This window comes from Glycine soja, chromosome 9 (assembly GCF_004193775.1).
Source record: "Glycine soja cultivar W05 chromosome 9, ASM419377v2, whole genome shotgun sequence".
Classification (NCBI taxonomy): domain Eukaryota; kingdom Viridiplantae; phylum Streptophyta; class Magnoliopsida; order Fabales; family Fabaceae; genus Glycine; species Glycine soja.
In genome coordinates, this window is record NC_041010.1 from 34,149,884 (window position 1) to 34,221,972 (window position 72,089).

At 32.0% G+C, this 72,089-nt stretch overlaps 4 protein-coding genes across 4 annotated transcripts; 1 reads left to right on the forward strand and 3 right to left on the reverse strand.

Annotated features, from left to right (window-relative positions):
- The first annotated feature begins 11,444 nt into the window (after positions 1 to 11,444).
- Positions 11,445 to 14,945, forward strand: LOC114368090 (RHOMBOID-like protein 2). Its single transcript, XM_028325452.1, has 5 exons — positions 11,445 to 12,140; positions 13,112 to 13,275; positions 13,488 to 13,651; positions 14,031 to 14,281; positions 14,625 to 14,945. The coding sequence occupies exons 1-5, from the start codon at positions 11,842 to 11,844 to the stop codon at positions 14,737 to 14,739; spliced, it is 993 nt and encodes a 330-aa protein (XP_028181253.1). The 5' UTR covers positions 11,445 to 11,841; the 3' UTR covers positions 14,740 to 14,945.
- A 9,026-nt stretch (positions 14,946 to 23,971) lies between these two features.
- Positions 23,972 to 29,554, reverse strand: LOC114368091 (protein IQ-DOMAIN 14-like). Its single transcript, XM_028325453.1, has 4 exons — positions 29,035 to 29,554; positions 25,559 to 25,756; positions 25,123 to 25,188; positions 23,972 to 24,993 (listed from the first exon to the last, which is right to left on the reverse strand). Exons 1-4 carry the CDS (start codon positions 29,464 to 29,466, stop codon positions 24,241 to 24,243), a joined length of 1,449 nt encoding a protein of 482 aa, XP_028181254.1. The 5' UTR covers positions 29,467 to 29,554; the 3' UTR covers positions 23,972 to 24,240.
- Positions 29,555 to 36,916: 7,362 nt separating this feature from the next.
- Positions 36,917 to 37,652, reverse strand: LOC114367150 (protein 108-like). Its single transcript, XM_028324259.1, has 2 exons — positions 37,312 to 37,652; positions 36,917 to 36,984 (listed from the first exon to the last, which is right to left on the reverse strand). Exons 1-2 carry the CDS (start codon positions 37,586 to 37,588, stop codon positions 36,974 to 36,976), a joined length of 288 nt encoding a protein of 95 aa, XP_028180060.1. The 5' UTR covers positions 37,589 to 37,652; the 3' UTR covers positions 36,917 to 36,973.
- Positions 37,653 to 51,209: 13,557 nt separating this feature from the next.
- On the reverse strand, positions 51,210 to 57,968 carry LOC114425699 (probable methyltransferase PMT16). The gene is made up of 6 exons (XM_028392647.1): positions 57,173 to 57,968; positions 54,258 to 54,468; positions 53,228 to 53,528; positions 52,421 to 52,813; positions 52,238 to 52,315; positions 51,210 to 51,704 (listed from the first exon to the last, which is right to left on the reverse strand). Exons 1-6 carry the CDS (start codon positions 57,857 to 57,859, stop codon positions 51,473 to 51,475), a joined length of 1,902 nt encoding a protein of 633 aa, XP_028248448.1. The 5' UTR covers positions 57,860 to 57,968; the 3' UTR covers positions 51,210 to 51,472.
- Between the last annotated feature and the right edge of the window lie 14,121 nt (positions 57,969 to 72,089).

The window sequence follows — 72,089 nt, forward strand, 5'->3', positions numbered from 1 at the left end:
GTTCACTCTAGTCAACATGATCACATTGACAATCATTTCACTTACAAATTCATTTTTCTATGTCACGTAAACTATTTTATTAACGGTGACAGACGGGAGTTAACCGCCAAATATATCTGTCGTATTTTTTTATACTTTCAAGAATTAAATTTTACATTTTTATCTTTCAGAACGTATTTATTAACAAATTACACATTTAGGGAAAAATATTTATTTATCCTAAGAGTTAAAAAGATTAGTCTCCTTGATGAAAAGTTATACAAAATGTAAATAGTTGAACCAAAAATTAAAAGAAACTAAAAAACATGTTAAAGTCGAAACAAAGTTATCCAATGATAATTTGGATAAAGCCGTAACGTATATACTGTAGTATTTTTTTTTTCCACCTTTCAAAAAAACTATTTTTTTTTCCGTTGAATGTATGTGTACGGAAAACCATATAAATTTATTTCGTGATGGACCACCATTCAAAAAATTGGATAGAGTTGAAATAAATACACCTATGAAATCACTAATCTAAGTCTGGTCTAATTTGGCTCGCGGGTTAGGAGTCTGACTGTTTAACTAGTAAAATATTTTTTAAGAGAACTAATAAAACACATTAAATATTAAAAATTGAAGAAAAAAATCTGTAAAAGTATATAAAAAATTATGACTACTGTTCAAAAATTCTGATCAGCTCTCTGTAAAAGTATATAAAAAATTCTGACCAGCTAGTTAGTGTGTTAAACCTGCGTCGAGTCTAACCTATTTAACCCATAATTGAACGACAAAAAAACCTCTCAAATTTAACGGGTTTAAAATTTTCTAGTCCTAACCTACACTAATTACATATATACGCGTCAGGCTACGAATTTGGGCCATATTTTTATAAACCAGCTCTCACGATAATCAACCACACTTCACTTTGTTCACACTCGCTGTGTCTTTTTTACTTCGTTATATATATATATATATATATATATATATATATATATATATATAACTATTAAAGAGTGTGTATTCCTTTTAAAAACAAGGAGTGTGTATTAAAAATGAATTTAATTAAAATATATAGATATATTTATATTATCATTTGATTTTTTTATTCAGGAGAGAATATCGGCAAATTTACGTCAGAGAGTCACTTTTACAAAATATTTACGTAATAGGGTCTGTTTCAAAAGTATTTACGTAGGGGATCTGTTTTGCATGGAAGTCGTCATTGTCATTGGCGATAAAGCGTGACCCGCCATTGTCATTGGCGATACAGGCGCTGACGTGGACGGTCTCGCCATTAGCAATGACGATACAAGCTGACGTGGATGGTCTCGCCATTGGCACTACCGATACACGCTGGCGTGGAGTGTCTCGCCAGAAGCATTGGCGATATAGGTTGCAGGCTAGGGCAAGGGGTTGCGCAGAGGTTAGAGGTCACATGCATGCATGTTTCTCGCCATTTCCACTGGTGAGACTGGTGCAGTCTAGATTCGCCATTTCTAGTGGCAAGACTGGTGCAGATTCCTTTAAATAGCCAGCTTGTGCCTTGAAAATTTCTACTGGTTCCTGAAGAGAAGAAAGCAGAAAGCGTGTTTCAAGTTTTTGATTTCATCCTTCACAGTTTTATTTATTTGAAGTAACAATTTTTATTGTTGTTCAATCAATTATTTACAAGCCTTCCTTCATTCTCTTTCAAGTTAAGTTTCTGAATAATTTTTATCATTTACAAATTATTTATTTTGAAGTAATAATTTTTTTAGTTAAAATCTAATTTTAAGTTGAAGTTTAAGTGTAATAATTTTTGGAATTAGATTTTTTATTTTGAAGTTATTACGAGTAATTATTTATAAGCCTTTGTTGATGGTTTTTTTGCCTTAGAAATTTTTATGTATGACCCTTTTAGTTTTTGAAGTTAAGGAATTATTCACAAATTATTTAATTGGAGTAATAATTTTTCGGTTAGAATGAAGTTTTAATCTCTAGTTTAAGTTTAATAGAGCAGGAAAATAGATTTTTTTTTATTTTTGTCATTCACAAATTATTTATTTGAAGTAATAATTTTTTTGTTAGAATAAAATTTTAAACTGAAGTTTAAGTGTAGTAATTTTTGTAATTAGATTTTTTATTTTGAAGTTATTTTTATTACGATTAATTATTTATAGACCTTTGTTGATGTTTTTTCTGCCTTAAAAATATTTACGTGATTCCCTTCCAGTTTTTTATGTTAAGGAATTATCCATAAATTATTTAATTGGAATAATAATTTTTCTGTTAGAATCAAGTTTTAATCTCTAGTTTAAGTTTAATATAGCAAGCAAATACATTTATTTATTTTGAAATTATTGTTGTTATGATTAATTATTTTTAATTATCTTGTTGTAGGTATATGATGAATTCGATTATCATAGTGTTGTATTTCAACGGAAGACTATATGAAGAGAATGATGATATAATATTTGAAGGCAATGAAAAAGCGTTTCAGATTAAACGTGGAATTAGTTTCAATGCTTTGAAAAAAAATTGGAGATAAAGTAAAGTTAGAAAATAATGAAATTATATCTGTAAGTTGTAGATTTTTAGTTTCAAAAAAATATGTTGCATTGTAAATTTGTGACGACGAAGATATTGAAACTATGATCGAAAACTTTCAATAACAACAACAAATGTCAGTTCTAGAATTGTACATAGAAAAAGATGTTGTTGGTGGTTCTATGTTTCATTCTGCAAACTCTGTTACATCATGTGGACATAATTTATCTCATAATGAGTTAGAACTGCCAAGAAATATAAGCAATTTACATGATGATGATGATTATTTTGTGTCTAACTCATACGTTGAAGAGTCTTTAGATGAAGATGATAGTGTTAATGGTATATCTGATACAGACGATGAAGTCACCAACATGATTCAACCAGTTACAATTGTTCACCCAATAGAAGGTATATCTTATTAAATAAAAAAATAGTTGAATACATTTATCATTTTATGACAATTGTATTTAATGGTAAATAAATACGAGTGTGATTTTAACTATTAGGTGTACAAGGAATTCAAAATCCATTTTGGAATGATGTTTTGCATTATAACAATATCAATTGGAGTCATCCGGATGAGGAGGACATTTGCGGTTTGGAGGTGCTATCGACTTTTAATGTTGGGCAATAATTATATGTTGGCATGGATTTTGATAGTAAAGACGCGGTAAAAAAATGCACTGAAACAATATGTTATGAAGGTGCATCAAAGTTTTAAGGTTGTTGAAGCCATATCGCACAAATATATCGTTTGTTGCCCCCAATAACAGTGCAGAGTGTCCTTGCCTTTTTTATATGAGGGCAATTTTATCTAAAAAAATTGATTCATGGAAAGTGACACAATGGGGTGGACCGCACACATGTCTGAATATGAGTATGACACAAGATCATGAGAAGCTTGATTCAAATTTAATTGCCACTAGCGTAGTAGCTATGTTTTTTATGTTCATATTATCCTACTTTTGCGTTATTTGTTATTTTAATTTATTATTTGATTAACAGGCATGATCAGAGAAGATCCATCAATAAAAATTTCATTGATTCAAGAAAGGATAAACAGTGAATTTTCCTATAAGGTTTCGTACAAAAAAACATGGATGACGAAACAAAAAGCGATTGCAATAGAATATGGCGATTGAGAAGAGTCATATGCAAAACTTTCGTCGTGGCTAAAACACATGCAAAATCATTCTCCTGGATCCTATTTTCAAATACTATATGACGATTTTATTGTTGGGAATAGGGTGATTCGCGAACACCGTCAGTTTCATAGAGTATTTTGGACTTTTGGTCAATGTAAAGAGGTTTTTAAGTATTGTAAGCCAATCATACAAGTTGACGACACACATTTATACGGGAAATACCATGGGACCCTGTTAATAGCCACATCACAAAATGGAAATGATGGTGTTCTTCCTCTAGTATTTGCCGTGGTCGAAGGTGAAACGTTAACAGCATAATCATGGTTTTTGGCACACTTGCGTGAACACGTGACATATAAGAATGGTATTTGTCTAATATTTGATCCTCACGCGAGTATAAAGTCTATTGTTGCTAACGAAGCACTTGGTTGGCAACCTCCCCACGGTTATCATGTTTACTGCGTCCGACACAAAGCAAGCAATTTCAATCGCAAATTCAACAACGCGAAACAAAAAGAAATGTTCAAGAAATTGGATAAGATTTAATTTCTAACATGAAGTTAATTTAAGTTTGATATGTACTAACAATTGTTGTTGGTAACTAATTTTATGTAGTCTACACTCCTTGCAAGCATGTCTTTGATCAAAACTTAGAAAAATTTCATCAATTGAGTCCAACCGTAGCAACATGGATTGATCGCATTTCAAAGGAAAAATAGAGCATGGCTTACGATAAAGAAGGATGAAGATATGGTCACATGACAACCAACCTCTCAGAATGTGTGAATAAGGTGTTGAAGGATTGTTGCAACATATCGATAACAGCGTTGGTGAAATCAACATATAGTAGGTGTCGAAAGTACTTTGTTGATCGTGGTCGCCAAGACCAAAGACAATTAAATGAAGGACAAATATATTGTTCTAAGGTTGTTAAAGAACTTCAAAAAAATCAAGAACAAGCTTATTCCCACATTGTCCGCGTGTATGATATCCACTCGACAAGATTTGAAGAAGAGGAAACCTTCAATCCTATAACGCAACGTGGCGGACAAAAGTGGGCAGTTAACTTGAATGACCGTTATCGTCAATGCGGAAAGTATTTTGCACTTCACTATCCATGTTCACACATTATTGTTGCTTGTGGTTACGTGAGCATGAACTTCTTACAATATGTAGATGTTGTTTACAGAAATGAACACATCTTAAAAGCTTACTCTGCACAATGGTGGCCTCTTGGGAATGAAGCGGCAATTCCTCCTTCTGATGACGCATGGACACTTATCCCTGATCCAAATACAATTCATGCGAAAGGTCAGCCAAAATCAACAAGGATAAGGAATGAGATGGATTGGCTCGAACCATCTGAGCACCGACAAAAATGTAGTAGATGTGGAGCAGAAGGGCACAACAGGCGTCAATGTCCAATGCAATCTGAACGTGGAAGTTGTTCATTTAATTGATTTATGTATGTTAGACAAGTGACCTCAGATATCTTAGACAACTAACTTGTATTGCTTGAAGTTCTCTTGAATGTATTTAGTTTGTGTTATTCAATGAAATCGTTAGTAACATTAGTTATTTTGGTTTGTGTTCTTCTGTTTGTGTTTAACATTATTTATTATTATATTTTGGTATGTGAAATAAACTGTATCCATTAGTAAGCCTTCATAAAATACTTAAACCAAATAATATTAGCATACAACAACAACATATTTAAACGATGGGTTAAGTCTCAAATTGAAATTACAAACATACAACAACAACATATTTAAACAGAGACATGAAAATCAGTCGTTATGATGTCCATGATGATGTGAGGATGTGCCACATGGTCGATCTCATCTTCGTGCTTGGCCTCAGCAGAAAATTGGTGACGTAAATCAACACCTAATAAGCCATCCATATCAGGTATTGCTCCAAATTGATGCTCTGTTGGTGGATCATGTGACATAGACTCAGTGATTCTCTCTTTCTCTTCGGATAAAATGGTTATTTTATTCACATACGACACAAGATCATCAACTATCCACGTATTCCTCCCTTATGGAGACACCATGTACTGTAATGTCTCTACAACTTCAGCCTGCAATTATTAGGGTCAGCAAATTAATGGCGATGATTTCAAAAATAATTTGAAGTTAAATACTCAAAAACAACAAAAATACCAATGTAGTTGTATTTGCATTTCTTAGGTCAACAAACATCTTTGTCTTTCGCTTATACCAGACCATATAGTCAGAGTTAAAGCTCAATAGGCCCTCTTGTCAGAGATAACCGTCGATCCTAAAATCAGCTCGATTGTTCCACTGATGGATCATTGGGGTGAACAGTTGCCCCCAATTTTCATCATGTTTGCCTTTCAATATTATGCCATGAATATTCAAGGGTTGCGAAGGACACCTACCCTGGAATTGGTTGTTGCATTCCAAATTGTCTCAATACTCTATCCGGTTAGTGCCACTCAATAACTTCGAAACAAATTAGTGGCACCACTGCGGACCACGCTACACTTTCAACTAAACAAATTGGAGGCAACACTAACATAACATTTGTTGTGTAAGGCTTCCACAAAAACTGCATATAACAACATAGTTGTCATGATTTCAGTGAAATATGACATATTATTTATTATGTAACGAATACATTAACATGTTCTTACCTTATGTCGTTTCATAATATCTAACTTGCGACGAAAAACTATCAAATCATCATTGTCGATACGTTGATTTTCACGTCACAACCACCTAAAAAAAATTAAAAGTTAATATACGTTACATTATTATTTATTTTGAAATGATATATAATTTCCAAAACGACTAACTTGTGCCCGAGTGGTTTATTTTCTATTAGGGGAAGAGTCCTCTTTGGAGCCAAAGTTGTATATCGTTCTCATGCCCACATTTGTATTAAGATGAACATACCTTCGATTGATTTAGTTTTATAATCGGTGGCGCTGCACATCTCTCTGTATAAATAAGCAAGTACGGCAGGTCCCCATACATACGTGCTGCACTTTCTCAAGTCACGTCAAAATTGCATGTATCTTAGGGAAACTTTGTTACTACTTTTGTCAACAAATAAGACACCTCCAATGAATCTTAGTATCCATGCACGGGTAAACCTTTCTACTTGTTCTAGGTTACCGTCATGGTTATTTATTTGTGCAAAATGGTGAGCCAACCAACTTAATTTAACCACCTTACCTTGAAGTTCACCTTCTTGTGGTCTGACTCCTAACAATTCTTCACATAAATCAACCCAATCAAGGTTTATTGGACCAATTAATGGTAACCCATCCACACGGAGACGTAATAAAACTTGAAGAGTAATAATGCACTCTCCGTATCTCATGTGAAAAGTATGTGTTTCCGGCCTCCATCTTTCTATCAAGGCAGTAATTAATGAGACATTTATTTTTAAGTATCCCAATCTAGTAAAAACCCAGATTGTCGAAGTAGATGAATAATTTCAATTTCCTCTGGTATTTCTTCTTAACCTTGATACGTGGGGACAACTCGTCTAATGTGTAATTTTCTGTCTTCTTCCCCATTCCAAATATGTTCTGAAACATGTTTACCTTGCATCCATAAAACGTCACCATCAATTGGACCAGACTTAATCTTTATATTTGATGAACATGTTGACGAAGATGTCATTAATACTGCAAAATAAAATATAATACAATAAGTTAACAACAAAATTTATACATTATTTGTACATAATATAAAAAAAAACTAAATACATTTATAAAAACTTAATTAAATATATATATACAAAATAAATAAATTTTTAATAAATAACACAATATATATATATATATATATATATATATATATATTTGAATTTATATATTTCAATAACAAAATATATTATACAAATAATAAAATTTAAATATATTCTGTAAATAAATTAAAATACATGCAAACTCAAATTTAAATAAATAAAAGAATATATTTATTTGAATAACAAAATATATTATACAAATAATAAAATTTAAATATATTCTATAAATAATTTAAAATAAATAACAGAATATATTCTGCAATTAAGAAAAAATAAATTAAATATATTATAACAAACAAATTAAAATACAAAAGAAAAATTAATATGCAAATAAAAATTTAAACAAAATATATACAAAATTAATAACTTAAAATACCTAAAACAAATAATATTAACTTACAAACTAAAATTAACACTAACGTACCATATATATAACACAAATAATAACATACAAACTAAAAACAACTAAACCAAATAATATTAACATACCAATTAATGTACCATATATATAACACAAATAATAGATACAAACTTACAAAACCTAAAGCAAATAATAGCATACAAACTTACAAAACTTAAACCAAATAATATTAACATGCCCACTAACGTACCATATATATATATATATATATATATATATATATATATATATAACACAAATAATATCTCACAAACTTATAAAACCTAAACCAAATAATATTATCATACTAACTCACGTACACAAATAATAGCTTAGAATACCTATTAACACAAATAATCTTTTTATAATATTAACTTCAAATATTAACAACAGAACACATAAAAACTTTATAAAATATCAATTAAAAAAGCATGTACCAGTTGAGTTGAGTGAAAATGATAATATATGAGTATATCGCCACTAGTAGCAGCGAAACGCACCAGGCACACGAGGGAAGAAGATGATATATTATAGAGGCAACTGGGGGAGAGGATACGCGTTCTAATGGAAGAGTTTTTTTTTTTTTTTTTATGGAGGGAAGCTTCAACGGTGAAAAGGTATCTCGCCATTACGAATGGCGATATGCTCAGAAAAGCTAAACCCTAGCCTGCTGCTGTTCTGCGTTCTACTGTGTAGCCTGTGCTTGTCTTGCCAATGACAATGGCGGTAACTCCCTGTCATGTGTGTATCGCCAGTGACAATGGTGGGACCGTCCACGTTAGCCTGTCTCGCCAATGGCAATGGCGGGACCGTCCACGTCAGCGCCTGTCTTGCCAATGGCTATGGCGGGTCATCCTGTATCGCCAATGACAGCTGCGACTTGCATGCAAAAACAGACCATATTCGTAAATACTTTAAAAACAGACCCTCTTTCGTAAATAATTACTAAATAGAACCCTCTTGCAGAAGCAAAGCTTCAAGAATTATTTTGATGATGCCAAGAAATTTCAAAGATCATTCAAGATGAATTTCAAGGATGAAGAAAACAATATGTCAAGCAAAGCAAAGATCTCAAGATAAGAATTAAGATAGACTCTTAGAAAAGTTTTTGAAAAGCACAAATGATTGGCCAAGTGAGTTTCTATCTTAACAAAAACTTTTCCAAGCATTTTACTCTCTGGTAATCAATTACCAAAGGTTGTAATCGATTACCAGTGGCCACAAAGCTTTTTGGAAATATTTTCAAAGTTATTTTCAAAGTTTTCAAAGTTGTAATCAATTACCAAAACTATGTAATCGATTACCAATGCTTTAAAACGGTTAAAAATGATTTTGTAACTGTGTAATCGATTACACATCATATGTAATTGATTACCAGAGTTTTTGAACGTTGGACATTTGAATTTTGAATAAAATTAACTGTGTAATCGATTATGCCAATGCTGTAATCGATTACTAGAGAGGATTTTTGAGAAAATCAGCCAACAGTTACAACTTTTCATTGGATTTTTGAATGGCCATCAAAGGCATTTAAATATGTGACTTGGGCACGAATTTTCTTAAGAGTTTTCACTGTTCACAAAAGACAAAATCCTCTCAAACAAAAATCTCTTATCTTCAAAAATTCCTTGGCCAAACACTTGTGTTATTCAATAAGAAATTGAGGGCTTCATTGAAACATCTGTCTCTTTCAAGAGAGATAATTTCTTCTTCTTCTTCTTACTTATGAAAAAAGGGCTAAGAGATTGTGAGTCTCTTATTGTAAAACATCTGAGTACAAAGGAAGGGTTGTGTGTGTTTCAGAAGGTGTAAAAGATTTGTGAGATAGTGAAACTCCCAAGCGGATTTCTTGGAGACTGGACGTAGGCAACGGACTTTGCCGAACTAATATAAAAACTGTATTTACACTTTCTCTTCCCTTAAACTTTTTTATTTATTGTTGCTTATTGTTTCTATTCAGTAAATTTAATTTGAATTATTATTTAGGAATTCATTTTAAAAGGAATCTTGGGACTTGAATTAAAATCAAAGTAGAATTTTTAATTGAGGAATAGTTTGTGATATTTTAATTCAACCGTCATTCTTAAGATATGTGAGACCACTTGTCTAACACCTCTGATGTAAATTTGCCAAGAATATCATCATTTGATTCTAAATTATTATGTGCTAGTTACTGTTGAGGCTTTTAATGCGTTTTTGGTTTGTAATTCAACAATATTTTTTTTATTCATGATAAAAATGTTAGATTTTGTAATAATTATTTTAAAAATGATATTTAAGATGATTTTTAATTGATATCAATACCACAAGACTATTTTCAATGGTACACTCTTGATTCTTAATTTTTTTTAGGGTTGATTCTCGATTTATTTTAAGCAATTTTTATTATGTTATTAAATTATAGAATTTGAACAATTTTTTTTATGGCTTACAACCCAGTCTCCTCTAACTGTGAATCTAGATAAAATCTCATTCTTGTGCTCACGAATATCTTGTAAGAACAACTGCTGGAAACGTCGTAAACATCTTCACTATATCAAAAATTAAACTTTGAAAAAATAGCTAAAAATTATATTAGTATTGTTCTTCTATCTACCATGACGTGGGGACATCGCGTAAACTGATATGGAATATATATGAAACTCAATCTATATAGCATTAGGCAAGGTTAAAACAACAGATAAACTCAAGAAACACATGAAAGAACTCTAAGAAAAAAAAAAGAAGAAATACATGAAATGAAAAGTATCCCAACCACAACGTGGCTTTCTCCGAAAGTGAAACACCGCGTGCCGCGGCCACAATCCACAGTTCCCGTTTATCATAGACCCAATCAGAACTCGCCACGTCATGATACAAATACTGTCAAGTTTGGTCAACGGGTTCAAAACCACGTGTTCGTCACGTGATACACTGTCACCCAACAAAGACAAGGACTCGTTGGCTGTTTCACGTCACTCCAAGCATTGAAGCGGTGGGACACAATCACACGCAAAATATCAATTAATAGTTAAAGTTTTTTTTTTTACCTAAAATTTATTTATTTTATCACTCAAAATCAAAATGAACTTTAGTTTAGTTTTTTTCTTCAATATATTATATAATCTAGTCTTTTTTAAAACTAATACTACTATAAATTTTTCAATATAAGTTTTTTTTCCAATATATCTATATATTTATTGATTTATTTTATTTTATCTTAAAAATGTTTTAGAAAGCATTTAATATTATTCCAACTATATATGAAATTAATTTGACCAATTACTCTAAGCAATGTATTTTAAAATAAACTATAGTATTTTCAAAAAAGTTTAAAAGAATTAGATCCATGTTTTTAATATTATCATTTAATTAGGTATTGACATTAACAATAAATTCGCTGAGTGTTATAAAATATATTAAAAATAATTTCTAATTAATAGTGTATTTTTTAAAATTATCAATATATAAAAAATAACTTAAGAATTTAATTTTCAAATTAGTGACATTTCATCATCTAAAAAGTCAAATTAATGTAAACAAATTTAACATTAATAAATACATGTTTGAACATTAGTTGAGAAAAATCATTATAACAACATTTTGTGGCTTAAAATTTTAAAAAATCTACGTTAAGATTCCAAAATCCACATTTCTAACTTTCATCCAAATATTAATGTTTTCTTTTACGTAACACCACAAATACACTCCACAAAAAGAAGTCTCCACGAGCCACCAGCAACTAATTAACTTTAGCAATTAATCTTAAGTTCGGTAATAAATAATAATGCAGCATCAGAAGTTACAATTAGAAAAGCCTGAAACGTTTCCTTCCACTACTCGGTGACACGCACCTTCCCAGTAACTTTCCTTTCCCATTTCCCATTTCAGATTTAAGCTCCAAACACTTCTCCACCTTCTTATTCTTCTTCCCAACTCACCCTTTTGCGTAGTAGAAACTTTGAGTCTTTCTTTGAAACTTTTTAAGTCAGAGAGTCTTTGTTGAGACGAAAAACAAAAACCATGTCATCATCAACAATACGGAGAGATCTAGAAAGTGGAGGGGCGAACAAGAACATCAACAACATAAGCTACAGTGCCGCTCCCACTTCCTATGTTTACGATCCGGAAGTTCATTGGACATCGTGGCTCGTGCCGCTGTTTGTGGCGGTTAACGTTGTGGTGTTCTTTGTGGTCATGTATGTCAACGATTGCCCCAGGAAAAATCTCGGCTTTGAAGGGGATTGTGTCGCCAGGTTTCTGGGTCGCTTCTCCTTTCAGCCCCTTAGGGAAAATCCGTTATTTGGGCCCTCTTCATCCACGTAAGAGCTCAATTCACTGACTTTTTTTTTTGTGTTTTTGAATTAGTTGTTTTGTTGATTTTGAGTTGTTGGGTGTTGAAATTCGGTTAATTTGATGAGTCGGGTGTCGGTTTTTTGTAATCTGCTTATATGACTGACCTTGTTTTTCTTCCGTGGCATCAATTTTGAACTATTCTCTTCTTTGGTCGAGTGAATTTTGGTTTTTCACGTGTCTCCGTGAACATTGAGTTATTGAGTGTACTAAGTGAAGTCAATTTTTAATTTTTGATTAATGAACATACATAGTTAGAGTGTGTTTAGGTCTCTCAATTCCCGGCTAAAATTGATCTTGGTTCTTATAATAGGTAAAAAATCATTGTATTTTTTTTTTTACTATTGGTGATTTTGTCTTTCTTTAAGAAACTTAGGATTCTAGTATGAGCTATGAGGGGCGAAATTCACCCATTATCGGAGATAGGAGGATAAAAATTAAGGCCAATTTGACACACAAAATTAATAAAATGGAAACCTAACACACACTTGACCCTAAATTAAATGAATAGCTGGATTTGTTGTCTTCTATTATGCAATCGACAATGTTTTTATTTAGTTTTTTCCATTTTTGGATGCTTGCTTTGCTGGTGATAGTTTAAAATCACCCTTTTCCTTCTACCCTATAGCACACAATAAATGTGGTAATTGATTTTGTCTTTGGTGTTTATGAGAAGAATAAATGATTGACCCACTAAGGAAAATAATTTTTTTTTTTGAAAGGCAAATGAAAGATAACACTATTGATAAGAAAACGTGGCTTTAGCACAGATGTGCACTCAAAACCACCACTAAGGAAAATAAGAACACCTATTTTCTAGCCTTGATGGCTGGTTTTTTCCTTTGTTTAACTTGAAGTTCTTTGGCCGAACTGCTTGCTAGTATCGCAGTATGGAGATTTCGTACAGATTTATTGATTTAATTTTGGTTCATTTTTTAAGCTTAACAAAGATGGGAGCACTTCGGTGGGATGATGTTGTGAATCATCATCAAGCATGGAGACTCGTCACTTGCATTTGGTTGCATGCTGGAGTTGTTCATTTAGCTGCCAACATGTTGAGTCTGGTCTTCATTGGCATTCGCCTTGAACAACAATTTGGGTTTGGTATGTTTCTTTTATCTGCTTATTTCAGGTTATTTGAAGCAATTCCATTTAGTGTGAATTTATACACCCGAAGTTAGGAAATAAAAAACATTCAAGTTTTAGTTTTATACCTATGGACATGGTCACCCATTTGGAAGTGTTCATGTTCTTTTGTGTTCTTCAAATTTTGCTTTTGAATGGTTATGACCTCACATTTTTGAAAACATTGGCAGTGAGGATAGGAATCATTTACTTGTTGTCTGGATTCGGCGGGAGTGTACTGTCTTCCTTATTCATTAGAAACAATATCTCTGTTGGTGCTTCTGGTGCTCTATTTGGACTTCTTGGTGCAATGCTTTCAGAACTTATCACAAACTGGAGTATTTATACCAATAAGGTGAGTATAAAGTCATTGGTTCCCATCCTATTTTTGTTTTCTGTGTGTTTGTTAGTTCTTTTGAAAAGGAAAATGATTAATGTTATGAAAAGATTGACAAATTCTTGAATGCATCATCATAAACTGTTGATTTTTTTCTTGTCCAATTACTAAAACTGAATTTACAAAACATCCTGGTTAGTTAATTATAATATTCTTATCAATTTGCATGAACTAATTGTGCTGATTTGAAAAAACACTTTTGGTCTTTTGAGTCTTTTCTTTTCTTTTTTTATTCTTTCCATCAACTAGGTTAAATGACTTGCATATGGATGATACTTATATAGTATATTTGACATTCATTTCTAAGTTTCTAACACTCTTCATCTGCATTTTGCAGGCAGCTGCTTTGTTCACACTTCTGTTTATTATTGTCATCAATCTTGCCATTGGAATGTTGCCACATGTTGATAACTTTGCGCATATTGGGGGATTCCTCTCAGGATTTCTCCTTGGGTTTATTTTGCTGCTCCGTCCTCAATTTGGGTGGTTAGAACAACAACGTCTCCATGCTGGTGTTCACCTCAAGTCCAAATACAAGGCTTACCAATATGTTCTATGGATTGTCTCTGCCATTTTACTGATTGTTGGGTGAGTTACTTTCTTAAATCCTTGAAACTCATAAAGCTATATTATTGTCATGGTTCAGCTGTTTTTGGTCTAGGAAATGAAATTATATTAATTTGCTATATGATAATTGTATAAACTAAATCTTAAATTTGATCTCTAGAGATGTTTAGTTCTCACCTGGCCTGTTAGGAAATGTAAAGCTAGTTATTTTTTGCTTCATTCTACTCCATATCAACCAATGCTAATTCTGTGATAATTCTGTGATTTCTGTCGCTTTGCTTTCCTTTGCTTTGAGTTATAGTTTGTCTTCAACTTGTGCATTTCTTTAGTTTTCTAATCATTGCTTTTATTTGTTGAATGTCAGGTTATCTATTGCTCTAGTGATGCTATTCCGGGGTGAGAGTGGATATGATCACTGCCATTGGTGTCACTATCTAACATGTGTTCCAACTTCTAAATGGAAATGCAATGACAATTAAACAAAAGGGCATGAGCTATCGTCCTCATATGTATAGCTATAGCTCTCACTTTGGGTTGTTTTGTTATTTTATTTTATTTTTTTGCTAATTCCTGTCAAATTCAGTTATTGGTTTGACTGTGGATTTATATGTATTATACATATATAAAGAAATTTATTTGTACATGAAATTCATTTGTCATTTTGCATTCATACTCTGCCTGATGACTTTCCTGTTGCCTAGCTCTTTCCGACTTTAAATTTACCCCTTCCATGTAACGAAAAAATTTATAGTCTGGAATAAATTGATTAAATTCTACCTATTCCTTTGATTCTCATTCACCTAGATAATTTAAGCATATTGAATTCGGAAACATGATTCAAAATCCAAGTTACTGTAAATCTCTCAAGCACAAACTGGAGAGTGGAGACTCCGACACTGCATTTGGTATGCTGTTACTTCTAACTCCAATATATTACAAAGTGATATAATTAGGTAAGTTGTAGATAATGTCATCCTTTTGCTTATTATTATTATTATTATTATTATCATTTTTTTTTTATAATTTAATCTTTTCAATTTTAATGAAGTTTAAAAGATTATATTTTTTTTTGTTAAATTTAGTTAAGGTGGATATATGTTCATGAATAATTCGGTGTAATGGCTCACACGAGCTTGGTAATGTTAAAGTATTGATGTGTTTAGTTGTTGATTTACGTGGGTTGATTTGTAAAACTTGTGGCTTAAATGGGTTTAGAATGTGAGATTGCAAACAATTTATTCACTTTCACATAAACGAATTTTTTTAAAAAAATTCAAGAATAAAAGAGAGAAATGTATTGGGTAGGCTTCTGGAGCATTTAGATTAGCCCACATATCAACTTCAATTTCCTTTTAAAATAAGTAAGATTAAACTAATTTTTTTATCCATAACATATTTTGCAGGTTTAATTTGATAACATTATTTTTTTAAAATTAATTAGATCTCTTATTTTTAAATAAGTTAAACTTAGTCTCTCAGATTTTTTTTTAAATATTTGGAACTGACAAAAAGAAAAATGAGATCAAATTAAATTTATTTTAAAAAATAAGAGACCTAATTAAAAATTTTAAAATAAAGGGGCAAAAACCTACTAAATAAATTAAAGAAAAAAAACAATTTAACCAATAAGTAAATAAGGACGTGTTTAGAGATGAGAATGGGTAGTAGCCATTCCTCATTGACTACATAAAAATCCATACCCGTACCATTATTTACACTTTAATTAATTATGAAAAATAAATACACGTGTCATTCCTCATTGGGTACATAGAAATTCATACCCGTACTGTTATCTACACTTTAATTAATTATGAAAAATGAATACATAAATATTGATTAAAATTATAATAGTAATTAAATTAAGATCCCATTTAAAATCTTTTATAAAACATAATAATAGATTATCACAAAGACACAATCATTAAAATCTTATTCAAATATCTTTTACAAAATATAACGATAATAATGATAAAACATCAACAAGAAAATTGAAAAAAAAAAGCAAATAAGGATATTTTTTTAAAAAAAATTATGGAATGTGATCTATCTCTAAGCAAATAAAGATCATGATATATCTTTTAGCAAATAAATAACATATCTCTTTTATGTTTGTTGGATTGATCAACGTGGTTATTATTATTATTATTATTATTATTATTATTTGTTGTGAGTTGGTATATGATTGGATATTAAGCTACTCATATCCACACCTGTACTGTTAAAATTTGTGGATAATTATCCGTACATCTCATACCCATAAAATGAATAATCCACCTACTCATCATGATCTTCTAAAAAAAATCCCTACTCATCATGAATAATTTTTGCGGGTATCCATTTAGTACATTTCAGATTTTCCCATCCCTTAAGCGTGTTTATGGTCAGAAATGCATAGCAAAACATGCTATAAAAAGGACTTCAAATAAATAATGATTGTAAAGTTAAAATTTTGATTATATTTGAAAGACTTTGTAGGATGAAGACTTCGAAGATGATAATATTTAAGATTTTGTAATTTTGGAATGGTGTTTTGATTGGTGTCTTATTTTAAGCAAAAATGGTTTAAAATAGTTTTTTTTAAGCATGGTTTAAAATAGTTTAATGATTTAATTCATAGAGATTTTGATTTATTAAAAAAGTGAGAATTTGATAATTATGTAAGTAATACAAATCTGATGACGCGACTTGATTATAGTAATTAAAAACGATGAATTAAATTTGAATGAAGAATTATTGAAAAGTTAATAAAATTACACATTAATTATTATGACAGTTAGAAAATATAATTAAACCTAATTATTATTCATTTTTAACATTACCAATTAGTGGCTTAGCTTTTTAACTTGGTATTCTCATCACTGAATAAGTTTGAACTAACCCCGCATTTGGCATGATTCATTGTCATTCCATATCAAAGCAAATGAATAAATGAGAATTAGACAAAAGAGTTGAAAGATTTGGTTCAATGTATTGATTAAGCAAAAGTCCATCAAGCAAGAGACATTAGCTAAAAATTAAGCTCAAAAAATAAGATAACTCAATCTTGGCATTGAAGAATGCGTGACATTCAAGTTATCATTTGAAGACAAAAGAATCAAATGCATGGATGCATCTAAGTAACCAGAACTCTGCAAATAGAATAATTCTATTTTCTTGTTTGAATCCCAATGATCCTGGCTTGGATATTACTTTCAGCCAAAATGGTAAACCAATAATATCGTACATATAATGGTCACAACTTGTGAGATACCATCGTAACAATCAATTCCAAACTAACTTGCGTTGAAGCAAGTCAGAGATCATGTCATCAACACAGAGATCTAGAAAGTGGAGGGACTAGCAAGGACAAAATCAACTACATGGATGCTCTCACTTAATTGGAAGTCGTGACTGGTGCCGCTGTTTGTGGCGGTTAACGTTGTGGTGTTCATTGTGATCATGTATGTCAATGATTGTCCCAAGAATAATGTCGGCTTTGAAGGGGACTGTTTTGCCAAGTTTCTCGTCCGCTTCTCCTTCCAACCCCTTAGGGAGAATTTTTTCTTTGGATCTTCTTCATATACGTAAGAGTTAGAATCACCCTTATTTTCCTTCTACCCTTAGCACAAAATAAAGGTTAAATAATAACACCCGTTTTTTTGGAATGGTGATTGGTTTTTTCATTTGTTTGAGTTCAAGTTCTTTGGCCTAACTCTTGGTAAGTATGGTGGTATAGAGATTTGGTAAAGATTTATTGGTTTAAATTTTGGTTCATTTTTTAAGCTTAGAAAAGATGGTAGGACTTTGGTGGGATTTTGTTGTGAATCATCATCAAGGATGGGGAGTCGTGACTTGCATTTGGTTATACGGTGGAATTGTTCATTTGGCTTCAAACATGTAGAGTCTGGTCTTCATTGACATTGGCCTTGAAGAACAATTTGGGATTGGTATGTTTCTCTTTACAGTTTATTCTATCATGCCATTTAGTGTGAATTATACACAAAATTAGGATGTTCAGTTTTATACCTGTGAACATGGTAACCCATTTGAGAATGTTTATGTTCTTCGAGTTCTTGTATATGTGTTCTTCAGTTTTTTTCTTCTGAATGGTTATGGCCTGACATTTTTGTGAAAATGTTGGCAGTGAAGATAGGAATAATTTACTGTCTTCTCTGTTCATTAGAAACATCATCTCTATGGGTACTTCTGGTGCTATTTTTGGACTTGGAGCAATGCTTTCAGAACTTATTACAAACTGGAGTATTCATACAAATAAGGTGAGAATAGAGTTATCAGTTCTTATGCTATTTTTGTATTCTGTATGATTGTTAGTTCTTTAATTTGAAAAGGAAAATGATTAATTTTACGAAGAGATTTTGGCGAAGTCCTGTATGCATGCATCCCGTTGATTGGCAAAATGACTTGCATAGTATATTTAAGATTCATTTATAAGTTTCTAACCGTCTTTTTTCATATTTTGGCAGGCAGTTGGTTTGTTCACACTTCTATTTACTATTGTCATTAACCTTGCCCTTGGATGTTGCCACATGTTGATAACTTCGTCATATTGGAGGATATTCCTCACAGGATTTCTCCCGGGGTTTATTTTGCTGCTGCGCCCCTCAGTTTGTGCGGTTAGAACAATTAAGTCTCCCTGCTATTCGCCTCAAGTCAAAATACAAGGATTATCAATATGTTCTATGGATGGTCTATGCCATTTTACTTATTGTTGGGTGACATGATACTCAGATTTAAAATAAATCATTTTTTTAATAGGGTAATACCAAAATAAAGATAAAATTATATTTTTTTATATTTGATTTCTTGATGGTTTAATCTTTCAAGATTTTGGATTATAGTTATTTGCAATTTCTATCTTAATTTTATTAATGATTAATAAATATATTATTGGTTTTAAGTTTTTAATATGTATCCGTGCGTCATTGGCTATTTGATAATTATATAAACTAATCTTAAAGTTGATTTCTGGATATGTTTTTAGTTCTCATAGCCTGTTAGAAAATGAAAAACAGGTTATTTCTTGCTTAATCTACTCCATGTTAAAATCAAATGCTAATTCTGTTGTTGTGTGCTTTGAGTTATAGTTTGTTCAACTTGCATTGCTTTAGTTCTCTAATTAGCTTTTTAAATGGAGCAAATGATATTTGTTATTCAAACTTCCACACTCTACAACGGTTTTCAATTGAAAACAGGAATCAAATATTTTAATATACTAGAGTCCCTATGTGTAAGAGTTATTTAAATTCAAATTAAAAAAAAAGTTATTCAAGTTTAAACAAATGATAATAAAATAAAAAATAACAAAAAAATATTAAAATATCTGACCACACCAACTTGACATCAATGGGAGCCCGATTGTTCCTCTTTTATTAGTTACTCACTAATTACAATAAATAGATTTCAAGAGAGAAAATTAAGGATGAGATGAAGAATAACTCTTTATTCTTTTATTCTTATTCTTGGTGTAAGTTGATTTTGACAAAACTATACCATAGTAGGATTGATTAATTAAACTATGTTTGTGTTTGATTCTTTTTTCCTTGTTACTAACATGACTATATTGGTAAATATTTGATCACATTGGTATGGATTTCTATATAGATTTCTAATTGGTTTTGTGAATGAAAACCTATTGTCAGTCAGTGTCAGCTCATGTACTCCAACTTCGCTCATGTAATTCAACTTAAACACATGCTTTGTATAATATTGATAATAATGATAATAATTGATGATTCATGTATAATAATCTCACAATTAAAAAAACAAACACATCAAATATAATAATAATTAAAAGTCATCAAATTTCATAACAATTATATATAATATATACAATTATGTTATATAATATTAATAATAATTAATGTTAATAATTAGATATATAATAAATGAATGAGACTTATAAAAATTGATGAAAAGTTATATAGAAATAAGATCTATCAAAATATATATATATATATATATATAATTATAATTAATGACAATATATTATTAAAATATTAATATATAATCAATGAAGATTTATTAATCAGTATTTTTTTTACTAGAAGTAATATATGTTATTAATATATTATATACTAATTAATATGACTTATTTAATTTTTTCTTACTATGTAATATAATAATAATTATAATATATGTTATTATTATTATTAAGTAGTCTAAAGAGATTTGAGGGAGGAACAAGCCCACTTTTCAGTATGTTATCAAAATTGTTACATTTAATTTATATATCATAAATTTAATTTTTGCCACTCCAAAGTTTTCTACCAAGCTCCGCTATATATTAATATTATTCATACATTGTGATTACTCATGCATCATGAATTATATATGCCACAAGGTGATAAATATTACATGACAAATGTTTATCATGTAAATGAATGACTATCATGAAATTCACGTGTAACGGGTAAAATTGTATTTTTCCATACAGATATCTCGGAATTGATGTGCATGTACACAACACTAAGGTCCTTGGTCTATGTTGTAATAGTGTCAATCGACCCTGATGGAGAAAGTATTCAAAGTTGAGTTACATGCTCGCTCGTGAGAATTAGAAAGAGTGGGGACTCCATGGGGATGTAGCCCCACTGCACAGTTCATTGAGACTTAATGTTGCATTTCTCCTAAATTCCTTCTAATTATGTAATTCACACTCAATTTGTCTAATTTTAGTAAGAAAATTCGTCATTTTTATTTTATTTTTATTTTTTGGTCTAGACCACGGGTAATTATGTGTAAATCGGATAAAATTATTGTAAGTCACACATCAGTCTCTTTTAGCATTTAGTATTTAATATAATTATATATCTAGTATTATTTAAATTTGAAAGCATGAATTAAATTATAATAATCGTACTCTGGTTGATCCACGCGATCGATGATAAAAAAACCTTTATTACTATCATGAATCCTAATTCTTCATACAAGAATAATTATAAACAAGTAATATGTTCAAGAAATCACAAAAGAATGCATACGCTTCAAACCATGTTCCGAGGCTAAGAACATGCTCAATGCATCACACTAATTCAAACATCAATTTCTCAATTGCAAATTGAAATTATAAATCAATCCCAAAAAGGGTCAATCAAGGGAAACATTAATAAGCATAGATCTAATGACCATAATCTATTAGTAACAAATAATCTAACATTCAAAATTTTATATCTTTGAAATTTTAGAACTTTGAATTAGTATTTAATTATACTAGGAAATTATGATTTTAAAATTTTGAGAAAAAAAATCTATATATTGAGCTTCAAAGGTTATACATTCTTTATAGCACAAAATCTCCAGCTCAAGTTCCATATCTAACTCATTTTTTTTTCATTGCTTGAGGGTTGATGGAAGCTATTCATCCCATAAATTCCCTTGTTTAATCATCTGACAAGTAGCCACACATTAAAATTCCAGGCACCAAACTTAAACAGCAACCATATTGAGTCCTATTTATCCTACCAATTATTCCAAACCCTCTTAATTTATCAGGGCACTATTAATTATGGTCTTACACTCTGACCCATCCTTGAATGCCTCTGTCCTATTTTTTGATGAGGTGTTTCCATTAATTAATCAAATTCTTAATGATGGCGACATGAAACTTTCCAAATGCTTGTACCTTTATTTATTTAGGTACATGTATATGTCACACCATTAATAAACTATATTATATGATTCATGTGTCCTCTTAATTCCTTTTATACTGCTCTTTCTCATGGTACTACGTGTTCACGACAGGTGAATAAACAAATCAACTAATTCATGATTATATGACCCCATAATAAACTCTTTTCGTTTCTACTGTTACTTTTATGTGTTGATCTATATTTTTCAATTCAGGTGAATAATGCTCTTAGAAAATCTAGTATGTGACTTTTTTTCCTGGTTGTTAAACTAAACTATTAGTTTAACAGTTAATTTCAAAGTGATTCAAAAGAGGAGTTATTGATCTTTGATATGATTGATAAAAGCAAATGATTTTGGCATAATGAAAGACACAGTACTCTACAAAAGAGCAGTGATAGAAAGGGGCATGTTTAAGTTGTCATTTGATACAAAGGTGATATGTCTGAAAGTGTGACATGGGTTATTGGATTGGTGTGGTCCAAAACTAGATCAGAAAGAGAGAATCAGATCTAATGAGAGAGCAACTATCATCATTCTCATTATCAATTGTCTTCAACTGCATGGCCTACGGTGAGCATCCAAGGCCACAGTTCCATTTCATAGTCACAAGAGAAACAAAAAAACACAACAAAACAAAGGGAGGGGAGTCATGCTGTCTAATATGTCACTTCATGTGTCCAATCTTTTGTCCTTTTGTTTGGTGTCCATTTATGTGAAATGGGCCACCGAAAGGCAAAACTATAAAGAAAGCTAAGATATAGTTTCCCTGAATTCACGTGGGAGAAATATAACTGGGATGAATTCACAACAATGGATAAATAAAAGTAGGAAAACATTTCCAAAAGATAAATAAAAATAAGAATACTTAGCAAAAGCATATCTTATCTTCTCTATTTATTAATTAGTTACAGCATCTTCATATACATTATTATTTGTTCATTCACACAATAAATACTTTCTTAGACCGCATATATCCTTTTTTTAGAAACAATACTCCTCAAGGTAGATGAAATTACTATCAACAACAAAGTTCTTCTGATCAATATCTAATGTAGTTAAATATTTAATACTCAAACTCAAAATCGTTGATTAAGTTAGAATAGCTCTACATTAGTTGATCCACTTGCTTTGTGCTACATCATAAATACTTTTATGCATCAATGTCGTTGCTTATTTTGATACAAATATTTTTACAAACATGTTCATTTAATGGTAGTGGGAAATCAAATTGGAGAAACTGCCTTCAGCTATTTGAGGAAAATTCTCTGAACTCCTTTATGCAGTTCATTTGGAAGGAACTGGTTGCAGTAGACTTATAAAGAAACCATCAAAGCGAAAAAAACAAAAAGACTATTTTACAATAATGGAGTCCTCTAATGAATAAGACTAGTCCTGTTGAAGATGAAAGTTTCATTAATGTGGTTTTGTCTCTTTCCATATTCAATAAGATTGTTCTCACAAGAAAATTAACAGGATATCCGCACAAGATATAAAATTCAGGATTTGGTAGTTCAGATCTGTCCTAATGTAAAGGCTGTTTAAGCACCATTGTATATCATGAATTCGACAAGTTCCTATAGCATATTCCAGCATAAACAAACACCTTGTCATTTGGCAAGTAATAGCCATTAGTAGATTAGCATATTATAAAAAATTGCCGAGATCTGCAACAAACTACAGGTAAAAGTGGATGGTGTTTATTAACACGCATGCTCACTGGAAGTTTTGAAATGAAGTTGAATAGACCGTTTGCTAAGTTTTGCAGTTCTTCACCATATTGAAAACGTTTGCTAAAATGCAGCGTTTTATGAAGTTTTGATGTAGAAGAAACCCACACAATATTTAGTTTCTATTTATTAAAAAAAATTGGAATTTTGGTATATAAACAGCACTTGCACGTATAAAACTCTTCATTATACACATCATTGTTACTCAATACATGTTCAGCCTGTCTCATTTTTATATTGTCTTCATACCACATTATCCTTATTTTATAATCATTGATATTTTCTTAGGAAGGTACTAGTTTTAATGTTATGTAACTTCTGATGAATAAAAATCAAAACCAGCATTGGATTAATGAACACATTCAAAACATGCTATATTTCAACATAACAAAATTCAGTAAAAAGCCTCCAAAACATGTAATATTTCAACATAACAAAATTCAGTAAAAATCCAATCATGAGTCAACAAGGTGGCCTTTGATCGTGAGGGGACAAAGACACTATAGGAGTACATGTCAAATACTTACATCCTAAAACTGCTGTCATACACAGAAAACACCAAGCAAAAGAAACTAATGTCTCTTTCTCTTCTATTTTTTTGTTTTCTTTGTCTTTTTTGTGATGTCATCTTAAATTGGCACTCCCAATTCTGTTCAAACTGCTGCTTGTGGTCGTTGCATAGGCCTGGCTCCTAAAATCAGAATCCCTATCTGAACTAGGCTCTGCTTCCCAAAGACCCTGAAGAGACCTTCTTGTGGAATGACCATATCTCTCAAACTCCATTCTTTGCCTTGGAGCACTATGTGACCTAACCTTGGCTCTAGAAGACTCTGTATTCGCCATGTAATTGGGATGACCCGGGTAGCCACTGAAGAAACTCCATGCACACTCACTCTTAGTTGGTGTGAATGGACCTCTCCTTGCACCACCACTTCCAAGCCTAGAGGAGGCAGAAAATGCTTGAGGACTATCCTCAACATTTGGCAAAGCCGCCACTTCTTCTTTTCCTTTGTGAAATGTCAAAGACCCAAAGGGAAGAACCTCCCTAGAAGAGAGACTTGGATTTAGACCTTTGGAAGAACCCTTTGATGGAGATTCATATGCCACAAAATTCTCATTGTTGTAATCAGAATACAAGTAATGATGTGATGATGTCTGATATGAGCTGCCACTACTATGGTGTGAGTTCAAGTGTGGCTTCCAAGTATCCACTTCAAGAATCTTGTCACTCTTCTCATCATCAAGGCGTCCAATTTTTAATGAAGCATCTCTAGTTTGTCTCCATGAATTTTCTTCCATCCAACTATCTAACCAATGGGAACCAAACCGGGCTTTCTCCACGTCTATGTCCCTAAAATTTGCATTGGAACTACATCTCTGCAAGTTGAAAATGGGGAATGCAATTAAAGTGGGAATTAAATTCATAGGTTGATCATCCAAGTGATGATCCCTTGAAAATGGACAATGCTTGGAGTAATATTATGAGCAAGCTAGAACCATGTGTACCTTGAGAATAGATCCATCAAACTTTGTACTATAGGCACGAAGTGAGTGCTTATAATCTTCAGGGACCTAAATTATTCAAAACAAAAATAATAAAAAAAAGGTTCAAAGAAAAGATTAATGGTTAAGAATTTATGAGCTATTTGATGAGCCACATATTAATGATTACCATTACCACAAGGTTACGATCCAACCTAAAGATTATCTAAAGAACCATGCTCTAGCACCAGTTTAATTTGCAACATGCTGTTCTATACTGGGTGGAAAGTTATTCTGTAATAGATTCCTAATTGCAACATTTGGTGGGGTGATAGAAAAAAGAAAAATAGTTAAAGAAAAGTCCATTAACAAAGATAACACGTTTGAAGAAAGTGAGATGCCATGACAATGCCATCACATAGATAAGGATCATGTGTGTGTGTGTGTTCACTTTGCTTACAGGGTAATGAGAAAGTGGAGACTTGAAAGAATGCATATTATCTGACAAGTTCCCTCGAGTTGCACGTGCCCGAGACTGCAGTCTCACCAAGGTTTGCATGCGCCTTAGCATATCTGAAGTTTGCTTTCTCACAATGTGACCCCTCACCAATGCTTGCAACTTCACCAGTGCTTTAAGTGCTCTCAATGCTCTCCTTGCCTTCCAAATTCATATAAAAAAATATCAGTAAAACATAAAATTCCATTCCATATCATACTGTTCGTAAAACCTATCCATGAAATTCACCTATCACATTTTTTGAGGAGAAAAAAAAAGAACACTTAAAGCATACGAACAAAGATAATGCAAAGGGTATCTGCATTGTTACATAATTATAAAGGCTTTTAGTTAGAACAAATTAACATGTAAAGTTTTTACAATGTTATTTAATCATACATTGTTATCTATGGTAAGATTCTTGATCAATGATAACTTTAGGAAATATTACTTTAAAATGTTATATCGAGAATAAAATAAACATACTCTAAACATAATATTAAAATAAAAGATGGGAAATAGAGGGATGTCAGAAAGTTGGAGGATATTGAAATGAAAAAGACACGAGAAAGAAGGGGGAGGGGGGTTGAGGTTGATGGGCGTAATCATTAGTAAACATAAATACACAGTGGAAAGCCATCCATTATTGATGCTCCTTCATATTCATTGAAGCTTCCTATGTCGCATGCCCCACCATGGTTGGACGGCAAAAGGTGAAAATTTAAGTTCAACGAATATTGTAGTCTTAATGTTACTTTCAGTTTCTATTAGAAAGAAAAAACAAAAAACATTACAGCCTAACTGCTGGTCCGTGTTGTCCTCAACAAGAGTAGCTTCCTCTCACGTGAAGGTTAAAGTGAGGTGTAAAAAATCTCTTTTCACTTTAACCCCCCCAAAAAAGCATGGCTCTTTCACTTTCGGCTTTTCATTTGTCAAACCCAAGAAATCACAAGTTTAACATAAATCCATCAATGTACCATTTTTCTTTTTTATTTTTTTAATCAACAAAAGTGATAGAGTGCTTACACACTTTCAATAATAGTACTGAACAGGGCTTAATGACATACTAAACTATCAGCAGAGACCCACAAGGTCCAAACAACAAATAATTCTACCTAATTAAGGGATTACATGGACAATGCTCTAAACATGAAAGTATGATGCCCCCTTATTCCATGCTCAAAATACTACTTGGCATAGTACTAAAGACATGTTGGAACGGTCAAAAGAGACTCACATAGCCACATAAACATTATAGTTCAAACCTTAACCGCAAGCAATTCTACCGATTAAGAGATCTTCCAAGAGAAGATTGTCCACCGGACAAAAAAAATTATATTAAGAAAATTCGAACTCACTTATAAAAGTGTGTGCAAGAGTTTCATAGTAAATCCTTAAACCACTTATGTAAATGGAGAATGAGTCAATCTATGTACCCTATATCATACCGATTACAGAGCCAATAACAAAAACATTATTTTTGCCAACTTGCGCGTGACTCTGTTATTACTTACATTGAGTAAAATATGGGTAGCCTAACAACTAGCACTAGCACTTAGGTCAATGATCACGTGTTGGTGCACGGCCACTTCACCTTTGGTGTTATTTTTTGGGTACAAAGGGGACATTCCACTTTGGTCACCGGAAAGGTAAGTATCATAACTCACCAATATGTGGGGCTCACACTTTCTTACTCCCACAAATTACCCATTTTCCACTTCTCGAAACTTTCTTTGTTGGCCCTTGACTCTTGTGTTGTCACACACCCAAGTCCCCAAAACATGGCCACTTTGAGCTGAATCGTTTAACTGGCAGAATCCTCACAACACCATACTGCATTACTACTACTCTAGTCTCACTGCTACATTTTCTCAAGGATCCAAATCAAATCACACATAAGCAATACGACACAAGCCAAGTACACGACAGAAAGCAGAACAGAACACCCCCCACAACACAAAAGTGACTCAACACACGAAAATTGCAGCCACCGCGTGATGGGAATACATGTTGCATTCAACACCCATAACATTGAAAAATAAAATATCGTTTCAGGCCTAAAAGATTCGGAAATCATACATCAGCATCCAAAAATAAAAATCATATTCTCGTCTTAAAATACGAAAAGGTCAATTAATTTAATTTCTTACGGAAATTAATTTGTTTTTCAAAGATTTAAATTATCGATATTTTTGTCTTTCAAACTAAAAAAATAGTTTTTAAGATTAAAACGATCGATATAGACAAGTTACGGTTTTTTATATTCCCATCCTATCTCGCTAACGTTTACAAGTTGGATTCTATAGAGATTTGTCGGCGGAACCCAAATTGCCAGGTCCACACACAACATCTACCAAAGACCAAAGTTTTACCACAAGCTACAAAGAAAGAGGAATAGAATTAAAAAATGTGTTAAAAATATATTAAAAAAATCAGAATAATAAATTACTAATGCAGTAATATTTTTAATAGAAAACTACGTTCAATTTTAATTCTTTAACATGATCCTAACAATTCAAATTATTTATTGGAAGAAGAAAAGGCATGGCTGTTGTGTTGTGACTTGTGGCAGGGAACAGCTTTCTTTGGATAGGTGAAAATTTTAGGAAAAAATAAACAGCGTTGAAAATGAAGCAATAATATTTGACTAGGATTTGTTTCCCGAGAAAAACAGCAGGGGAAATTCCATTTCAACGAGAAAAATTAATGGGTGAAAAGCACACACAGACAATCAGAAACAGCGAGTCAACAAATTTGAAATTAGCTGACGCGCTGAGAACGAGGGAGAAAATTTAAAAAGGAAGAATAATTCGTTTTTACCAAGGTCAAACTCAAACAAAACCAGAGGTAAAAAAGAAAGATCACTATGAAAAAAAACATGTGTTCAACTTCAACAACACCAAGCAAAGAAAATTTTGGATCAATTACTTCATATTTCATCACTCTCAAGTCTTAATCAAAGCACAGACTACTTAATTTAATAATACAACTTTTTCAAATTATTTTTCCAAAATTAACTGGTATCAAAATTGTCCTAAATACTCAAATTTAGTCATTCAAAAACTCACAAGCAAATATTTTCAGCATTAATTCAACTTTTTATCAATAAACATCAATTTAATTCAATCTTTCATCATTTAAAACCTTAAACAACTTAACATGACACTTTGAAGTGTCAATTTCACTTCCCAAACATATTTAAAAGAACACACCGTTAATAAAAATTAAAATTCTCATTATCATCATAAAAAAGATTGGTAACTTTTGTTGCAACTACTTAAAAAATCGTACTTAAAATAATTTATAATTAAATGATGATAAAAAAGTCTTTAAATTAACAAAGAATAATTTAAACTACGTAGTTACACCGAAAAACACAACATTTGACTGCGAATATTAATTACTACGAAGAACAAAAACAAAACCAGATTTTCACGTACCAAGTAACCTCTGAAAGCCGACTGGATTTTTACAGCGGCGGCGGTGGTTTCCTCCGCCACGCGTCGGGGCTGCGGCGCCGGGGCGGGCCGGCTGGAGACGCCACCGGTGCCGCTGGTCAGCCTGACAACCTCGGCCGCAGCATGTGCGGCGGCGAGAGCAGCTTCAGCGACCGCGGCGGTGGCGGCGGCGACAGCAATGGCATGCTTGTTAGCGTCCAAAGATTCAGTGAAAGGAGCAGAGGAAGTGGAAGAGTCAAAGTTGCTGTTGTTGTTAAGTGTTGTTGGTAATGTGTTGGGTTTGTACCTCGTACTGTGTTTGATGAAGCTCCATGTTTTTTTGTTGTCTTTGTTGGGTTTGGAGGCGTCGGAGGAGGAGGGTGGGGGGTTGTTGTGGTGCTTCTTGCCGCCGAAGAGTCGCCGGAGAAAGCCCATGAGAGGGAATTCAATTCAAGGCATTGGTGGAGAGAGAGAAGAAGAAAAAGATAAGAGGAGTGAAGAAGAGTATGAAGGGAAGGGAACACTTAAATGGACTAAGTTTGGAGGGTTGCACATTTGGAAATATTGAAAATGGTTATTACTAATCAATATTTTTGGAATACAAAATCTAGATGCAGTTATTTGTGTTTTTTTTTAATTACTGTTTACTCTCTCTCTTTAATTACAATTAGAGTTTTATTGTGCGAACTATCAAGATGAATTTTTAATTTTGATTAAAGAAAATGACTTACTGATAGAAAAATTGATTTTGATTGAAGAACATACTAAAAGAATCTAAAGAAACTACAAAATGTTTTTTTTTTTATTAAGAGTAGTAGAAAGCTGTTTGGTTAATTTTTAGGCGGTTTGATTTTTGAGGTTCTTTGGGTTTTTAAAATGAAGTAATTTTTGACGGCAAAGGAATCATTTAATCCAAAAAAGAAATTTATTGGAATTAATTTTCTAGTAATTTTTAACCATCAAAAAATAAATCGTCACAAAACATAATAAAATTAACATTACTCACCATTTAATAATAATATTTACAGTAAGGATTAAAATCATTAATTTAGGAATTAAGACTTATCAAAATTTAGTTCAAAAACTAAAAGTAAAACTAAAAAAAAATCAGAAACAAAAAATATGATTAACTCTTTTATTCATGTTTATACATGAGAATAGTATAATCTTTTTACTTACACATTATATTTTTTATTTTTTATTTTTCTTAAATCAAACATTCTAAAAATATTTTTATTTTCATTCACCTTATTTCTCTTTTTCCTATTTTTATGCTCACATTTTTTCTCTCTCTTAACAAACATCGTAAAGTTTAACATGTGTTTGGAACAAGGAAAAAAAAATAGGAAAGGAGAGAAATTTTTGAAATTTTAATTAAAGGGAAGGTAAAAGAAATGATTTTTTTTTAAGTTTTTGCTTCTATCCTTTTCTTTCCAAAAAAAAAAAAAAAACTCATCATTATTCGTATTTTCTTCCGTTTCTATTTTTTTTTAGACTTTTAATCTTTATCCTATTTACTTTCTTAAACAAACTTAGGTCATTTGCAACATGATATCCCTTTTTTTTTCTTATTAAGAACCTTTCCAAAGAATATTTTTACATTGGAACAAATCTTTGTTGAGTTCTTATTAAGCACCAATGCTTTACTTCTTCTTTATTTTTTGTTACATAAAATGTATATTTTCTTAATTAATTATAGTAATAATTGTATTAATATTATTAATAATTAAAGTTTCTTATAATTAATGTTGATAAAATATAAAGATGTGGAGTTATTGGTAAGACTCATTTAGTAAATTTTTTAGATGTGTTGGGTTAGGGAGATCGGGTGTTTATAAGGTGCTTAAGGTGGAAATGATAAAAATGAGTGATATGTATAAGTTAAATCACTCAAGAATCCTAATGATGAGAGCTTTAAAAAAAAATCCTAGTGGGTTGAAAATGCTATTAGAGGGTTTGTGGATTTAGGGTAAAATAGTACGCTGTGGAAAAGGAGAATAATAGTACTAACGTGTATCTCATTTCAGTCGTTCGGAGTTTATTTCAAACCTCAAATTGAACATAGGTGTATAGGGCCTCAATTAGATTGTTTAAATAGCCCTTAAAATACTCTTCAGGAGGTAAAAAAAACAATAAAACATTCTTTTTAAGGTATTTTTTTTTCCAGATAAGCGCTGAAATATACGAATTGGGTATGGATATTAAGTTTTTACACCAACTCTCGTTTTTAGTCAATTATTATTGAAAATAAGTGATTACTTCTTAATGAAAAAGTAGATATTTTAGGTGAGTATGACCCGAAACATGTACACGAATTGGTACAAAGTCTCAATTATAATTCAACTAAACTATGCGCCCATTTCAGACTACGAAATGTAAAGTTACAGAACAACAATTTTGCCTAAAAGAAAAAAGACAATACTATACGAAAATCAAATAAATCATCTTAATGTATTACACCTGCGAAAGGAATGAGATCTTAATTAATATGTTCGGTACATAAAAAATATATATATATGTTCGGTACAACATTTCTTCTTATTTTGGGACAAAGTACAATATTTTGTCTTACCTCACTCTCTGCTCTAATTAATTTTCATCTACCTTGAGGATGATAGCCGAAAAGCTGTAGATACTACACAATTTAAGTTTCCAACATACACTTCTTTTAAATATGAAGAATGTTGAACCTCATACTGAAATAAAAATAAGGAAACCGTGTAAATTATCTGTCAAAAGGAATTTGAATTAATATTCCATGCTAAGTAGTACGATATATGAATTACTTATTTTACAAATTAGTAAAACCTAAAGTATCACCATTAGTTGTAATCAAAGAGGCCTTGATAATTAATATTCAAGAGCATAAAATGCATCAAAAAGTAGATAAAAATTAGTAATGTGCCTCCATTTTTGTGGTTTCTTTTATTTTAGAATTATTAAATATCTAAATTTTTATGAGTTTTACACAATAGAGGTCTCATCATGATGATTGATAGTATTTTTATGGAAATTTTTAGATTTTAAGCAAGGAAAATTAGGAAGTGCATCCTGAAGGCTCATGCTCAGCATGCAACGCTCGCTAAGCGAGGGAATCCGCTCAATGCCAAGACAGCTCGCCCAGTGCGGCTACAAACCCTAGAGAGCACGAAGCCAGAGACCAACCGCTCAGCCCGTAGTCAACTGGCCCAACGCAGCTTTTGTCAGTTCTCTTAGGCAAAAAGGAATAAAAAGCAAGCTGATTTCATCTCATTGGAGCTTCAACACTTCACCTTTCCTTGTCTTTTCCATTTGTAGTTGAGCTCTCCATGTTAATGGAGGGCTAAACATTCCATTTGTTGGGGAGTTTTTCATTGAGCACTCTTGATGTAAAAGCTCTAATTATTTATTTAATATTATTGCTAGTGTCTTTGCTTCTATGGGTGGTTATTTTCATGTATGTGGTTTGATCATCCATTTATATGCTTTGTTAGGATTTAAGTGTTGGAAAATGCGGTTAATCCTTAGAACATGGTAGAACAACTAAAATTCTTCATTTTTAGGAATAGTGTGAAATAATTTAGTATGGTTTGCATCCCATTCGTCATGCTGTTCGCTTAGTTGATTTCTTTGAGGAATCAAGAATGAAACTAGAAGGGTTATACTCTTTCATGTGAGGAATTGTGGTTAGAGTAAATTTGTGGATGCAAGTGACATTAGGATAATATTGAATAGAGAAAAACTTTTCCAATTACATCAAGAGAGGTTTCAGTAGGGCGCTCCCCAACATAATTACCTTGGTATTTGTTTTCATCCGCTAAGCTCGGTGTTTAATTCTATTATTCAGTTTTAACTAGGAAAAATGTTATAGTTTATTGTGCAACATGAATTATTTGTTGACTTTCATTTACATCCAACTATAAATTGTTTATAAACTAAATATGTGTCATTTGAGTACAAAAAATTTCCTTAGAACACGATACTCTGTCTTACTGTTTTAATTTACTATTTGGACAAGTTGGTGCACTTGCCAACTAGTGAAGAGACCTAAATCAAATTTAAAGAATTTTTTTTATTTTAAAAGAGAGATCTACATGTTGGACCTTTTGTTAATGTATGTGATATTTTTAACAAATGTGATTTTTTATTTTATATATTATTTTTTATTAATATGCCCGAAACATAAGTTTTAATTACTTTAGACTTAGAGTCAATTCTGATTGTAATTCTCTTCAACCTTGTTATGAGCTTTTTCTTCTTCTTCTTCTTTTTTGACGAAAGCCTTGTTATGAGCTTGTTCACTTCAATATTATTTATTCCCTGAAACATAGAAACTATACTACAATTAGACATGAGTTTCGCGAAGGAAATTAACCAATGATGGCATTAGTTAATAATTTCTAGTGGCAATTAGTACAGTTTTAGTTTCGTCTTTAAGTTTGGCCCTTCTTTGTAAGAAAAAAAATGTAAACATATAGAAATTCCATGATCTTGTATAAATAAATTTCAAACTGATAATTATTAATGAATTAAAAAAGTCACATTGTCATACTATTTTTTAAAAAAAAAAACTTACGTAAAGATTTCTATTATTTTTTAATATAATATTGATACCAAGTAATCTTCAGAATAATTAATTAAAGGTGGTATTATTCTCCCAATAATATTTATTTTATATCTAACGAATTCAAATTGCTATTAATTGTATTAATGGATATTTATAGAAGTAAATAATTTTTATTGAAACCTATACTAGCGCGTCTATATTATAGAAATGAATGCGAAAATTCTAAATTGAGGTGCAAACATTGCTATTCAATGGGGGAAGAAGGTGAAAACATTTATTTGTAAGGTGTGGACTTTTAATGACAAAGTAAAGACAGAGGATTAAACCTTTATGCTTATACAACTGAGAATTTAACGTTGTGAATCAATCTACTTGTCATGGCATGAGTTGGGGCTGTTGGGCTGGTTGAACTGTTGAAGAATTGGGCCCACATATCTTAAATAACGAAAACAACTAGTAATAAAGGATTTGAAAAAATATGAAACATTATAGAGTGCAGGTCTATCGTACATTGGTCTATCAAATATGTAGCGCCCCCACCCCAACCTCGCAAGCAAATGTTCAATTAATGACTGCAATAGGATAAACACGTGGAAACATGTTTGGGTTGACAAAATATTTTCCACTTTTATTTGTTACTAGTATTTTAATTTGAGTATTCAATAAAGATAAAATATTTATTTTCATATGATTAAAATTTATAATGAATAATTTAAATTGTAAAATAAAGTTATTATCAACTATGGATTTTTATTATGAAGAAAATTCTGAACTATTGATAATGAATTGGTTTAAATTTACTTTTGGTGTCCATACTTTTCCTATTCTACAATTTTGGTCTCTCAAATTTTTTTTCTATACTATTGGTTTTCATTCTTTTATATTTTGACAATTTTGATTTATCCATAATTTGTCACCGTTATTTTTTACTGAAATTACTAATTTGATATTTAAGTAATGATGTGACATTAACATATTAACATGATGGATGACTTGGCAATAGAACACATGCGAGTACAATGTATTATTATGGTAGTATGAACCAAAATTTAGATTATTAGGATGCATTTGATTCGCTAAAAAATAAGAAATCAAACAACACAAATATTTGTCTAATGTTTGATTTAAAAAATGATTGAGGGACATTACAAAATAAACAATGATGGACTAGACAAATACCAAAAAACTTATAACTCATTAAACCTCGTATAGTTTTTTGTCTCGTCTCTAACAAAAGTAAAAATACAATATTATCCCTTTTACTTTTCATTATCCCACACCTTTCTTCTTTTTCCATATTTGTCTCCTTCTCTAAACCTCCATTTCCAAACGTCGTACCTTTGTTATCGACGAGGATCATATATTTTTTTTTCTTTTGGCCAATTCTGACGAGGCTGTGTTGCGGTGCCATGGCATCGTTGCCACCATCGTGACCCTATAGTGGCCTCCCGACGCTAGGCCTTGTGCTCGGTGGCGTTAGGGACTGCACCTCCTCCGTGGAGGTGTCTCTCCTTTATTGCGCTGTCAAGGTCCTGCTAATGCACCTAGGGTTTTATAGTAAAATTTATATTATTTTATTCAATATATAAACACATTAAACAAGATACAATATCAAATTAGTTGTATTGCATCAAGTGTCAACCAACATATAGTACAAAAAGTTATTCTATGACTCAGCTTTTGATTAATGGAGTTCTTTTTGTCTTATCTTTCTAGCAAATCAAACTTACCTTTAATATCATATCAACATACATAATAAATTGCTAAATCATTTATCACATTGACATGTTAGTGTCACATTATTACTTATTACTTATAAGCAATGTCATAAATTTGGGTTATAAAATTGAAGGCATACATACAGTGAATTAAAATTACTAAATTTTAAAAAGTTGATAACCAGATTTGCAATAAATTTTTTCTAGAGACCAAAATTGCTTAAGGATAAAAAATATATATTTAATTCTAATTTATTTTAAAAAATTAAAATTAAAGATAAAGTATGGTAAACTAAAATAGAAAAACAAATAAGATCAATACTTTATAAATATGGAGAAACAAGCCATAATTGTTTTTTTTTTTGTTTTCGTAAAAATATTAATACAATAATATTTTGTCTGTTCGTTATGCATGACGAAAAAGGTTTTCGTTGAGTAGATGAAAAATTGTTTCCATCAAAAGCATTTTTGTCAAAAAGAGAAAGTTAGGATATGAACTTAAGTTTTCACCTGGGCAGGAAATATACTCCTTTACTAAGTGTAACATTTAGCTCATGGTTATTACTTTTTGTATTTTCCATATTACTTCCTGCACTTCCTCTCTCCTTTCGGACTGTCCATCCTGAAATATGTAAACCTACATCTTAAAATACAGTCTCTTTTTAGCTTCCAGAATAACCATTCTAAAAGGTCAAAAACATTCCAGACAAAATTGCAGGAAGCATGGGAGTGCAGGAAGTAATAGTCCCCGCTGACACAGTAAAATGGTGCATTCTGCTTGATATTAGGCGCAATACCTGTTGCACCCGACCACCCGTTCTTAAATTAAACCCGATTTACTTACAAGACAGATCATTGATTTTCTTACCACTTCTGTCAAATTTCATTACCAAAGGAAAAGTTCACTTTAAAATATTTACATGGTCATTCAGAGGGGACAATTATAGAAACTGATATATATATATATATATATATATATATATATATATATATATATATATATATATATATATATATATATATATATATATACATGACTACATGATCATTCATGGGTGATTAATGAGTTGTTACAAAAAATGCATTATGCTCTTTAACAAAGTTTTTTGTTTTTTCTGAATGAATGCTTTTTAACAAATTGACCCGCCATGAATTCGTAAAATTAGTTTGGTACTAAAATATTTCTCTCATATATCCCATTGATGTCAACTTGATATATATTAATTCATTGAATTAGTAAATAATAAGTTCACATAACATGGGCGCCTTCATTCTCCTCCCTTGTGCATTCTCTTGATGTGAGACTGGCAATTCTTTCCTATTCAATTTGATTTCTTTCTTTTTATTTTATTTCATTGGCTTTAACACTAATAATTAATCCCTAACAAAACACTAATAATTAATCATAACTCAAGTGTAATTGGGCCATTCAACAATTAACTATATTGTCACCATGAAATAAAACTAAATTATAGTATACTCAGTATGTTTCTAAAAGCAAAGAAAAATTTCAACATATCTTTATTTCATTGTATTCATTTCCTTTTGCCATGCATAATAGCTGGGTACCAGAGACAGACACCATGTGACAAAGCTAAAATTAAAAAAGAAATAAAAGATAAACCACAGAGTATGTATGGGTTTCAGCATTATTCTCGTATCATCCGCTTAATCTGCTCTAATTTGCACCTGTAAATTAAGATTCAAGAGTAATAATATAAATATTCAATATCCAAGAAGAAAGAACTTGGTAAATATATGATCATGTTTTGATAAATTTTCACGCAAACACTGATGGAAAAAGAAAATAAACAAAAAGATAAATTGAATTGAGTTTCTTTTACTAGTTAAAATTAACTTATACATTTTAATTTTGTTTAAAATATTAGATAAGAAAACTTCTATAAAAATATAGTACATAAGTTGGTTTCATCACACCTAAGAAATTTATAAAGAAATTTATCCGAGCAGAGGTGGAGTCACTATAAAAGGAATAACTAAGTGTGAGAAGCATACTGCAACCGAGGGATGGAATTTGGCACTGAGAAGGGAGTTGAGAAGCGATCCTAATGGTGCTGCAGAGGCAGTCACGGTCTACAGCTTGAAGTGCATTGCAGCATCTAGAACTAGGGTTTGTGTTGACACCAGGCACTACAAATGGTGCACAAACATTGAGCTCACTCAGCTGGGTTGTGCAGGTGCTGCTCTGTGCCATTGCTATTTGTGTCCCATGTGCCACAACCACCAAGAGAAGAAGAATTAGAGACAAGAGAGACTTTGGTGATGCAGCCATGACTAAATTCAATTGAAATTATAACTTTTGGTTATTAATTAATTTGTTTACTTACTAATCCCACTGTATGTGGTCGTGTATGGTTTGGATGGAGTAGTGTCCCTATTTATGGTGAAATTTGGGAAGCAAAAAATTGGCTTGTTCATTTGGTGAGTCACCTACCTTGAGAGGTTTTCTGATCATAACTTTGGTGTTGAATGCATGGCATCTGCATGTGACATGATGATGATCATGGGTTCAATCCTTTTTCTCTTCATGTGAGCACACATTTGTATCAAGTCCGATATATAGTCCAATCAGGTTATATGCGTGCACACATTTGCTCACTCTTAGGGTATATGTGGCAGAATAAAGACATAGGCAAGGGTAAAATTATGTAATGGAGAGAAATAAAGTGTTACGAAAAATATTGCAAAAAAGTATTCAAGTGTGAAACGATACCTACCACCGGAAAGGAGTTTATTTGGAAAAAAAAAACCTGGACATTAGTGAAACCATGATACCTTTTTAGAGAAAAGTAATAAAAAAAATACTCAACAGTGTTACCTTTTTTTTTTAAGAGTTATGTTATTTATATTATTTTTTAGTATTATTTTTTCTCTCTTTTTATTACATCAGTCGTCTTATCTTTTACTTTTCTCTTTTTCTTTTTTATTGTATAATTTTTTGGTACAAAATTATATGCAAATAGATTTTTGCTTTTCCTAATTAAAGGGGTGAGATAAAGTGGCATTCTTGTAATGTTCAACATATATAGTGTTGTAACATGAGAGTTGGTCTAGTAAAATGTGTTAATTTCTTGTAATATAATGAATTAAAATTTGAATTTTCGTTAAAAAAGATGTCAATATATTTACATAAATTTAAAAACAAAAAATTAAGAAATACAAATATTTTCTTGTATTAATAATCACGATCTAAATAGATATGAATCTATCTTTATATATATAGTTAGTGTTCTGAAGTGGTTCATTCTTTTTTACTAGTCTATGATCTATCAGTGACAATGCTTCTGGACTGGCCCATATATATAATTAAATCCTATGGCTAGTACGCAAAAGAACAAATTTATTTTTGTGGGAATATTGCTGTATTGTTTTTCTTCTTCTTATTAGCTGTTTTGTTTTTGGTTTTCTGTCTCGAACTTAAAAAAAAAGACCTAGAATCCTAGATCATAATCAAACAAGTTTCCCGCTTTTGAAAGTTGTATTGTATTTTTAATAGCTAAAATTAAATTATTTTCATAATCTCATCACTTATCAGAACCCCCATATGCCACATCGAGACCAAACTATGCACTGTCGAACCTTTGACAAGGTCCAGACAACAGTGCAACACTGTTGGCCGGTATATACTATTTCCATTGTTAGAAAAATAGAAAAAAACACAATACAGAACAAAAGAGAAGATAACTAATTGGAAGTTTATTGTGCCGTCGAAATCACTGTCTTGAAAGTAAAATTTGGCAAGACCTCGATGCAATCCAAATTGTCGACTGCTCCCCAAGGTTAACACAACTAGCCTATGAACACGTGCACTCGTGGCCTTAGGCTATGGAAACCACAGAACAATTGCCCAGATTGTTGAGTTGTGAAAAACAGAAAAAATGAATAGAACAGAAAAACAAAAGAGAAAACTTTTTTGCACACCCCTAAAAGCCGTGTGAATCCTTTTTAAATAGAATGAGTGTGAAAACGATTCCCCTGAATTTTCTCTAGCAGCTCCGTGCCTTCCTCAATATTAGCCTCACCACTAATAGCCCTTTGATCCATTAAAAAAATGCTAATAAAGTGAGTGTTACAAAAGTTGGTTTGATAACTAATAAAGGGCATTCAAAGAAAATAAATTTTAAAAATCTCTATTGATGTGGGATGACAAAAGGAAACAACAATATATGTTTCTATTTTCCATTGTCCAACAATCCCCCACCAATGGTCAAACAGGAAGAAGAATGAAAAAAAAAATCCAGGCAAAGAAGGATTAACACTTAAGTACCAATATCGTAATGATTGAATTGATACGTAATGGAACAAGACAACAATTGTGTCTAGGCAGTGAATTATTCTTGAACTACTATGACTTCAATTGAGACCCCCACAACACATGTATTGCCTTAATATATGTGATATCCGCATTATTCATAACAAGCGCTTTTAATGGTCATGTGCACACCTTGGGCACTCCTGAGTGCTCTAGAAGGATTGTCCAAGTCTTCCATAGAAGGCAGCCCACCTTCACACTCACGTAGGTGAATCCATCAAGTGCGTCTCAAAAGCACCACCATAATCGACTATGGATTCATTAAGAGCACAAAAATGCTCAACCTCAAATATAACAAATGGTGAGTCTATCCATAATGCACTATCACATGTCATAGAGATGAGAAGTGTTATGCTATAGAGTATTCATATGGCTTCGTTTCACCATGGAAGGTATCCACCATACTTTCCTCAATAGAAAGGCTTAAGCCCCATCTCCCTAGACGATTCAAGAACCAATTTTCTTGTTAAACCTTTATTAAGAGGATCCGTCAAGTTCCTCTCAGATCTTACAAACTCTAAAGAGATCACACCATTTTTCAACAATTCTTTGATTGAACTGTGTCTAATGCATATGTGTCTCCTCTTTCCATTATACACATTGTTCATGGCAAGTCCTATAGCTGCCTGAGAATCACAATGAAGAGAAACCGGTATAGACCGTTTTCCCCACAATGACACATTTATGAACAAGTTCCTCAACCATCTTGCCTCTTGACTTGCTAAATCAAGAGCAATGAATTTTGATTCCATAGTGGAACATGCTATACAAGTTTGCTTAGTAGACTTCCAAGATATAGTATCTCCGCCCAAAGTAAAAACATACCCACTTGTAGAACTGACTTCTTCATTATTTGTAACCTAGTTTGTGTCACAAAATCCTTCTAACACAACAAAAAATTTACAAAAATGAAAACACCAATCCACAATACCTTTAAGATACTTAAGTAAAAGACAAAGTGCAGTCCAATGTTCACTACGTTGTGAGTATATCTACTTAACCTACTCACAACATAGCTATGTCAGGTCTAGTACAATTCATGAGGAACATTACACCACCTATGATTTTAGCATATTCAGCTTATGAAACACTAGATCCTTTGTTTTTCTTAAGATGTATGCTAGGATATTAGGGAGTTTTCACAGGAATTCATCATAACAATTAAATTTTTTCAGTATCTTTTCGATATAATGTGACTGACACAAGGAGAAGCCATTATCATTTTTTTCTCACTTTAACTCTAAGAATCACACCAGCTTATCCTAGATCTTTCATATCAAAATGAGAGGATAGAAACAATTTGGTCTCATTCACCACAATTACATTTGTCCTAAGAATCAACATGTCATCAACATATAGACATATTATCACACATTCTAGTCCAATCAATTTAAAGTAAAAACAAGTATAAGAAGAATTCACAACATAACCATCACCCACTAAAGTTTGGTCAAAATTTTCATACCATTGTTTAGGAGTTTGTTTAAGGCCATATAATGATTTTCTCAATTTACACACTTTGTTCTCTTAAACCTGAACCACAAACCCGTCGGGTTGTTCCACATAAATTTCTTTTCTCAAGTCACCATTGAGAAAAGTCATTTTTACATCCATTTGATGTACTACAAGTCGATGAATAACATCTAAGGCAATTAGAGAACAAATTGTGGCAATCTTAGTAACAGGAGAAAATGTATCAAAAAAGTTAATGTTTTTCTTTTGTGTATAGCCCACAACTACCAATCTAGCCTTAAATTTATCAATGGTTCCATCAGTCCTTAATTTCTTTCTAAAAATCCATTTACATCTAATTTGTTTACTTCCTTTAGGCAAATCAACTAGATCCCAAGTATGATTAGACACGATAGAATCTAATTCACTATTAATTGCCTCTTTCCAAAAGTTAGCATCAATAAAAGTTACTGCCTCAATATAGGTTTTATGATCTTCCTCAATCAGGAAAGCTGATACAAAAACATCATTTATTTTATCAATATCATTGTTTTCAACCAAGAATGCAGTAACAAAATCTGGTCCAAAACTACTTTCTATTGTTTGCCTTTTACTTCTTCTAGGTTCATTAACTTGTTCATTTAAAGCGGAGGAAGAATCAGGCAAAGATAAAGTCACTGAAGTAGTATTAGAAGAACCAACCACATCATTAACATATTTCTTTAATGGAAAATCTTGCTAAAAAATTCTCCCTTTCTAGATTCGCAAATAGAATTATCATTCAAACACAAGAATCTATAGGCATCACTATTTTGAGCATATCCAATAAATACACAATCAAATGTTTTGGTTCCTACATTTGTCCTCTTGTAATCTGGTAGACCCACCTTAGCTAGACACCTCCACACTTCCAAAAATTTTAAGTTAGGTCCAAAGCCTTTCTATAATTCATAGGGAGTTTTATCTAGCCGTTTATGAGGGACTTTATTTAGTATATAACAAGCAGAAATACAGCTTCCCCCTATATTTGGTTAGACATACTGGAACTTAATAGCATAGCATTCATCATTTCTTTTAATGTTATATTTTTTCTTTCAGCTACGCCATTTTGTTGAGGAGTATAAGGGGCACTAGTTTCATGGAAAGTTTCATTCTTTCAATAAAATTCCTTAAGAAAAATTGTCCCATATTCATCCCCTATCAGACCTAAGCCTCTTAATTTTACGGTCCAATTGGTTTTCAACTTCTGCCTTATATTTTAAAAACATTTCTTTGGCCTTGTCTTTTGACCTTAGAAGGTAAACTTTGGTATATCTAGAAAAATCATCTATAAATGTTACATAATATCTTTTACCTCCTCTACTAACGATGTTTTTAAAATCCGCCAAGTCAAAGTGAATTGATCCAATTAATTTGTTTGTGACAGGTTTAAAAGGCTTCTTTGCATATTTTGCTTCCACACATATAGGACACTTAGAAAGGTTATTCACATATGGTACATTAATCAAATTCATATTTTTAAGTTTCTTAATAGAAGCCATATTCACATGTCCTAGCCTACCATGCCACAAATCAACAGATTCAACAATATAAGCACAACCAGTTGAAGAATCAGCATTAGAAGCAACATAAATGGTGTTCAGTACAAAAATCCATCAGCCAAATATCCTTTCCTCACAAAGTTCCCATTCTTAGTTATAACTACCTTATCAGCTTCAAAAACCAATTTCAGTCCATCTCTATTAAGTAAAGTACTAGAAATTAGGTTCCTATGTAGGGAGGGAACATACAAGACATCATTCAAGGATAAATTTTTTCTAGAAGTTTGAGAAGAATCTTTCCTTTACCAAGCACTCCAGCTGTAGTAGAATTTCCCATGAAGACACACTCTCCATCAACAACATCCTCAAAGTGGTGAAAAAGCTCTTTGTTGGCACATAGGTGTTTAGAAACACCAATATCCAGAATCTAGTCCACCTTGTTATCAACCAAGCTTGCCTCCACCACCACAACAACTATTACTTCTTCATTTTCTGCTAGATGTGCTTGAGCTGCAAATGGTACAATAGGCTTCTGGTTATGATTTTGTTGTCCCTATCTCATGTAGCACTGATATTCTTTATGACCTATTTTGCTACAAACATAACAAATAAGTTTCTTTTTTTGAATCTTGTTATCACCTTTGTTGATACCGGTATGATTTTTCTGATTTTTTTTTCTCTTTTCCTTTCCCTTTGAACCTGTTTTGATCAACAATCTCAACAACATTAGCATTAACAAAATTTACAAAAAATAAAACATGTTTATCTTTAAGTCTTTTGGCCTCTTCAATCATCATATGATTGACCAACTCTTGAAGTGACAAATCTCTCTTATTGGGTTTCAATTGGTTGCGGTAGTCACTCCATGATGGTGGGAATTTCTCCAGAAGCACATTAGCTTGTAATATCTCACATCTTCGTTCCTTCATTTAGTATGTCACTAACCATATTTTCATATTCATGAACCTGCTCCATGATTGACTTATCATCCAACATCTGAAAACGTAGCCAATTCCCTACCACATACCTTCTTTTTCCAGCATCATCATCACCATAACGTTTTAGAAGAGTGTCCCATATCACCTTTGCAGATTTTGATTGATGAACAAATCAAACAAATTATTTGTCATGTGAGTCAGTAAATGACCCGTAAGAGTTTTGTTGTCCTTTTCATATTTCTTCTTAGCATCTTCATTAGCTTTCTTGGTTCCTCCAGAGAGCGGTGTGATAATGACTATCAAATTGTTCTAAAAATAAATAAAACTAGGAAATTTTGTAATACATGATTAACCTAGGTCAACTCAGAAATATGATTCAATTTGGTTCCTACATTCATTCACTTATGAACATTCATTATGTTTTGTTCTGTTTCTTTATCTTTGTTTTTGTAGGCGACTGTGAAGGAATGCAAAAACACAAAAATAGAGATGAAGAAACATGATGCAATCCTATCCCGCAAGGGCATTGGATAGAAGACTCCAAGTAGATTGGGTCAGAGATCCAAGGAAAGGCCCTAGGGTTCTCATGAGTCTTAGGGTAGATTTCGAGCTTATGAGCTAAGTATGAGCCCGCTTATCTTTGTAAATATTAGAATAGGTTTTTCCTTCGTTTGGGCCTTGTATTTTGGCCATTCTAGTAGTATAGGGTTTTAGCCTTGTATTTCGAGGCATTTTGAGTAGTCTTTGTAGTAGGGACTTTTTTTTTGTATTTTCATGTATTTTTTCATGGGGGTGAGCTTAGCTATTATAGGGGGTGTGCAGCTAAGCTCTAACTTCTCATCTCAAGGAGGTGACCTTAGCTATTAGAGAGGTATGCGTAGCTAAGCTCTAGCTTCTTTAGGAATCTTCTTAAGGAAGCTTCTCAAGGAGGTGGGCTTAGTTATAAGAGGGGTGTGTGTAGTTAAGCTCTAGCTTCTCAAGGAAGTTTTCTCAAAGAAGCTTTTCAAGGAAGTTTTCTCAAGAAAGCTTCTCAAGGAAGCTACCTAGTCTATAAATAGAAGTATGTGTAACACTTGTTGTAACTTTAATGAATGAAAGTCTTATGAGATACATTTCAAAGTTCCACTTCTCTCCATTTTTTATTCCTTCGTTCTCCCCCCTTCTCTCTTTCTTTTCCTCCATTAAAGCATCCTCTTCAAGCTTCTTATCCTAGGCAATTCTTGGTGGTGAAGCTCCTTCTTCCTTGGCTTATTCCCTAGTGGATGGTGCCTCCCCTCTCCTCTTCTCCTTTGCCTTCCGCTGCATCTCCATGGTGTAAAATCACCATTGAAGGACCTCATTGAAGCTCAAAGATCCAACCTCCATAGAAGCTCCACAAGCAAGCTTCCATCAAAACATAACAAAACAAAAACAGAATACAAACTAAGTTTAATAACATCAATCCAGTTCACCAAACCAATGCAATCACAGTTACTACGAATGATGTTCAGTATGAAAGTTTAGTCAAATGCATTAGAGATAATTCAATCAAATCAATCCTTAAATTGTTTGAGATCGCAAATTAGGTTGGAAAATTATCCAAAAAATCTGGGATTAAATTTAGAAATTTGGAACTGAATCCATAACCTATTCTGTTTTCAATCCTAAGCATAATCATAATCATGAAAATCAAAAATAGGATTGAAGAGAAATATGAACATTCAAAAAGATTAACAATACTAAACTAGAACTCAAATTCAACCTTTCTTGGAGTGGATCTTTGGATTGATGAAGTGTTTATCCTTCCATGATCATCACCAATGGAAAAGGTACATAATTTTGTGCAAGAAAATGGAATAACAAAAGTGAAAAGAGGAAGAAGAATGAAGAATAGTTGAGAGAAAAGAGTTTGAGCCCAAAGCTTGCATAATAAGTAACTAAATCTGTTTTTACAAAATGAACTAACTAACTAACTAACTTCCACTAATATATAGAGTGAATACTCATAAGGAAGGGATGGGTCTTGATTAGGCCCATCTAATCCACCTAATTAAACTAATTACATAAAACAAAACCCAAACTCGCAGCCCAATTATTCAAGTGTTGAGGTTCAGACTTCCAAGCTTAATTTGACCAATCGTATAATTGGCCAAAGCTTATCTATGACAATATTGAAGATATTTTTCTTAGCTTTCTAGGGTCTACCCACATGCTCCATTTGGAGTTGTGTAGTGTTCTCTAGGCCTTAGACAAGGTAGATAGGTTAAGTAAGCACAAAATCCAAAAATTAGCTACAATTCTCAATGAAGCTCAATCATTTGTCTAAGACCAAAACTTAGTTAAGGTGAGAAAATAAGGGTCAAAGAGATGTCAATTGAGCTAAGAAGAATAAAAAAATATTAGACTACAAAAGCTCAATCACGGTGTGACAACAAGAGTAGCAAGAGAAGGATGGGCAGGAAAAACAATGTCAGCGGGAGGATATTTAGATAACACATAATCAACCTCTAAGGCTTCAAACATAATCAACAATCTTTGTGACCACCTCCTATAATTTGTGCCATCTAGATGTTCCAATTTTGACATATCCGAAATCATTCTTGGTACATTCATCGCCATTTCAATTCAGTGTTGTAATAAAGTCCTTTATAACTTTTGTATTTTTGCTTTCAGATTGTTAGAAAAATAGAGAAAAATAAAATATAGAACAAAAGAGAAAAGAACTAATTGGAAGTTTGTTGTGTCGTGGAAACCACTTCCCTGAAAGCAAAATTTGACAAGACCTCGGTCCAATCCAAATTGTCAATTGCTCCCCAAGGTTAACACAACGAGTCTATGAACACATGCACTCGTGGCCTTAGGCTATGGAAACCATAGAACCATTGCCCATATTATTGAGTTGTGAAAAATAGAAAAAATGAATAGAACAACAGAACAAAGGAGAAAGCTTTTTTGCACGCCCCTGAAAGTCGTGTGAATCCTTTTTAAATAGAATATGAGTGTGAAAATTGTTCCCCTTAATTTTCTCTAACAATTTCGTGCCTTCCTCAATATTAGCCTCACCACTAATAGCTAGGGGTGGGTAAATGGGCTCGACTCCATGGACTGACCCAAGGGACCCACAGTTCATACGGGTAACAAGCCGATTTTTTTAAACAGTCCATGGTTATATAGTATTTTTGGGCCTGTCATGCTTAACCCCTGGGTTTGGTCTACGAGGTCCGCGGGTTATCCGTAAGCCCGCTTAATCCATGGTTTGAGAATCTACCAAATACAACAACAACACCTTGTTTTATTTGTGTGGCCCACATTGCCTTTTAGTTTTAGTACGTTGGATTTTCTCTTTTTCACTTTAAGGACCATTGGACCAATACCGCATTAAGGACCAGTACCTTGCTTTATTCTTCTCCTCTTATAGAATTTCTTCTCATATTCTTCTCCTCACCGTTGAAGTATTTCTTCTCCACACCATAGGACACGACTCACACAGTCACGCGACACACCACAGCCTTGGGCCACCACCATGCCACCACGCAAGGTACATCTCTTCTCTCTCTCTAGAATTTGTTTTTGCCCTATTTTTGTTGGGGTTTTTTTTTTTCTAAAATTGGGGCTTTTTTCATGAAATGCTCAATGGATGCCTAAGAGATTTGGCTGATTCGTTCCTACTGTAGTCTTAAAATAAAAGAAAAATGTGAAAAAGTCTATAACTGTTGATTCGCTGCTTCATTGTTTCCTTCCCTTTGTTGCCACTCTTTCCCTTTCAAGGTTCGTTGATTCCATACTTACCTTTTTTCCTTTTCTCTCTTCCTTCCTCTGTTGTCTGTGATGTTATCTTATCCTATTCACTTTCCTGCTTTTAATGTTTGTGATTCGTGGCAAAATATGTTCTTGTTTCACTGGAAATTATTCAATGTGTTAACATATAGTATGATCAATTTTCTTCAAAATTGAGAATAATAACGTTCAATTTTATTCCATCATTGAACATGTACAATTGTGTGATTTGGTCGTTGTTCACAATCTACATGATGTGTATTTAATTATTTATTCACCCGAGTTGTGGAGATTGTTTGTATTTCATGATTGGTCATAAAATAAATTGTTAGTAGTTACTCAAGTCTTTCATAATTTTTTCATCTTGAGAAGGTGTTGAAAGTTTGTTATTATCTTCTCTAATTGTTACATGAGCGGGAGGGAATTGATTGGCACTGGAGTAAATTGATTAATAGATTTCAACTTGTTCTCAGATGTTCTTATATGATTCAGATTATCTTTTACTTTTATATATGGACTATGGAGCTTGTACAAAGTATTCTTAAAATGGTTTTTATATTTAAAGGGTATACCTATAGTTAAAATTAACTTTTAAGGAAGTCATTTCTCTAATTATTATTATATGATAAAATCATGGGATAAGGGAATGAACCACACAACTCTTGATCTGCAAGTTATAAACATGATGAATTGAGTTTTTGTGTGATTTATTTGAATTTAGAATTGAGTTCATTTAATTTTATTATTTTAGATTTTAAATATGGATTCTTTTGAAGTTAATGTTGATGAGAATGAAAATGAGAGTATTGATGTGAATGTGCATAAAAATGTTATTCATAAAGAAGAACCTATTGAGTCTAAAATGTCAAAAAAATGGGCTAGAAATTATTCATCACTTGTGTGGAATTTTTTTGAGAAACCTGTTATACATAGTGATGAAAAAGTGAGGAGTAAATGCAAATATTGTTTGAAAGATTATGTGGGCGGTGACAATAAGAATGAGACTTCAACCTTACAACGTCATATGGGGAAATGTGATATATATTTGAAGACACATTCTAATAGTGATGTTGGAAATATTATTCTTGATCATGCTGGGAGATTAAGAAATAAAAAAATTGATCAAAGTGTGGTACCTGAGATGATATCTATGATGATTATTGAGCATGATCTTCCATTCTCTTTTGTTGAACATAGGAGGTTTAAAGATTTATTACAATATTTGCATCTTGATGTGATGGTACCTTCTAGGCGTGTTGCTACCATGAATGTGAACAATTTGTATGATTTTGAAAAGAAAAAAATGAAATGCTTGTTGTCCAAAGTCCCTAGTAGAATAAGCTTGACATCTGATGTGTGGACATCTTGTACTTTTGAGGGTTATATTTCATTAATTGCACATTATGTTGATGCAAATTGGAAGTTGAATAGTAAAATGCTTATTTTTTCTCATTTTCCTCCTCCACACTCGGGGCATGAGATGACTAAAGTTATACATGATTTTTTTTGGAAGAATGGGGGATTGAGCAAAATTTTTTTTCATTAACTTTAGATAATGCTTCTTTTAATGATAAAATGCAAGACTATTTGAAGGAAAAATTATTTTGCATAATAATGGTTTAGTAAGTGGTGGTGAATTTTTTCATATCCAATGTTGTGCTCACATTTTGAATCTTTTTGTTCAAGAGGGGTTGAAAGTAGCCAGTCCTGCTATAAACAAAATTAGAGAAAGCATTAAGTATGTTAAGGGATCAGAGGGTAGAATGAAAGTTTTTAAAGCTTGTGTTGCAAAAGTTGATGGTATTCATACAAAGATGGGTTTGCGCTTAGATGTCATTACTAGGTGGAATTCAACTTTTCTGATGCTTAAGAGTGGCCTTGTATATCGATGTGCTTTTTGTAGTCTTTCATTTGATGATAGGAGCTATTCAAGTTGTCCTACTAATATAGAATGGGAGAGAGGACAAAAAATGTGTGATTTTTTGCATCCTTTCTTTCAAATCACAGAGTTGATATATGATTCCTCTTACCCAACATCTAATTTGTATTTCATGCAAGTGTGGAAAATTGAATGTTTGTTGCTTCAAAATTTGAGTAATGAAGATGAGTTGATTAGAACCATAACTATTGATATGAAAACAAAGTTTGATAAATATTGGAGTGATTATAGCAATGTGCTTTCCTTTGGGTGCATTCTAGATCCACGCTTTAAAATCAAACTTTTGAAGTATTGTTATTCAAAACTTGGTCTTGATCCAATATCTTGTCAAGCAAAGTTGAAAGTAGTGGAGCACAAGTTGTATACTCTATATAATGAGTATGTTCAAATGTATTCCAAAGGAACATCAAGCAATGTTGGTCTAAGTCAAGGTTTATCACAAGAGACTATGGCTACTACTAGTACTATTAGTATTGCTCAAGTTGATGTTATGGATGCAAGTCAAGGTTTCACTTAATTTTTTTAACTACCAATCATTTATTCTTATTTACTTTGACTAACTATTTTTTATTTTTGTGGAATTAACATAGGAGCTTATACAATTTGAAGATGAAAATATGTCGCAAGTAGGTAAATCTCAACTAGATACATATTTGGAAGAGGCAAATCTTCCAAATAAATATCATCCCAATCTTGATATTTTGCAATATTGGAAGGACAATCAAGCTCGATTTCCAGATCTTTCATTATTGACTTGTGATATTTTAAGCATCCAAATTACAACTGTGACTTTCGAATGAACATTTAGTATTGGCTCATGGGTGCTTAATAAATATCGAACTAGGCTTCTTGCTGACAACGTGCAAGCCTTGATATGTACTAAAAATTGGTTACTAGGATTTGATGTACAAGGTAAATAATGTATAATAATTGTTATCTTTTAATCACTTAACTTGAGTTTATTCTAATATTTATTATTGTTTTGAGTTTTAGGAAAAGAAGATGAAGATGTGGAGATGGAGAAGGCTCAAGCTACTTCAAATATGAAATCATTTGTTGTTGGAGATGTTTAAGTTTCATATTTTAGATTTATTGTTAAGACATTATTTATTTTATTGATGTAATTGACTAATTGTTGAGATTTTATTTACATTTGTATTGAACTTAATTTGATTGTGTCGTATTTTTGTTAAAATTGTAATTCTTTTAAAATTAGGCTCGCGGACCGGTCTGTTTGACCCAGGGGGGGTGGATCAATTTTTTAAGTTCGTGGAAGAATGTGGGGCAGGCTGGCCCGGTCTGCTATCAATGCGAACTTATGCGAATAGACTTTACGTGGGACGGGTTAACAATATATGCTTCTGTCTTCCATTGTCCAACATCCATAGCCTCCAATTTGGTTTAAGTGAAACCTTGCTTCACAAATCACAATTATGATTTTGCAAATACATCATTTTATTTGGGGATTTTGTAATTTAACAAATGATACTAGCAAAATTTTCCAATATCCTTACAGAGTTACAGGTAATCAATCCAAAACATTTATTAAGATACACATATATTTTAATGGTTCAAAATAGGCTTTGGTTGGGTACTCAATTTTTTAGTCTTGCATGCCTTATACGTTGCCTAGTGGGAAAATGATGAATGTTACATCTTTTGAGATCATATATCCCCACATTTTGGGTTGGGTGGCATAATTGAAGTGGGGCATGCGAAATATGAGTCAGAACCAATTATATTTAGTTTAACTGAAAATTTTAAAATTATAATTTAAATAAAAGTTACAAAATATAAATTTTAACTAAATAATCATGATACAAAAAAATCATATTTCAATAATTTGATATTAGATTATACTCAATTAATACAATTTTTATTAAATAAAATTAAATTATATATGTAAATATTACAAATTGTGTTTTCAATTTCTGGTGCCATATACTTATATGATGTATCAGGCAATCGATTCCATTTAAGCTTACAGTCAAATCTGACAACAACGCCAATAAAAAGGGAGATTAGTTAACCATTATTTTCCTGAGCAAAACAAGTAAACTATGGAATTCGGAGTTCTGCACAGTTAACACTGAATTAGCAATCAACAAAATTTGCTTGCACTAGCCCCAAAAGAAAAAAAAAAAGAAAAGTAAAAATACAAAAGAATTACATCAACAACTAAAGATAAAAGGAACCGTAAAAAACTAAAAATGTGTATTTAACTATTCTTGTCGGAAGCGGCTGGGGCTGTCCAATAATTCTTCACAGCAAATAAAAGTTTCTCCCTTTCAAGAGGCCCATCTTCATGGTCCACAATTTGACAGTCCCAATCCATGCCATTGACTATACTTTTTACCTTTACCAATATATCAACATCATCTCTGATTATCACACTTCCTTCAGGCCTAAGAATCCTATCCATCTCCAACAAAATGTCTTCCAATTCACATCTACAAAGCAAAAGTAGATTACTTAGATTCTAAAGAATGAGAATATTTCAAATCACATCTTAGATTTCAATTAATAGCATGCATGCACTTCTAAGATCATTGGTAAGAATAAATTAAATACTCTTTGAATTTATAGAATAAAATTCAGTTGCTAACAATCACCATAGTATATAGGAAAGTCTATTTTTGTTTATATCTAATGCATGTGAAAATTTTGAGAATAATCCTGCTACTTTACAGTCTGTGAGATTCTAAGCATTTAATTACTATAATTCATCACTTTACAACAACCCCCACTTTAATCTTAGCTTTACAAATCATCATTCAATTTTGTCCTTTTTATTACATTTCCCACTTACGTTTAGAACCAAAGTAAATGGTGTTTTGGAAAATTAGGCTTAAGGTAGACCTCACACAAACTGAGTTTGATTTAATAAATAGCTAAAAGGAATGTAAATTGTCAATATTTGTTGAAAATTTCAGTCAAACATTATCTTGGAGACTAAAACATGTAACGCAAAATAAATTTATACCTGTCACTGTAGAGGCTGAACACTGAATCAGCATGAATTAAGTCATAAGTTCTAGGGTAAGTAGACATTGCTTCACACCTGCAATATAATTGATGGCCACAGGCATTTTAGAACTTTGAAGAAAAAGAAAGGGAGAGAACTTCATCAAATGAAAGACTACGAGAGAATACTGAATGAGCTAACCAATTATGGTATGTTCCAATCAACCCTCTTTCATATATTGCACCAAGTGTGTCAACCTTAGCCTGGACAGGAACCACATTCATGACCCAAACAGGTAAATCTACGAGTACAGCAGCAAATCCACCCAAGTAAGCATTCATCTCTAAAAGGTTGCGATACCTCCCTGCTTTTCCTAGTTGATTATTAACCTTCTTATAATATGCTATCCTTTTCTTCCACAGCTCATTATCTTTTGAGAAAGTTTCGGAAGTAACCCCCTTTATGGTCCCCTTAGAAATCCTTGGTGGGGTGGCTTTTAGTCTTTCAGGCCAATTTTTCAATGCCCCACCTGCAGTTTCGTCTTTGCTTGACACTTCAGGCAGAGGACTCAAACATGTTTGCATTTCTGTGTACCTGAAAAGTGAAAAAAAAAAAAAAAGTTAAATAACTTAGTACCAAGTTTCTATAATTTCATTTGAGTTTTTAAATAGGCCCCAGTTTAAAAATCTTTAATAAGATTCTTGCATTTAAAAGAGGGTAATATCTATACACTGTCAGTGTCAGTATAAACAATTTTACTTTGTGAAGTAATTAGAAATTATAATAGGTATAACTTTTAAAATAGTTGTAATACAAGCATTTATACATGTCAGATAGTTTTTTTTTTAACTGCATACGTGTCATGTCAGATAGTGATGAGACGACATTGTAAAAATTCAGTACATGAACTATTCTTATTTACATGTTCATTTAACCAAAAATTTAAACAGATGGAAAATATTTCCTTGAATGAAATAAAAAAGGACAATGGGAAAATGAAGCACATACCAGGCCTTGTCAGGGTTACTCTGTGCCTTGCAGAGAGGCCGATTGTGAGAGAGCTTACGGTTGGCTTTGCAATCCAAATGGTTCTTGGCTTTCTGCCAAATGGCTATATCATCCTTCTCCACTAGCTTGTTCCAGCACAGGCTTTTGGCTACATTCTCAATTTTGGTTTGCTCTTCATTCAAATCCTCCTTTGTTCTTTCCCATCCTTTCCAATGTTTCTTCCACCGGATTGGTGGCCCAGATAAAATCCAATATCCACCAGGGCGTAGAATTCGATCAATTTCATTTAGATAAAGTCCATCTAATTCAACAAGTGGGAAAAAAACACACTAATTAATGTTGAATCCTGAAGCTTCATTCTTTTTAGCTTTAAAGATTGAGCAAATTTCATTGAAACTCCTGAGGTTTTGTCAAATTATCTCATGTACTTCTTATTATTTTATCCTTAAACTATTTTTGCTGCATAACATTTTTTTTTTGCAAAGCATTGAAATACATATCATTAACACCGTCAAAACATTATACTACACCCCCTATTATACAAGAAATGTACCTCTATAAAAAAAAAAATTGTCATAAACGTCAAAAAAAGTAAAAAATCATGTCCAATCTCAAAAAACTTAAACAAGTGTCAATATAATTTACTCTTAAACATATGTCTAGTCCCTCCAATGATTCTAGTTCTTTAAAAATGGTCTTTATATTTAATTTTTTTAAAATAATCTCTATCATTCATTTAGTAATGACATAACATGCATTTAAACATGTTACATCAGCAATTATTCTAGATGATGTGATATAATAAGTCTAATTAGATATATGCCACATATCATGATACTATTATAAAAAAATTTAAAATTTATAAGAACTAATATCAATCAAAAAGATTTTAAAGAATCAAAATCAAAATTCACCATATGTAGATATACTAAAACAACTATTTAAACATGTTTTTATGTTTTATTATTCTTTTGATAAGAGGCCTATAATAGTTGTAATTAGCCAATTTGGTAAGTGAGAATAGTAATACCATATTCAGCCCAAGGAATGAGACATCGAGAGCAGTGTGCCATGTCAAAGGCTCTAGAAGGGAAAGGCAACCTCTTTGAAGCTAGGACCCCAATTAATGCAGGAACTCCTCTTTCAAGAGCAAACTGAACTTGTGCTTCGTGGGTGTCCCTTGGTGCAATTGACACTGTTATGATGTCACGTGACAGAAGATAGGCTCCCCAACTTGCAACCTGCATCATCGAAGTTTAAGATAATACTATTAAAATTTGGCCTATTGCACAGTTTAACCAATAAAATTCAGTTTCGTAGATTTGTTCTTGGCATATGAATAAAGACCAAAATAGATTTTTTTTACATAAAATATAACTGGAAAATTTTGAGTCACTAACAGTTGTTTAGTTCTTGCCCTTTTGATTCTTTGAACCACAACACATACATATTAAGCATTGTATAGTATGAAACGAATCTAGAAAATAATCTTCTCAAGATGTGATCGGGACATCAAATTTAATGTAATCTGAGAACAATGACATACAATTATAGCATAATGTACCATTATAATGATTAAATTTTAATTTTAACTTCGTAAGACATCCTAGCATAATGATTTATAATCGAAAAGCTACATTAAGAAAATTATATCTGGTCAGTGACTAACCAGACAAAAGCCTCGTTAGGGGAATACAAAATTACAACTAGTTATTATAATAATCTGTTATTCCTATATGTTATATTCCCCAGCCCTCCAAAGTACAGTTAAACGGGATTAAAGATCACAATTCACAATATACTATAGTAATATACTAAGTTTAGAATCTCAGTGAAAGAATTTAGTAATGATGCTATTTTGTACCCATGTTACCCGAGGAAGCACATACCTGGGCCGATTCATTTCAATTGTGGACTTAAAAATTAGGGGAAAAAAGAACAAAATATTTAGATGGAATAAGTAATCCATATTCCACTGTTTCAAAAAAAAAAAAAATCACATATTCCATAGTCATAGTATGGTCGTATGGGTCGCGTCGCACATTTCTAGGCGCCGCTCAAATGCAAAAACAAATACAGTATAAGAAAGAAACCTTGCATTCACTTGTCCATTTTCATATTCTTTTTTAATCAACGGCACAAATTAAGCACACGAAACAAAGACCAGAGATATATTATTCAATATGCATCTATATAACGACTTACTTTTATCATATGTTAAAAATAATTTTTAATTGTAATTATTAATATTTAAAAAAATATAAACTATTAAATGAACGTATATAGCTCAATTTATTACATTAGCATCCCACATTTATGTGCTGCTTCAAGATCATATCTAAGTTTATTGTCCCTCTGATATAGGTCCTGGGTAAAATTTCTACTCCCCAAGAAAATATTTAATATTTAATTTAATACAGAAAATATTTACTCCATGAGGGTATCATATCATTAATCGTTTTTTAAATAGCAGACAGCCAGATACACTTGATTTGGATCTATTCATTTCAAAACGTAACAGACGAAAATTTTATACGAAAGAAAACGAACATATTACAGACAACGTTACAAAATTATCCCAAAAGCCGTCCCCAGTCAAAGACAAACTCAAACTCTATCTCTATTTTAATTTTTGGAATCTAATGCTTTTCTACGAGTCCCTTTCTTAAAACAGTGAGTCTTCTACTTACGCATTTTCTGAAGTTACCACAAACATAAAAGAACATCAATGGTTAACACCCGTGAATTAAAGACACGTTCTCATAAGTTGTTGTAAAGAGTAAAGGACCATTTCTTTTTATGGTGCAATGTAGTAAAGACCCTTCAATCTGAACTATTTCCTTCAAGAACTCATTTTGTTTTCTAGTAATAATAGTCAAGAGAAACTAAAAATACAGCCAACTAACACAATAAATACCATTCTTTTTTACCAAAAAAATAAATTCCATTTTTTCACAAACAATTTAAAAAGAAATTCAAGTAACCCTTCTAGACTTATCCCTTAAATCTAATGATTGTAATAAATAATCAATCTTAATAATCATTTAGATTCCAAAAAAATAAATAATAAAGATGAAAAATAACTTTTTACTCTTGGAGTAAATTAATCTCATTTTAAAATACCATTATGTTTATGATTTTCGACATTGAAATAATAATCGTGTAGTAATGTCAAAAGAACAAGGCAACCGTTATTTCACTTATTTGATTATTTAACACATAAATTGAATTTTCAAAAATATAATATTCTTATTGTATTTCTCAAACAGCTATACATCTATGTATAACAAAAAAGTGCTATACATCCGAGTTTTTATTTATATTTTGATGATTTTCAGACATCAAAGTAATAATCGTTTAGTAACGTCAAAAGACTAAAATAACTGTTTATTATTTCAGGCATAAATTAATAGGTAATCATAATCTCAAGTCATCATAACGTAAAATAAATAAATAATGCATACATTCAGTGTAAAGTTTTTGCCCGCCTATCATCAAATTACAAATTATAATAGTGCTATGCAACAAGTTTATTAATTTTAAAATAATAGAAAAAAGTATATATATATATATATATATATATATATATATATATATATATATACTAATAGTAAAAATTGTTAATAGATCATTTTTATGATGTATTAGAATTATAATAAACACTCTTACACTAATAAATGATGCAAATTGAAATTCACATTAATTTAGCATGTAATTTATATATATAAAGAAAAATTGAAAACTGGGGCCCCGAAACGGTGGGAGCAGCATGATTCTTGTACCAAAAGTAAAAACACCAACAAGGACAAAGACGTTCAAAAGGCCTCTTTAATTAATTTTATATTTTTTTTTCAGATAAAAACGTTTTGTAACCGTAAAAAACGCAGCGAGCAAATAAAATAGTAATACAAACAGAAAAGGTGGAAAAAGAAAAAAAAAGCGTACCCCGCAGCCAGTGTCCACGGCGGTTCGAACCGTCCCGTCACGGAGGTTGACGAGGTCGGCAATGTCGTCGATGTACTTGTCTGCTCCGTTGGGGAACATGGTGCCGCCGCCGGGGAAGCGGAACCTGTCGCCGTCGTAGCGGATCCAGTTCTGGACGGCCTTCTCCACCGTGAGCTCGCGGTGGGGCACGTTGGCGTACCACGCGACGTCGCGGCTGGCCGGCCAGGGGAAGGGGTTCCGGTAGCCGTGCGGGGCGGGGACGCGGCACTTGAGAAGGTCGCTGTTCGTCGGACAGTGGCGCTCGCGGTAGACCATTCTCCTGCGCGAGTACTGGAGGGAGCGCGCGTGGTCCTCGCAGGGGGTGTACTCGCTGAGCGACACGTGGCAGGGAGGGTAGTGGAGGGTGGTTGAAGTTAAGGGAGGGAGGTTTGTGGAGTTATGATGAGATGAAAAGTCTAAGTGATGAGTGGTGGAAAGGGTTGGGTTTTGAAGGCATGGTGGTGTTGTGGTATATGTGGTGGTGGTGGTGGTGGTGGTGGTTCCTTGGTATGCACCGAGGAGGTAGGAGATAATGCAGAGAAAAGCGAGGAGGGTGTAAAGATTGGTTTTTTTGCAGAGGGTGGTGCCGGTGGGTTTTGAGGGTTTGGCTGTGGGGTGGTAGGGTGAGGTGGAATCAGCACTAGGCATGGTGTGTATGTGTGTGTGTTATATTGTTATGTGTAGTGATTGGTGGACATGGGGGGGGGTTTAAGTATTGGAAATTTGGAAGTGGAAGGGGTTACTACTACTACTACTCTGTGTGTGTTTTTTTAATTATTGTTCTTTAATTAAGATATGGGTTAGTATTTATCTTTGAAAATTGATAAAAACTTTACTTAAAAAATGGAAAATTTTGTTATACTATACCCTTATTTCTTCTTTTTATTGTTTTATAAGTATTTACGAAAGAGTTTATGCAAACAAATATTCTATTAATATATAAGGCTTAATAGCATGTTTTATTACTTGATTATCATTATTTTATCAATTTTAACACTCAGATTTTTAATTTTTGCACTTTTACAATCATATTAGTATTAAAATAATGTTGTTTCACAAAAATTGAAAACAAAATAATGTTGTTTTATTTTTTTAATCACGCATCAGTCTTGATAAAATGTGTTAAAAACAAAATTTGAGTGATAAAAATTAATTAATAATAAAAATTGGGTTATAAAATTTGTAATTAAGCCTATCGGGTAACATATTAATTGTTAAAAAAAGTTGCATGAGTATGTAAATAAATAAATAAAATAGTATATCGATCCCCAAATAAACTGGTCTAGTGTATACTGTCCTGGGAGTATAATCCCCAGAAAGACCTCGATCTGATCTTCAATAAACAAAATCGTGAATATACATGGTTCTCTAGATCTAACAACTAGTATAATTTTCAGATATTATAGGTACTAGTAATATAGAGTAGTACTGAAGATCATTAGATGCTAATTAATTGGCCATCTAATTCTGGCTACTTCAACTGCAACTCGATTTACATTTCTTAAGCGGTGCACAGGATCTGGAGTCAAGTTTGCACTACTAGATATTATGAATTACTCTGTCAGTCCTCTTATTATAATTATCCTTTTAGATTATATAATTAATATTTCAATTCATTGAAAAGTTAAAATTAAATAATAATTATTTTGGCATAATTTTTTTTTGCGATGATTATTATGAAAAAGAGAGAGTAGCATGAATAATTTGTCATCGTTAAATTAAATTACGAGTTTTATGACCGCTTGTCCAGTTCCACCTTCACCAGCTATATATGGCTCATATAGCTTAAATTTGGATTATCTCATTCTTCATATTCATCACTATTTGTCTTGAATAATGAATTCTTATATACATTTTAAACAATTTACAACCAACATTAAAATACTCGCATAAAACAACTTCAGATTTCAAAGAACCGTTGCTCTTAATTAATAACCATTTAAGAACTGTACGTTGATCTTAATTAATCGTAACCGTTTGTGTCAAAATGATTCAGAACTCGTATCTATGAATGAAAATGGATTCTCTCGTATTAAAGTTTTACATCCATATATACTATCCGAAAATTCTGTATCTATCTCTTTCTTCTTAAATGTATATAAGAGTATTCATTATGTACGGTTAAATAAGTTGTTTATCATAGTTTGTGTGGGTTCCATATAAACTTAAATATCCTATACAAAAATTCAATCTAACATAAAAGTTGCTAAAATAAGTGTTTAATTTAAATTTATGAATCTTCCAATCCATTAATTTCTCCTCTTTCATAACATAAAAATAAATTTGTATTTTTAAAAAAAAATTTAAGCAACTATGCTTATTCAAGCAATGCTAAGTCATATATGTTTCAATGATAAATTTTATTAAGTAACGTTGCTTAACTTAAAATAACTCTTGTAAGCAATGGTATGAGACATTGCCTAAATGTTAATATGGTCCTGTCGATTTAGTTTTTATAAAGGAAAATAGATACAAAATTTTCACATTATGTAATAAATTCAAGAGATAACAAGTTATTTATCTTTATACTTTCAATTAATCATAATGAAAATTCTTATATTTTTGTATCAATGAATTTGATTTCAAATTTTAAAAATTATGTGAATTTTGTTAACAACGCAAATATATAGAAGAAAAAGACGAGGGCAAAAAGAAGATGAAGATATTTAACTCTATTCCAATAATGGAAAATTGAATGTACAAAGAAAAAAAGATAGAAATATAAAGCCAACAAGTAATAAAACTAAACTACTCTTAAAGATAAGTTATAAGAAAATAACATTGTTTAGCAAATTTAATCATTCTTCTCTTAGAATTTATCATGTTTTTTAAAGTTAGGAGAGACTAAATTTATTTGTTATTTTCTTTTAAAATTTAGAGACCAAATTCATTAATACCAAAAGTAATATTTTTTTTTTGTTACACCAAAGTAAATTTTTTACCACGCTTGACCAAAAATAGACTTTAAAAACACTTTTCTCTCTCCCAAATTCAACACGAAAGAATGCATTTTCATCTTCAAATACCTTCAATATATTGCAATTCATTCTTCCTTAATTAAATGAGCAGCATAGTCAATTATCAAATATAGCACCATTATTTGGTTCCAAAAAGTCTACACAAAAACTAACGAATTGATCATGTGAACAATTAGGTGCTTTGTAACCGCACGGTAGGGTCAGAATACATTGTTCTTTTTCACCAATAATTCAAACATCAGTTTGTACAATTTCGTGAACAATATTTTTGCAACATTTAACTTTTTCCTTATTCAGTATAATATTTACCTTTCATTTTTATTCTTAAATTCTATTTAGATCAAACTTCCCAAAACTTCGTATATATCATGGCTCCATCCTTTTCCATAATAGATGGAAATTGGAAAAACATCAATTCCTTTCCAATGGCATGTGTTTTTTGTCTGGTACAAAATTTTGAAGAGCATAAAATAGTTGAAATAGTTATCTAATTAAAAAAAAAAAACCCATTAAATATGCCAACTAATAAAGTTGACGAGACATCTTGCGTGTGCACCATCATAGTTTAATTACCGTACCCTTGGATAGTTGGATCCAAATCACCTGGAAGATATCTGACTGTTTTTTATTTTTATTTTCAGTAAAAATAAAAAAATGGTGATAAAAATATATTTGGTTAGGTTTTTTAAAATATTTTTAATGAAAATGAAAATAAAAAACAATCCTAAAATAAAAAATAAAAGTAATAAAATTTCATTTTCAACTTTTCAGTTCAAAACATAAATCTTATTTTAGATAAAATAAAAATATGATAATAAAGAATGTAATTTTAAATAAATCTAAAAATACAAAAAATACAAGAAGTTAATATATAATAAATTTTCAGTATTTTTATTTCCTGAAAACAAAAAATAAAAAATCAAACTAAACATATTTTCAGAATTTTAATATTTTAAAAATGAAAATAATTTTCAAAAAATAAAAATAAAAAATAAAAATAGAAATTAAACACACTCTTATTTTCCCTTTCTATTTTCGTTTTAGATCCTCTAATAAAAATATACTACTAATAGATTATAATTATTTAGGTGAATATATATACTATTAAGATGCTAACGTATCAAAGAGAGACAGATGATGTAAGAGAAAAAAAAAAAACAGAGTGACAGATTGATGTTGGCGTACTTATTTATTACTAGGAGTTTTTGGAATTTGGTCATGTGACTTGGGTTTAAGACTAATACTGTAGATTGGATGAAATGCGTTGGTTAGGGTCAAAAGAGTCTACAAAAAAAAAAAGTAAATCAAAAGAGATGCGTGTTGGGGATAGACAAGGTAATGGGTGGACAAAGGACAGTTTTTTCCCTCTCTGTGCCACGTTCATTCATACCCGAGATGAAAATTAGGCACAATCATGTTCATCATCGGGCTAAGGCTTAAGATGAGAAATATATATTTGAGGTGGTAGAATCTAAATTCTAAAATCTCGTTTTCTTTTTGGGTTAATTCCAGTGTCATTAGATCAGCTTAAAGACTACAAAATTTAATTAAGTCAATATATATATATATATATATATTATAAAAGGTGATGAATTAGAATTAGAGAGTGTATATATATACACTTTGATATTGTTAGACTTATTTATAAAGCTCTCATTGAGTTAGGGTAATGTTTCTCTTTGATGATTGATTATTCTCTATCGAATATCGTTATGTAAGTGTTTATATTTTGTATAGAGGGTGGGAAATGTGCTTTTATCCTGCCCTTATTTTTTTTAATAAATCTTATATAAAACAGATTCAATTCAATCAATACATATTAACAAATGCATGAATCAATTGATATAATGTTATTGTAGTTTAAGATTTCAAGTTCAAATTCTAAACAGAAGCATACAACTTTGTTAAATATCCAAAATAATTATTACTGACAGTAAACTCAATTATTACATTAAAAAAATACATATATGAAACCTTTTAAAAATCAAGAAACTTCAGCAAATATATTAGATATCAGTTCAAATATTCATAATTTAAGGTTATTATAAGTTAACAATTATCAAAAGGAAGCAAGACTGGGATGAGTATTTATATTCTCAAATTCATCCATAACAAATGAGTCTATCTTAATTTAATAAAATATATAAGTATTATAAATCTATTGATATCATTCTTAATTTCTATCAATAAAAAAATTCACCCGTTCATTTCCTTGAACATTTGAATGTGGAGAAAGTTTAACCCTGATACCAAATTCAGTCCGTCCTTTTATTGAAATCAATTACTATAAATGAAGCAATTATTCACGGATGTGGACATTTTCTGTCACGTCTAACCAGAGATGCAACAGGTCAAGTAAAGAATACAATGGATGGATATATATATATATATATATATATATATATATATATATATATATATATATATATATATATATATATATATATATATATATATATATATATATATATATATATATATATATGGACCTCAAACTAAATTGTAAATAAAGAGCCAGGGAATTAGCTACCTTACTGAAACTAATAATATATATAGCGGCCAATAAATATAAATTAATAATACTTAAATGTTCTTTGTTTGACGGTGGCGGTACTTATTTCACAACGTATCATTTGATATATAAATTAGATATATTTTTATTATTAAGTTTTAGTTTAAATTGTTCCGTTATCTTTTATTAACTTCACTAAATTTTCAAATATATATCTTAAGAGTTTTGTTTTTGACACATATATATTTAAAGAGTTCATATAATAGGATAGCTATACAATGTTATTTTTTTAAGTTCATATTTACTAAATAAATTTATTTAAAAATTTTAATTAATGTTCCAAGTTCTAAAAATGCTCATTAATATTTTTTATAAGCTTTCCTCCTCATGAGTCTCTGTTTCATTAATATTTATGGGCACCATCACGAGTTATTTCATGTTGCGTAGTGCATGCATTGTTGCCTAGGAAGTATGAACGGATATCTGACATGCATCCAATGAAGCTCACAGTGAGAATTTGGGATGGGCTGTGATTTCGCACACCCATGATTTATCTTCTCACTCTCCATTTTTTTTTTATAAAAAATATCTTTTGACGGAATCTTATTCCCATTTTTTTTTAATTTTTTGTAAAAATAAAAAGTGAAAATAACGGAAATATTTTTTTGTTGTGATAAATATCTTACAAATCTTTTTAACACAACTATTTTTTTTCGGTAACAAAATCAACAGAAGATAAACAAGCTTGCATTTGTTAATTGTTTTTTACTATTCAACAAAAAAATATAACATTAACTTTTCCATTGTGTTGTCATACATATATAACATAATTTAATTTTCGTTGAATCAATAAGAAGCGAAAAGAAAGAGCAAAGGTAGAAAGAAGAAAAAAATAAGAACTTTAGGATTAAAACCTATTAAATATAAGTTTTATGTGAAAAACAATAAAAGTAGTTTAAAAAATAAAACTGAAATTTCAAATTTATTTCTGAATTAAAATAATCTAGTCGTTTAACATTTTAGTCCTTAAATTTTTTATTTCTTTAATTTTTAACTATTTTTTAGTTCTTTAAAAAAAATTCTTTATTTTTAGTTCTTTCACTAAAAATAAAAATAAATATTTAGAGACTAAAAATAAAATCCTAAAAGGTTTAGGAATTAACAAATAGTAAACCCTAATTATTAATATAAAGTAAAAGCAATAAGCTATCTCAAGACTTTTAACACAGCCACGAATCCACGATTCTATTTCTAGAAACATTAAAATTAAAATAGTAAAAAAAAATTAACGTATGCTCAGTGGAATCATTAAATGGAAGGAATTCTATGGTTTTCTTCAATTTTCCACAATATAATGTCGCTGGCTTTCTTCAAAAAAACAATGTCGCTGGCTCATCCTCTCTATCTATTTCTGTTTTTTCCTCCATTTGAAAAGAAGACTTTATACAACACATGGTATGGGTTCGTAATGATCTACGTGACTTCAATGGTTCATAAAAGAAAAAGGACGTAGTTACATATGTTGACCATATGATAGCTATAGGGGTATGAAAGCTAGTGTCATTAAAGAATATGAGACAAATAAAATAAACAGTGAAAAAAGTGCGTAAAGAATAAAGATTGCATTATTTGCCTCCGTACATATTTATACAGTTCGCGACCAGTTTATATCAATTAAGAAATGGATCAAACTACTGGAGAAAAAAAAAATCAAATCAGGTTATCACTTAAGAAGCAATAGAATGGCCATGTATAAGGTAGACAAAGGGAAAAGTAGAGTACCAAACACAAATTAATAGATTGCATGTGGTCTATCTTCTATGGCTTATAATTTACAAAGTAGAACACCTAATGGATTGAGTTTTGTTAATTGCTACCTAACCCTTCACTAGAACACCTAACTATTGGGATAAATATGTATAAATCTAATTCGTATGTTATTAATTTTAATAAATAATTATTTTTTTATTATTATATTTATTATTTTATTAAATTATTAATTTGATAACTCTTTGATTAAAATTAGACACTTATTATTATGATAGAGATTATGATAATGAGAAACAAATCCTTTGTAATTTTAATCTAAATTCTTGATCGTAGGGTTCTTGTGAATAAAACATCAATAATCTGGATAGAGCAATATATATATAATGATCTTTATTGGATAAAGATTAATAGATCTTATTTATTAAATTGCATATATAGATGATGTATATGTGGGATGTCATGATTGAATTGACTCGATTGAGAATTTCTAATAGTTAATATTACCTTGATATGTCAATAGGAAGTTCTCAAGAAGGAATATAATAGTTTCCTTTGACATAAAATTATCATAGTAATTAACAAGTTATTTGTTATATTTTAATTTCGGACACCTAATACCTTAGGGCACTAGTTGAATGAATATTGAATATGATTAAATGCTTGTAGAATTAATGATTAATCAAGAAGGAATCCATTAACTTTAGGTAATGAGTTTGAGCTCTACGATAGAATTAAGGACCCGTAACTCCACTCTTTTCCTATAAATATCAGGTTTCATCAAACCCTCAACACTTCCCACACAGACCAGCACATGAGCAAACACGCATGTGCACTCACTTATCTATAACGCTCACTCGAGCTTACACTTATGAATATACATACTTTATCTCTTAACTCATATACTTACTTGAGCGTTAGGGTCCTTTATTTTGTAGGTCCCCCCTCCTGTCCTCCTAACAAAAGTACCTCTTAAAGTCGGCATGTGAAGTCCGGGAGCCCACTTGAGCCACATACACCCTGACGTGTGCCAGCTTTAGATTTTGGTAAGTATATTTGGTGTCCACCATGGGGCCATGGTAAAACATATCCTGTGGTCTCTTGTCAACTCTCTCTTGTTCATCCATGGTTAGCACTTGGTCTAGCCTTAGACGCGAGATCCCTTTCGAAGGCTCCCATCCTCATTCGACAGCTATGACAGTAGATTGGACAAAATGTCAAGGTATATGTGGATGGCATGGTCATCAAGTTTCAAAGCATAACTCAACATGTGGCAAACCTAGAAGAAGTCTTCGGGGAATTCCGCAAATATGACATGCACTTCAACCTTGAAAAATGTACTTTTAGGGTAGGTGAAGGCAAGTTCCTTGGTTTCATGATCACTCACCGGGGGATTGAAGCCAACCCTAACAAATGCACTGCCATACTGGAGATGTAGATCCCGACCAACGTCCAAGAAGTCTAGAAACTAAATGGTCGGCTAGCATCCTTGTCCATGTTCCTCCCAAAGCTTGTAAAAAAGGCAAAGCCATTTTACAAACTGCTCAAGAAAACATAGTCCTTCCTATGGAACGAGACTTGCGAACAAGCTTTCCTGACTTTCAAGAAGACCATAGCCACACTGCCAGTTTTGAGCTAACCCAGGCCAGGAGTACCCCTACTCCTGTATCTCTCATTAGTTGATGAATTATTAGCTCAACCCTCGTATAAGAGGAAGGGAAACACCATCTCCCTATCTATTTCACAATCGTATACTCCATGAGACCGAGAAGCCCTACCAAATGATAGAAAAGGTGGCGCTAGCACTTATTACCTTGGCCCGAAGACTCTGGCCCTACTTCTAGAGTCATCAACTGGTAGTCAAAATGAACTATCCCATCAAGCAGGTTTTGCGAAAGCTTGAACTTGCAGGAAGGATGGTGGCTTGATCTGTAGATCTTCCAGAGTTTGATATCTAGTACGAACCCCGCAGCCCCATGAAGACATAATTCACGACTAACTTTCTAGCAAAATTTGCTGGAAATGACACAACTACTCCAGACTAATGGAACCTTTACGTTGATGGTGCATCCAACGTAAAAGGAAGTACGACAGGAATTATCTTTGAAGGCCCCGATAATGTCACCCTAGAGTAAGCCCTCAAGCTCAACTTTAGAGCCTAAAAAAACCAAGCAGAGTACAAAGCGCTCAGTACATGTCTGAAGTTGGCAAGAGAAGTCGGGACCAAGAGGCTATGATGCTACATAGACTCGCAGCCTGTCCAGGGACAGGTTGCTAACAAATATTAGACCAAAAAGACAATTTTGCTCAAGTAATACCACATTGCCAAAACTCTCATTGACAATTTTGAATGTTTTGAAATGTACTACATATCCAGAGAGAGCAACACTAAAGTAGTCCTATTCTCCAAGCTGGCCAGCACCAAGGACACCAGACACCTCATGACACTCCAAACTCCTACCATAGACACTGAGGAAGTTATGGTCAGAGAAGAGGAGGAATTAAACTAGAGGACCCCCTACAAGAATTTCCTAATTCAGGAGGAATTACCTCCAAACGAGGACAAAGCTCAACCCTTCAAATGGAAAGCCAGCTACCACATCATCCTTGATGGCGAGCTATTCAAAAGAGGGTTGAAATCACCCCTACTCAAATGCCTAAACAGTCAACAAGAAGACTACATCATGATAGAACTTCATAAAGGGGTTTGTGTTGGACAAGTGGCCTCAATAACTTAAGATGGGGGGGGGGGGGTGAATTAAGTTTCAAAATTTCCCCACTAACAAACTTTTAACCCCCTTCTAAATGATAGGCTCAGAATGCAGAAGAAGAAGCAACAATCAATTTAATCAATGTTCTTTAAACATGTAAGACAAAATTGATTGTAATAAAATAAATGAGATAAGGAAAGAGAGAATTGTAAACTCGAGTTATATTGGTTCGACCACTTCCCGTGCCTACGTCCAGTCTTCAAGCAACCCACTTGAGATTTTCCATTATCTCTGTAAATCCTTTACAGGCTTTGAACACACCTTGGGATACCTCACCCTTGTGTTCAAGATTCTCCAAGAGACAACCTATCTCTTGATTACAATTCTCACAATCCAAGAGACAACAAGTCTCTTGATTACAACTGACTTTCTAAGATGAACAAAAAGATTTCTCTCCTTTAGAGTGGATGATACAAATTGAAGATCCTAGAGGAATTTCTCTCTTTTAGAGATGATAATACAATTTGAAGTTCCTAGATGAATTCTCGATAGATTTGCAAATGTTTACCCAAGAGTTGTTGAGAGAGAATTTGACAATTAAGTTTTCTTAGAATATCTCTCTCTTCTTCTTTTCGAAGTTAGACATACATATATATAGGCGCATTGTGCCTTTTCAAAATGGTTTGAAGAGATGTGTCTTTTCAAAAAGCTTTTTCTGAAATTTCTCACTAGTAATCGATTACAAGTTTCTGGTAATCGATTACACAATTTATATTTTGAAGGGTCATGACTTTTCAAAGTGTTTTCTGAAGTGTCGTTACTGGTAATCGATTACAAACATCTGGTAATCGATTACATGATTCAAAATTCAAATTCAAAACCCTTTTTAAAAGATGATTTTCAGAATTATCTTCTGGTAATCAATTACACTACCTGGTAATCGATTACTAGAGCCTTGGATGTTGGAAACAATATGTTTTGAGGCAAAAGCTTGATCAACCAATGAGATTGTTTGAGGCCTTATCTTTTTCTGGATCTTGTTTGCTTGACCTTGAATTAATCTTGAAGCAATGCTTAACCTTTGAATGTTTGCTGAAGCAACCTTGTATTAATCTTAAAGCAATGCTTAACCTTTGAATGTTTGTTGAAGCAACCTTGTTTGATTCTACTTTGGCATCATCAAAACCCTGTATTCATACATTCATAGTTTGCGGTCTCCACACTGGAGGACGCTCCCTTGCAACAAAGGTGGTGCGTGCTGGCTACTACTGGTTAACACTCAAGGCTAACGCCCTTGACTTTACAAAGAGATGTAGATGATGCTAAGAGTTTGCAGACATTCCACACACCCCTCCTGATAATCTCCACAGTCCGAGCTCCCTTTGGCCTTTCGCCATGTGGAGAATAAACATACTGGGACAACCTCCTATGTCATTGTTATGGACAACGACACTCAATTTGAAGCTCAGACCTACGAGGATTTCCTGGCAAGGTTAGGCATCAAGCACCTTGTCACCTCTGTTGAACATCCTCAGACCAACGGTCAAGCAGAGACAGCTAACAAAGTCATCCTTAGGGCCCTGCATACTAGACTCGACAAGTCTAAGGGTCTATGGAAAGAGGAGTTCCTCAGTATACTCTAGGCCTACCACTATTCACCCTAGACAACAACCAATGAGACTTCTTACTGACTCACATATGACACATACGACATGATCCCTGTTGAAGTCGAGGAACCATCAACAAGGAAACTACTATTCCAGTAACAACCAAATGAAGGAAACATGAGGGTAGAACTCAAAACAGACGGAGTCTAAGAAATTGCAAGGATCAGGGAAGAATCCACCAAACTCCGAGTAGTGACTAGATACAATACAAAGGTTCAACCACGAGCCTTTCAACCTGGTGACCTCGTATGGCGAGTCCTAGGTGAAGCCAGAAAAGATCTCTAAGCGGGAAAGCTTGATCCCAATTGGGCAGACCCATTCAGGGTCACACCAAGCCTAGAAAATAGAGCATACAAACTACAAGAATTGGACGGTAAAGAAATTCCAAGAATATGGAACGTCACCCACTTGAAGTTCTACTTCAGTTGACCTAAATGCAAACTCAATGCTGTACTATTTTTCCTACTCAAGTCTTTTGTCCCAAAAATAGAAAAATTAGAGTTTTGGCTTAAGAGTTTTTAATAAGGAACATATGGGATAATGAAGGGAATTTGTAATTAATCAAATAAATTGAATAAAAATTTGACACCCTTCCCTTTTCATAATTTTCTTATCAAGACAAAAACGTCCGTAGTTGTAACTCCAAGGCTCTTAAAATCCAAGGACTGCACTTGGGGAGCCCTCCTTCTAGAATTATGTCTCCAGTACCCACCCACAACGAGTGACATGTATGCATGAACATGCCACTAAGTCTCTAGTACATGCCACCTGATAAGTGTCATGTATGCAAGAGCATGCCACTATGACTCCAATACATATTACTCATAGTGAGTGACATGTATGCAAGAGCATGCCACAAAAGGTGAGTTGTGTTAAGATATTTAACACAATGAGAGGGGCAATAGGGACAAGAGAGGCAAGAGGGGTGCTAGGGTTTAAAAGCAAGAAGAAAATCTAATGGTTAGATGTTAGTACATATTTTAAGTAAGCAACATGTTATGAGCTTGGGCCTAACTTTTTGCTTTGTTTGTCGCAAGGCTATGCTTTCAATAGATACAAAGATCCAAAACTAAACTTGCCCAATAAAACCCATTCAAACCCATATTTTCACCTGTCAATTCTATTTACTTGCTTAAACCCACCAAAACCCAATTTTTTCAATTGATTTTTTTGGATCCAAGTTGGGTGTCGGTTCCTTGCCCTCCCCTATGAACAATCATAACATTAGACATTTTTTTCCATTAAAGTCGTTCTATTAATTACGTGATCCATTATTATATTGAACTAATATAACAAGTACACTAAAGGAAATATTAGAGTATGAAACCCAAATTAATATATAGTTAGATATAATAAGGATTGTGGTCTATGACCTATAATTTAAAAAGTAGCACACCTTTATGGATTAGGTTTTAGTGCCTAATCTCCACTAGAACCTATAATTTCCATTTAAGTCCATCAATAAAAAATATTTGTTCTTAGTTTTTATTATGAAAAAAATTAAATGCCTTATATCTTGGCAAAAAGGTTACCTATGTTGACAAAAAAAAATACTCAACATATGTTGGAGTATAAATGTAAGGTGAAGTATCGCTTCGTGTAAGAATGAAAAGGTTGAGCATCATATGAGTGAGGATATGATCTATAAACATGATTTTTAAGGTTTTGGGTTGAAGTGTGGTGTCAAGTTTTCTTATGTGATTGCTCACAACTTATGGGTAAAATCTCGCTAGTGATGTATCCCTCTCAATTGCACAACAATTGGTACAAGAGTCAATGATTCAACTTGGTGACTGGCTCAGATGAGTAAGATGGTGGCAGTGGATCCTAGTCTTGGGGATCCCTTGTACCAAAAGTCTTCTTGGCGGTGGGTCCAACGACATGTCACGTGGGTGAGTGTGATGTCAAGTTCATTTATGTGTGTGTACTCGAGACCTATTAGTGTAACATCTCCTAGGATTTATTCCCCCTTAATTTCTCAACACTTTATATGCCTCACTTATTGTTGGCCTGACCTTGCATGAACGCAACATGCTTTGAATGAGAAAGTTGGGAACTTTGAGAAGGATGTTAATATAGAGAGGCCTTGCTGGGCTTGTTTGTAGAAATGGGAACTAGATTTAGTGTAGTCAAATTTGCATTTATCTATACAATAACTGTATTTCTAGTGGTCAAATGAAGATTATACAATTCATATTTTAAATATGTGTTTTATCTTTGATTTACCTAAAATATGAACCATCTGATCTTTATCAAGCTGTTCAAAATTTCTAAAGTGTGTGTGATGCGTAAATATAGTACTCACATAAGAGCAAGTATATCATAAGCAATAATATCATAGCCTTAAGTCCGGATATTGTACCTAGAGACTAATTGTGTTTCCAAATAATTAATTTATAGAAAATTAGCAATTTTAGATTTTAGCAAAAATGGTTTAAGTTGATATTATTGTAAAAAGATAATAAAGGAAACTAGTAATAGTAATTCAAGAAGATTCTAACATATTAAAAGGGTTAGGATTGTGATTCACAAATTATCTTTACAATTCCCCTAATCTTCTATTTCAACTGAACTATCCAATTAATTACTAATCTTTCATCTTTTAAATGATAAACAAAATTGATTTTCGTTAAATTAAATTTGAAGTTAAGTAATTTATGTTTGAATACTTTTATTCTAAAAACAAGTTAATAGTAAAATTTAGCTAGTATTTATAGGAGTTTCAATCTAACACAAAAGCATTTAAAGTTGTTTCAATACAAAATCTATTTTATATCTAAAATTAATTCATGAACATAAGACCAAACATGTGATTATGTGAACATTTACCTAAATCATATTCCTAGTGGAAACACAATCAAATGTATACAAAATCCATTTTATATCTAAAATTAGGATTTTAAAACTTCTAGATATTAATTTACGAAAGCTTGCTTGAACAACCAATAGTTGAGTCAATAGACCACAAATGTGTGTTTTCTTGGTAAGATGTTGAGGGTTTCTCATTAGATTTTAAAACTTTGTAGGAAAGAAAATGAATCACCATAAAGTCTGTTTGCTACCAAATGGAATATCCTATTCAACAAGAATCAAACCAGCAATGCTCTATAGCAGTGACTAGAGAGAATGTTTGCCAATAAAGTGTGAACAAAAGCATAAAGTTGAGAAACACGCTACCTAAAAATACTAATGAGAAATAAAATGTAATAATTTAACAATATTTTTTTAGCATAATTCTAATCT

Excerpts from the sequence above, each read along its gene's own strand:
- LOC114367150 (XM_028324259.1), bottom strand. The coding sequence starts at position 37,588 with ATGGCTGCATCACCAAAGTCTCTCTTGTCTCTAATTCTTCTTCTCTTG.
- LOC114368090 (XM_028325452.1), top strand. The coding sequence starts at position 11,842 with ATGTCATCATCAACAATACGGAGAGATCTAGAAAGTGGAGGGGCGAAC. Across the intron at positions 12,141-13,111 it reads TTTGGGCCCTCTTCATCCAC|CTTAACAAAGATGGGAGCAC; the intron begins GTAAGAGCTCAA and ends TCATTTTTTAAG. Across the intron at positions 13,652-14,030 it reads GGAGTATTTATACCAATAAG|GCAGCTGCTTTGTTCACACT; the intron begins GTGAGTATAAAG and ends TGCATTTTGCAG.
- LOC114368091 (XM_028325453.1), bottom strand. The coding sequence starts at position 29,466 with ATGGGCTTTCTCCGGCGACTCTTCGGCGGCAAGAAGCACCACAACAAC. Across the intron at positions 25,189-25,558 it reads CTCCACTTTCTCATTACCCT|GTCCCTGAAGATTATAAGCA; the intron begins GTAAGCAAAGTG and ends TGAATAATTTAG. Across the intron at positions 24,994-25,122 it reads TTGATGGATCTATTCTCAAG|AGATGTAGTTCCAATGCAAA; the intron begins GTACACATGGTT and ends TTCAACTTGCAG.
- LOC114425699 (XM_028392647.1), bottom strand. The coding sequence starts at position 57,859 with ATGCCTAGTGCTGATTCCACCTCACCCTACCACCCCACAGCCAAACCC. Across the intron at positions 52,814-53,227 it reads AGTAACCCTGACAAGGCCTG|GTACACAGAAATGCAAACAT; the intron begins GTATGTGCTTCA and ends TTCACTTTTCAG. Across the intron at positions 52,316-52,420 it reads ATTGGAACATACCATAATTG|GTGTGAAGCAATGTCTACTT; the intron begins GTTAGCTCATTC and ends ATTATATTGCAG.